The sequence below is a fragment of the Ruditapes philippinarum genome, unplaced genomic scaffold, assembly GCF_026571515.1.
Source record: "Ruditapes philippinarum isolate M1 unplaced genomic scaffold, ASM2657151v2 ctg433_1_1_1_1, whole genome shotgun sequence".
Lineage (NCBI taxonomy): Eukaryota > Metazoa > Mollusca > Bivalvia > Venerida > Veneridae > Ruditapes > Ruditapes philippinarum.
Genome location: NW_026852332.1, coordinates 307,422 through 379,510, shown reverse-complemented (window position 1 = coordinate 379,510; position 72,089 = coordinate 307,422). Strand labels below are relative to the sequence as shown.

Below are 72,089 nucleotides of genomic sequence, written 5' to 3'. Positions count from 1 at the left end.
TATCTTTTCATCGCACCACATCTTAAATTAGCCTACTCTTTAAATGCCGATGGTTAATGACCGGGTCCATTGCTATCTTTAGAATCATCCGGGCGTAAGGACCCTAATTAAGGAAGAACGCACATGTACATAATTATCATGTTGATGTATGTAGTAGTTTAATAAACTAATGCTGAGTTAAATGAGACGTTCAGTGTCACCTAGTGGTAATAAAGGTAAACCAGGAGGTTTGACAGAGAGGAATACTAGTTGGTATATAACAGAAGCATAATTCATGCCCAAATTGTCACAAAAAAAGAAATAGTTCAGTTATTGTGTATAAGCAATGCATACACCGGTATACCTTTTATATTGTAATACATTTTGTTGTAAATGTGTGATTCTGTCTCTAACAAAAAAAACCGCACTTTTAATATTTCCATATTAAGGACCTTTCCAAACAAGTTGTGAAGTAACATTTTCTAAGAACGCCCTATTTTATTATCAAAAAGAGTGGAACAAATATCTATAACTGATAGTGACAAAACGCAAGTTAAAATGCTTTCAACTTAAATCATCCTGATTAAATTCTTACAACTGAACCCCCCCCCCCCCTTCGAAATAATCCATAACATCAATATATTTGATTATATTTATTGTATTAACCAACAGTTGTTGTTACTACATTATCGTATATTACTACATTATCGTATATTCATACAACAGAAATCCACAGAATGAGCTGTAAGCTTTGCCATCTATCCCTTCATCGGCGTCTCTGTTAAGCACTGCGACATTGTCACCAATCATGAGCTTGACAACAACCATCTGGGATGACTGATCATTGCTCATAAATAAGCCTGCTACAATTACACCGTTCACAACTAAGTTTCCATCACCGTTGTCCGACTGAACAAAAGTACTATAATGTCCAAGTGTCACACCAAAAACATAAACTCCCGTAACGGGAGCGACGAAAATACCGTTATGTACGTTAAAGGCATTGCCTATATTCGTTGCCAGGTGATCAAATACGATGCCTTGACCTTCACCAAGATGAGGCGTTGGTGTAGACTTGTATGCGTAGAATGCAACCCGACCGTTGGTGCTACTTCTGCTCTCCCTGCCAATGTATCCTGCAATATATATATTTATCTTGATAATCTGATAATTATTGCATAAATATCTTGTAGTAAATTAAAATGTTTAAGTTTATGTCTACAACTGCATGTCAATGAAACAGCTAGATATTATACATGCTCTGTTTATGAGACTATTTGTTTAAATCTATCATGCAAAACTAAGCGACGGTTGTCTAATGGTTTGTTATTATAAAATACTATATTACTTACCTTTTTCCCGAGACTTAGTATTGCCGTTTGATCTAGAAGCAGAAGCGCAAATTGTATTATTGACATCATGTCTAACTTGATATTCCAATTGCGAAATAGATTTCTGTAGCTTGTAATTTTCCTTTTCAAGCTTTTTAACTATTTTCCCTTGTTTGCGAGATTTTTGTTGAAGCTTTCTGACTGTATCATCAAGAGCGCGAATTCGTGTTTCATATGTATTTGTTAAGTCTTCTATTTTACTAGATACATATTTCTTTACATCATCTGGAATGATATTTTCTGTATACGTTTCACTATTGGATATTCCATCGTCACATGTGACGACATTAATCAGGGCAACTGTTACCAACACTAATATACTAATAATATCCATTTGGTTTTGTGTAGAAAAATTAAAGACACCACAATTTGTTAGATTGGTTTATATAGATAAGGCCTTACATAAAGACCGTTTTAGATATGGTTCTATATAATTATGTCAGAGTTTAAAAAGTTGAACTTAGGAGTCATCAATCTGTTTGACCTATGTATACCAAGATTGTTTGCTTTAGTTTATTATGTATAAAATATATACTTAAATCCTTAATCGACAGCAACATATTCATTTTTGATACGGATACAATAGCTCTTACACTGTCATGATATCTGTTTGTCTCCATGTCTCTTTGTCTTATTCGTACTACTCTTCGAGTTGATATATTTTTTCCATAAATTTACTATTCTCATATTGTGCCTTGTCATTTGTATTGCAATTTGAACCTGCTTTGTAAGAATATATTTAGTGATATTTAGTCCATGCCATTTAATGAGATAAAATTGAAAGCGTAATTTAGCGGGCGTGAAATATTTTAATATTCAATATGCATGTATATGTCATGTTAGGAACTATGCGTGTATCAAAGTTCAAATTAATTGAACAAGATTAAATCAATTAATTATTATTATCTACATGAGACCTTTACTTTAATATTCGTCTCAATTGGGACACCTATTCTCGGTTTCAAAGGTCAAATTAATTGTGTTTATTTACTTTCTTCTTTGACTGATAATGTTCTTATTCCTATGAACACGATATTAGTTTTTGTAACTTTAATTCCATTTCTATTTTATTGAATGATTTAAGTAAAATTTAAAAAGTAATCAATCATTTCATTTTTATTTTCCAAATATCTCCGGTAATGGGTCGGTAGTTTGTCCTTGAGCAGTGCAGACTCCTGTGCTCGTGTTCAAGATTGCAAAAATACCCGTATGAGACCCGGCTCACACTCACACTGACACCAATCAATGAACCGTGACATCCCCCCTTCTTGCTGTACACCTGACACGATTAAAGTAGAGTCAGCAAATCTGGCAGCATCCTTCCGCAGCAATGACCAAGTGGTTCAAAAACCAATAGACCAAATCCGTTGCAAATGTAATTTTGTACAACTATGGAGGGTCTTCTTTACATGCTTTAAGTTTTAAAGCCCTTACCCAAGGAACATGTCCAGGAGATTTCCTCATGGCTTGGCCATTTTTTGCACCAAGTATTTGTTCTTTCTCGATATAAATTTCGTAAATACATCATATTCACGAGCCTACCGTTCAAAAACCATTTGACCAATCCCGTTGCAAATTCAATTTTGTACAACTATGAGGGTCTTTTTTACATGTTTTAAGTTTTAAGGCTTTAACCCAAGGAACTTGTCCAGGAGATTTCCTCATGGCTTGGCCATTTTTTGCACCGGTGGTTCGTTCTTTCTCTCTATATATAAATTTCGTAAAAAAATCATTTTAACGAGCCTACCATTCAAAAACAATTTGACCAATTCCGTTGCATACTTAATTTTGTACAACATTGGAGGGTCTACTTTACATGTTTAAAGGTTTAAAGCCCTTACCCAAGGAACATGTCCAGGATATTTCCGCATGGCATGGTCATTTTTTACACCGGCGATTTTTTCTACATCTATGTAAATTTCGAAAGAAACACCATATTCACGAGCCTACGGTTCAAAAACCATTTGATCAATTCCGTTGCAAATTTAATTTTGTACAACTATGGGGGTCTACTTTACATGTTTTAAGTTTTAAAGCCCTGACTTAAGGGACATGTCAAGGAGATTTTCGCATGACTAGGACATTTTCCGGCGAATTGTTCTTTCTATATATAAAGTGTATACATGTTCGAAAAAAAAATCTTGTAGATTGTATTAAGTAAAAGGAACATCTTCACTGCTATATAAGGCTTAAAGGCATAGAGATTTAACTACAAAAAAAGAAAAAAAAGCAATTACTCCACGTTAAACAGTCGCTATTTTTTGGACCTGCCTTTTTGTTCTTTATTTATACAAAGTCTTAAGAAATTTCGTAAAAAAACAAAAAACCAAATCAATTTCTCGTGACAACTATTGAAAAACAATTCGACCAATATTGTTGCAAACTCGATTTTGTACAACTTTGGAGGGTCTTCTTTGAAAATGATATGGGCTAAAACCCTTACCCAAGTAATATGTCCAGGAGATTTCCGCGTGGCATGGTCATTTTTTGCACCGGCGAATTTTTCGATCTTTATGTAAATTTCGGAAAAAAACATCATATTCACGAGCCTACGGTTGAAAAACCATTTGATCAATTCCGTTGCAAGCTTAATTTTGTACAAATATGGAGGGTCTGACATGCTCTACGTTTTAAAGCCCTAAACCCAAGTAATATGTCCAGGAGATTTCCGCGTGGCATGGTCATTTTTTTGCACAGCGATTTGTTCTTTTTCTATATAAATTTCGTAAAAAAACATCATCGTCACGAGCCTTCCGTTCATGCAAAAACCAACTGACCAATTCTGTTGCAAATTTAATTTTGTACAACTATGGAAGGTCTTCTTTACATGTTTGAAGGTTTAAAGCCCTTACCCAAGTTATATGTCCAGGAGATTTCCGCGTGGCATGGTCATTTTTTGCACCGCGATTTGTTCTTTTTCTATATAAATTTCGTGTCAAAATCATCATTTTCACAAGCCTTCCGTTCAAAAACCAATTGACCAATTCCGTTGCAGATTTAATTTTGTACAACTAAGGAGGGTTTTCTTTACATGTTTAAAGTTTTAAAGCCCTAACCCAAGTAATATGTCCAGGAGATTTCCGCGTGGCATGGTCATTTTTTGCACCGCGATTTGTTCCTTCTCAACGTAAATTTCGTGTCAAAATCATCATTTTCACAAGCCTTCCGTTCAAAAACCAATTGACCAATTCCGTTGCAAATTTAATTTTGTACAACTATGGAGGGTCTACTTTACATATCTAAAAGTTTTAAGCCCTAACCAAAGTTATATGTCCAGGAGATTTCCGCGTGGCATGGTCATTTTTTGCACCGCGATTTGTTCTTGCTCCACATAAATTTCGTAAAAAAACATCATATTACGAGCCTACCGTTCAATTAATTATTGACCAATTCCGTTACAAATTCAATTTTGTACAACAATACAAAGCCCTAACCCAAGTAATATGTCCAGGAGATGTCCGATTGGCATGGTCATTTTCTGCACCGCGATTTGTTCTTTCTTCATTAAAATTTCGTAAAAAAACATCATTTTCACGAGCCTACCGTTCAAAAACCAATTGACCAATTCCGTTGCAAATTTGATTTTGTACAACTATGGAGGGTCTACTTTAAATGATTTAAGGTATTAGCACCCTAATGCATTACCTCCGCTTTGAAGAGTATTCAAATAGGCTAGAACTACTGTTAACTACATTGAAAATGAGGGCCATGGGTTCAATCCCCAGAAGGGTCAACTTTTTTTTTCTTTCTATTTTTCTTTTAACATTATTTATGTATCTCTCATGTCCCATTTGGAAAGAAAAAAGTGTTTAATTTTGATTTTTTAATTTATATAGGTTTTTATTGGCTAAATTATGCTAAATATAGTAATAAATATGGTACCTGATATTGTCAAAGTGTAATATAATCAAAACTAGACGGTAAAAGTATTTCATATTTTACAAGATCAACCAATATACTTTTTGAAAAATTTAGGAAAACTTTGAAAACAGGCACTCATTTGGGTAAATTTTAATAATTTTTTAAATTCCTAAGTAGAAAAATGGTCAGACATGTGGTAAAAATGGGTGGGGTAGGGTAACATTTTTATACAGATATCATAAATTTTAAGTAGAAGCATAATTTTGCTTATTTGGATTGTTAGCTGAATGGTACTATTTGTTTCTTACCAAAAATTAATGGGAAAACATTTTTCATTAGAATGTTATTGCAGATTATTTAAAGGTTCTTACTTTCTAAAAAAGGGCCCTCATAACATCCTAGCTTGAGTTCAGAAAAAAGGCCATAACTTGATTTCCGTACGGTAAACTTTGTTTAAATTTTGCATAAAGGTGTACTTTAAGGTATACATCTGACTTATGATGTCAATTTTTTAGTTCCTGATAGTGCCCATTAGGGTCCTAATACCTTAACTTTTAAAGCCCTAACCTAAGTGATATGTCCAGGAGATTTCCGCGTGGCATGTTCATTTTTTGCACCGCGATTTGTTCTTTCTCCACATAAATTTCGTGAAAGAAAAAAACATCATTTTCACGAGCCTACCGTTCAATAAATAATTGACCAGTTCCGTTGCAAATTCAATTTTGAACAACTTCTGAAGGTTTACTTAACTGGTTTTAAGGTTAAAAGCCCTAACTCAAGTAATATGTCCAGGAGATTTCCGCGTCGCATAATCATTTTTTGCACCGCGATTTGTTCTTTCTACATATAATTTTCGTAAAAAAAACATCATTTTCACGAGCATATCGTTCAAAAACCAATTGACCAATTCAGTTAGAATTTAATTTTGTACGACTATGGAGGGCTTTCTTTACATGTTTTAAGTTTTAAAGACCTAACCCAAGTAATATGTCCAGGAGATTTCCGCGTGGCATGGTCATTTTTTGCACCGCGATTTGTTCCTTTTCTATATAAATTTCGTAAAAAAAAACATCATTTTCACAAGCCTACCGTTCAAAAATCAATTTACCAATTCCGTTGCAAATTTAATTTTGTACAAGTATGGAGGTTTTTTTTTTACATGTTTTAAGTTTTAAAGACCTGAGCCAAGTAATATGTCCAGGAGATTTCCGCGTGGCATGGTCATATTTGCACCGCGATTTGTTCTTTCTCCATATTATATTACGTGAAAAATACATCATTTTCACGAGCCTACCGGTTAATAAATAATTGACCAAATCCATTGCAAATTCAATTTTGTACAACTATGGAGGGTCTTCTTAACACGTTTTAAAGTTTAAAGCCCTAACCCAAGAAATATGTCCAGGAGATTTCCTCGTGGCATGGTCATTTTTTGCACCGCGATTTGTTCTTTCTTCATAAAAAATTCGTAAAAAAACACCATTTTCACGAGCCTACCGTTCAAAAACCAATTGACCAATTCCGTTGCAAATTTGATTTTGTACAACTATGGAGGGTTTTCTTTACATGTTTCAAGTTTTAAAGACATAACCCAAGTCATATGTCCAGGAGATTTCCGCGTGGCATTGTCATTTTTAGCACCGCGATTTGTTCTTTCTCCACATATATTTCATGAAAGAAAAAAACATCATTTTCACGAGCCTACCGTTCAATAAATAATTGACGAATTCCGTTGCAAATTCCATTTTGTACAACTATGGAGGGTGTACTTTACATGTTTTAAGGTTAAAAGCCCTAACCCAAGTAATATGCCCAGGACATTTCCGCGTCGCATGATCATTTTTTGCACCGTGCTTTGTTCTTTATACATATAATTTGTGTAAAAAAAACATCATTTTCACGAGCATATCGTTCAAAAACCAATTGACCAATTCAGTTGGAAATTTAATTTTTTACAACAATGGAGGGTCTACTTTACATGTTTTAAGTTTTAAAGATCTAACCCAAGTAATATGTCCAGGAGATTTCCGCGTGGCATGGTCATTTTTTGCACCGCGATTTGTTCTTTTTCTTTATAAATTTCGTAAAAAAACATCATTTTCACGAGCCTATCGTTCAATAAATAATTGACCAATTCCGTTGCAAATTCAATTTTGTACAACTATGGAGGGTCTACTTTACATGTTTTTAGGTTTAAAGCCCTAACCAAAGTAATATGTCCAGGAGATTTCCGCGTGGCATGGTCATTTTTTGCACCGCAATTTGTTATTTTTCTATATAAATTTCGTAAAAAAACACCATTTTCACGAGCCTACCGTTCAAAAATCAATTTACATGTTTCCAGATTAAAAGCCCTAACCCGAGTAATATGTCCTGGAGATTTCCGCGTCGCATGGTCATTTTTTACACCGCGATTTGTTCTTTCTACATATAATTTTAGTAAAAAACATCATTTTCACGAGCATATCGTTCAAAAACCAATTGACCAATTCCGTTGCAAATTTAATTTTGTACAACTATGGAGGGCTTTCTTTACAAGTTCTAAGTTTTAAAGACCTAACCCAAGTAATATGTCCAGGAGATTTCCGCGTGGCATGGTCATTTTTTTTTTTGCACCGCGATTCGTAAAAAATACATCATTTCACGAGCCTATTGTTTAATACATAATTGACCAATTCCGTTGCAAATTCAATTTTGTACAACTATGGACGGTCTACTTTACATGTTTTAAGGTTAAAACCCTAACCCAAGTAATATGTCCAGGAGATTACCGCGTGGCATGGTCATTTTTTGCACCGCGATTTGTTCTTTCTCCATAAAAATTTCATAAAAAAAACATCATTTTCACGAGCCTAACGTTCAAAAACCAATAAACCAATTCCGTTGCAAATTTAATTTTGTACAACTATGGAGGGTCTACTTTACATGTTTTAAGTTTTAAAGCCTTAAACCAAGGAACTTGTCCAGGATATTTCTGCATGGCATGGTCATTTTTGCACCGGCGATTTGTTCTTTCTCTCTATATATAAATTTCGTAAAAAACATCATTTTCGCGAGCCTACAGTTCAAAAACTATTTGACCAATTCCGTTGCAAATTTAATTTTGTACAACTATGGAGGATCTTCTTTACATTTTAAAGCCCTAACCCAAGGAACATGCCCAGGATATTTCCGCATGGCTTGTTCATTTTTTGCACCGGCGATTTTTTCTATATCTATGTAAATTTCGGAAAAAACATATTCACGAGCCTACGGTTCAAAAACAATCTGATCAATTCCGTTGCAAATTTAATTTTGTACAACTATGGAGGATCTACATTACATGTTTTAAGTTTTAAAGCCCTAACCCAAGGAACATTTCCGCATGGCAAGGTCATTTTCCGGCGATTAGCTCTTTCTATATATAAAGTGTATACATTTTCGAGAAAAAATCATTATTTAGAGCCAACCGTTCACACAGTGGTAAATGTAAATCAGTTCTGGTGTGTGTGACAAAATCGCGCTTGAGAGAGCTCGATCTTTTAGGAATTGATATCATGTACAGTTAGCGGTTACAAAATGAACGCCACCTTCTTAAAAAAAATCTAGATTGTATTAATTAAAAGGAACATCTTCACTGCTATATAAGGCTTAAAGGCACAGAGATTTAACTCAAGGAAAATAAGAGCAACTACTTCATGTTTTACAGTCGCTATTTGGACCTGCCATTTGTTATTTATTTATACAAAGTCTTAAGAAATTTCGTTAAAAACGCATCAATTTCTCGTGTCAACAGTTGAAACACAATTCGACCAATATCGTTGCAAATTCGATTTTGTAAAACTTTTGAGGGTCTTCTTTGAATGACATTCACAGGAACGCTGGTCATTTCCACTACACTATAGTCTAGTTTAATCAGGATGATAACGCTTTATCAGACCTTTGTGCTTACTTTATAGGCGGGCTTAATATGCTAATAATTATCAAATAAATATGTTTCAGTAGATCTATACAATAAATAATTTAATTATACAATATATATTTTCAATTATAGAACATACATATAGAAAATTATCGGACACAAATATTTTTTATGATGAACAAATATTCAGCAACATTGAATAAATATTATGGTATAGCATATAAAATTAGAGTTACACAATATAAATATTGGATATAGAATAAAATTTCTATGAAAATTAACGCACAGAATTTTGAAGAAATACAGCGTTTTCATTGGATGACAAATAAAGCTGGACACTTTATGACAACTTTATTTGTCATCCAATGAAAACGCTGTATTTCTTAAAAATTGTGTGCGTTAATTTTCATAGAAGTACAAAAGTCGAAACTATATCTAATTCAGTCCATAGTCGACTTCTATTTTTCATAGTACTTCATAAAACCGCATAGTGACGTAGTAAAGTAAACGATAATGAGGCCAAATAAAGCTTGACACTAAATATGTTAGTATTCATCCGTGCTGTTCTACAGAAATTAGAAACATTCTTCTGTCGCTATCGCTCCCGTCGAAGTTTCTAATAGAACAGCACGGATGAACACTAACATATACGTGGAATGTTTCACATTTGGACTAAATAACCTTTGAAAAGGATAAAACAAAAAATAAAACAAAAACAAACTAACAAAAGTTGATTGACTATCACCTTTTAGGTCAAAATTATTGTTTTTTTTATGTTTCTGTCTGATTTAATTGCCTATCAAATGGATTGTCTTTATACTTGGACTGCATTACCTTTAAGACGAATCGACTGAATTTGACCTAGATCTTGTATATGGACTAAAGTATAATTGAAATAAATGACAGAAATTTAAAATACAGTATCTATTTTTATGATGCTATAAATTTGTAATTGGGTGTCCTAAGAATGAATTGATTTAAAAGCATACCCATAGATAGATGTTGTCATAGGTGCACAGGCATGTTGAACAATTTGGCTTATATTTAAGTCGTTGCGGACTCGACTTTGTACAAATTGGTGGGTCTAATTTGGTGGGTCTACTTAAAAAAATGTTAACCTCAAAACTCTAGCCCGAGTAAAACATCAGTGACAACTCTGCATGGCATGGTCGTTTTTTATATCCGGCGCTTTGTTGTTCTTTCTGTATATAAAGTGCATAAAAAATCGTTAAAAACTCTCAATATAGTAGTATTCTCAATCCAATTGCTTATACACAATTTGTTTAATTTCGTTGCGAATTCGATCTGGAATAAATTTTGAGAATTTACTTTACAGAAACTCGAAGCTTTAGCCAAAGTACAATATCCGTGAGCTCTGCGCGTGACATGGCCATTTTTATGACTGGCAATTTGCTCTTTCTGTATATAAAGTGTATAAATTTCTGTAAAAAACACAATATTCTTAGTACAACTACTTTAACACAATTTGTCTGATTTTGTTGCGGACTCGATCTTGTAAAAATTTGGAGGATTTTCTTTACAGAAATATAAAACTCGAAGATCTAGCCCATGTATAACACCAGTGAGACTTCCGCGTGGCATTTTTTTATGGCCGGCGATTTGTATATAAAGTGTATACATTTTTCGTTAAAAACACAATATTCTTAGTCAACGTTCTTAAACACTATTTCTCTGATGTTGCGAATTCGATTTTTTACAAATTTGGAGGGTCTAGTTTACATAAATATAAGACTTGAAACTCTTGCCCAAGTAAAACATCCGTGAGATCTCCGCATGGCATGGTCGTTTTTGATGACAGGAGATTAGTTCTTTCTGTCTATAAAGTGTATAAATTTTCGTAAAAACACAATATTCTTAGTACAACTACTTAAACACCATTTGTCTGCCTTCGCTGCGGACTCGACATTGCGTACTCGATCTTATACAAATTTGAAAGGTCTACTTTATGGAATTGATTGTCTTTATACTTGAACTGCATTGCCTTTAAGACGAATCAACTGAATTTGAACTAGATCTTGTTTCTTATCAGAAATTGCTTTTTAAATAATTAACAAGCCAACAATGTTTACAATTGTTATAATAGTTGACCTTTCCATGTTCTAGATCTTTTCTGAAATGATACAATGTGGTCTCATTATCATATCATCTCCAACTACATGTAGTAAACATAATAGTAAGCTATTTTATATTGATTATTAGTGTTTATCCATATAAAATAAAGCAACAATAATAAACTAGTAAATACAGCTATAACTTTTACTGTTATGTATGACATGTGTGTAAATTTAAAACTGCCTTTACACGATATACACATTCTTTTTTGAGTTGCTTCTCCTTGATAAACAATTTAAACAAACACAATTCATATAACCTAATGATTGCATGACCAAATAATAAGCGTCTTGTCGCAGTTGAATATGAATGGCCTTAGCTAAAGTAAGCAAAATTTTGAATAACCTCATGGTGGTTGATTCGTGCCATGTCGTATTTTCGCTCCTGGGCGCCAGGCAAAAAACACGTGTTTCTGAATGGCGCCTTAATTGAAGGGCTAAAATACGACAAAGTAGTGACTTTGCCGTGTTTTCGCATTGTTCTCCGCGGGACTCCTTTATTTTCAATTCTGTTTTACTATTTATTTTATTTATTTATTTATATTTATTTGCCCTTTATGTATAAAGGAGTATGAATTTTCGTATTAATCAACATATTCTGGTGCAAACCGTTAAAAGATCATTTGTCTGATTCCTATGTGGATTGGCCCTCGTATTAGTTTAGAGGTTCTCCTTTCCAAGCATTGGAAAGTGAAATCTCTATTGCACTCTTTTTTTCCATTGAAGATGTCAAAGACAGCTCATAGCGCGATGCATAGATACATCGTTCGATGAATCGTTACGGCTTTCTTCGTTATTAGTAATCCGAATATGTCATTTATGCACGAAATAAGTTAACAAACAAATGAATACTATCGTAACCTTTTGAATGTATAAGGCTATCCTGCTGTAGTATATTACTATAAATAGTATTACTACAAGTGAAAGGATGTAATCTTGACTAAGTCTATAATAACTGGTTGCGAAGCATCCATTAAGATCATTACATTTTTCGAGCACAGAGGAGAATTACAGCCGTTTTTGGTGGACTTTCTCGCATTTGCAGAGCAATTAACATTTTTATAAGGTCCATATCTAGCCAGTTTATCTCTTTTACCAATCCATTGGGAAAAGGCTTACCCAGTCGCAGATATTATGGGTATCAATTAACTAGAAATACGTGTACAGGCGTTTGCGTGTTTTCAAAGCTTTGACATTAAGACAGATACATTATTTAAAATATTCAATATCTGAAAGTTAATGCATATACTTATTTTTATTATTTTGAATATCTTGAACTGATTAATATTTGCGTAATGTTAGCAGTCAATGCTTTAAATATCGTGAACAGGAAGTCATTTGGAAAGGTCTTCTTAGAACCATTGCATTTGCTGCCATAAATGGGTGAACATTTGAATAATAAAAAATGTGTTTACCAATGATTATGATAATTGCGTAACGGTAAAAAATATTTAGGAGTATCCTTTAACACATTTTCATAGACCCAGTATTAAAACTGCAGTTGATTGGGAAATATAGATATAGAAATGGCTCTGGGTGGAAAAGAGGTAGATCTAATTGATTTTGTACAACTTACTAACCATTTATTTCATTAACTGACACGATTATATATATAGATAAACTTTTGAGAAGTATCTGATCAAAGGAATCGCACAGCGAAATATATTTGGTGAAAAAATGGTAAAAATAAAAATGAATTAAATTTTCAATTGCAAAGCAGGTTAAATTATTTTTTTGATGGTTTTTCCCCTAGTTTTTGAAATAAGGGTAATATTTTGGAAGTCGCGCGGTGAAAAAACTCATTCGACAGTTACCAATCTGAACTGTGAAATGTAAAAAAAAAACAATATGAGATAGTTAGTTACTTAATATATAAATAGTACAGAAAGCTAGAAACAACGTAAACAAATGGAAACACGATAATTTATTACTATATTAATTTAGTATGAAAATATGATCTGCCAGTTAACATAAAGAAAACAAGAAACATGGCAATGCCATGAAACCAGGTTTTTAATTATCATAACATAAATATGTTGCATTTGAAATACAAATACAAGCTACAAACAATGTAACTATGTGCAATGTAAAACATGAATAATGTAGGAGGAATTGCCACAGAGGAAGTGTTCACTATAATTATATTTTGTATAAGGAAAAAAAACAAAGGGCAATAATTAAATAAAAAATTATTCAATCACAAAACCCCGACAATATGCGCCAGGGCACTGGATGACAAAGCTACTGTAAAAGTTTGAACAAAATCGGTTGAGAAATGTAGGAGTTCAGCACAGAAAAAAAAATTCACTATATATTCTGCATAAGGAAAAATAACAAAGGGCCATAATTAGGTCAAATATTATCCAATCACAAAACCCCGATAATATGCGCCAGGGCACTTGATGACAAAGCTTATGTGAAAGTTTGGTCAAAGTCTGTTGAGAAATGAAGGAGAAGTTGCGCATGGTAAAAATTGTTCACTATATTATCTGTATAAGAAAAAAAACAAAGGGCCATAATTAGGTCAAATATTATCCAATCACAAAACCCCGATAATGTGGGCCAGGGCATTTGATAACAAAGCTTCTGTGAAAGTTTGGTCAAAATCTGTTGAGAAATGTAGGAGAAGTTGCGCATGGTAAAAATTGTTCACTATATAATCTGTATAAGGAAAAAAAACAAATGGCCATAATTAGGTTAAATATTATACAATCACAAAACCCTGACAACATGCCCTAAGGCACTTGATGACAAAGCCTCTGTGAAAGTTTGGTCAAATTCCGTTGAGAAATGTAGGAGGAGTTGCTCACAGAAAATTGTTCACTATATATCCTATATTGGGAAAAAAAAACACAGGGCCATAATTAGGTCAAATATTATCCAATCACAAAACCCCGACAATATGGGCCAGGGCACTTGATGACAAAGCCTCTGTGAAAGTTTGGTCAAAATCCATTGAGAACTGTAGGAACAGTTGGGCACAGAAGAAATTATTCACTATATATTCTATATAAGGAAAAAAAACAAAGGGCCATAATTAGGTCAAATATTATCCAATCACAAAACCCCGACAATATGCGCAAGGTCACTTGATGACAAAGCTTATGTGAAAGTTTGGTCAAAATCCGTTGAAAAATGTAGGAGTTGCGCACAGAAGAAATTGTTTACGCCCGCCCGTCCGCCCGCCGACATACCTCAATCTAATAACCAGTTTTTTTTCCTTCGGAAAACCTGGTTAAAAAATAAAAATTCAGTGCATAAATTATCACAACAGGAAGGTAGTGGGGAGAAAAAAGGGGAAAAAAGAAATACACCTTTCTAAATTAGGGATCTTTTTTTTTAAACGAATGCAGCAAACAAAGAGCAAAATTATAGAATATATGAAACGGTTATCGTAACAAATATAAACTACTTTATATCATTACATTCCATAAAGTGTTGTTTTACATTTGTTCGTCATTTTATTACTATTTATATATAAATGTATTTATAAATTAATTTATTATTCATTGCCTAGCAATTTAACAAATAACCATTTATTTCTTTTAAGAGCACTATTTTTATAAGAGAAATACTGAAGGGGATTTCATATTTATGTACACATATTTAATAGTTCTGACGTTTCATAGAGCTGATTAAGAAAATACCTCAAAGTTACCTTGAGCAACTGATGTTGTAGTTTGCTGAAGCACTTGTCCTACAAGATTCAATTTATCATTACAAAGATTTTCCCACTACATAATTATCTTAGTTCGATCGTGTATAAAGCTATAAGCGTATAGACACACCTTATCCGTTCCTGGAACCAACCAGTACTGACGATTAGTGTAAAGTTTCTTGCTCAAGGAAACAACGACTTTCCCATGAAAACGTTTGAACCCATACGGCTAGCGATCATTAGATAACTAGTCCGTTGCGTTAACCACTCGGCAATGCTTGTCTTTTCCCTATCAAATTTCGGAACTAAGACTTGCTATGCTTTGAAAAGGGCTATCATTAAAAAGTGATTCGGGTTGGTTTAACTTTATACGGGTGTGAAAAGCCACAATGTTTCTTTGTTTGCGATTTCATTTTATTTTATGAACAAACAAACAGACGAAAATTTGATATGCTACAATGAACACAATAACAAAATGTACAAAATCGCATCAAACATTGGCGATGTAAACCATATCAGAAAGGCTTAATAAAGATTAAATCTACCAAATACAGTTCCAAACACTCTGCGCACTCAAAGATATTTAGAACAACTTTTCTCCCAATGTTATTTACAGGGCAGACCAAATTTCTTACATTGACACTAGAGCTGAGAAAGGCATAGGCAAATATTTCTTGCATATCATATCAGACTGGCGTTTCCGTTAGTTTCATCCATGCCGGAAATTTTATCTGGCATGGGGGGTGCCAGATTAGTCGCGTGCTGTACAATGGCACGCTTAGGATGATGTCATCTTACCGTTATGAATGAAGTTGTAATTTCATAGGCTGTAGTTAGAAAGAAGTTACGGTTGTAATGATATAAATATCCATTGAAAATAAAGATAAAGAATTTAAAATATAATGGAATATGGTAGAATATGCAAGAAAAAATATCTGACATATGTTTGCGGTTCGGATCGGAATATCCGTCCTTCTGTAACCCGCCCATGGGAAGGTCACAGCGGGACGGATATTCCGATCCGAACCGCAACATATGACAGATATTATTAGTACAATGTGAGTGTAATAAAAAACAAGATGTTTTAGCTAGCTAAAACGGCAAATGAAATCCGACAACTTATTTATTTTAGAAATAAAAATTAAAATGATATTAAAAAAAACTTTTCATTTAGGGAAAACTGTAATCATGAAGTTTGTCCGAAAATGTTATGATTGGTATCAACTGATAGAAACTGTCACACATTAAAGTTGTACAGCCGTTTCTAGTATATTGTGTTTTTATTGTCCAAGTCTTTAATAAATAACAAAGTACTGACAATTTAAACAAATTTCAAAAGTTTGACTTTGATAGTAAATGTAAGATAAATGCCAAGGTCATATTTTTTAATTGTTTTGGCATAAGATTCCAAATTACCAATTTGATCTCAAGTGTCGAAAAGTCAAGTTGAAGTTCAATTTAATCTACATGTTTTTAAATGTCTTACCAAAGTGACTGCTGTACACAAGTAGGAAGAAAAAACATTCATTATTTATAAAGTAAAAGCTAATTATAAAGTTACAATTACAATTGGAAAAAAACTATTTGACGTCAAAGGTCAATGTTATTGATGAGTAAAGCATGTAAAGGTCACAATTAATTTGGTCTTCCAAATTATTGTCCAAGTCTTTAATAAATAACAAAGTACTGACAATTTAAACAAATTTCAAAAGTTTGACTTTGATAGTAAATGTAAGATAAATGCCAAGGTCATATTTTTTAATTGTTTTGGCATAAGATTCCAAATTACCAATTTGATCTCAAGTGTCGAAAAGTCAACAACCAATTTATGAGTCTCGAGATGTTTCTTGTATTCAACGGAAGACCAAAATATAATTTTCTTGTATTGTGTTCAAAGGATTATGTGTCCAAGTATGAAGACTATCTATGCATAAATAATTATGGCAAACATGAAGCAAAATTCATTAATTCAACCCCCTTCAATGCCATTGAGGAGTGAAGGTCATTATCAGTTTGGTCTGTTGGAAGGTCAAATGATAAATGTGTCCATGTATAACCCAAATCCATTCAAATTTAACAGAGTTATATATAAAATAAAGCAAAATTCAATCATTTAACATTGACGGTCAGAGTCATTTATGAGTCAATGTAAGGTTCAGTCTCGTCTACTTAAAAGTCTTGTCCAAAGCATTGTTGTGTTCAAGTAAGTGGACACTCACTTGAGAAATAAACAAAATAATGGCCAATGTCGGAAAGTCACAGGAAAGGACGACATGACTGTGGCAATACTTGATTTTTCCTTCGAAAATACCTAGAAGCGTGAATCAACTTGCATGTAATATTTTGCAAAATAATGATTTACATAAACAATGCATTCTGTACACTTTTTACAGTGTGTTTAAACTGTTAAAATGCCATCATATACACGTAAACATACATAGTATTCTATCAAGTTATCACGTCAGCAGGAAACTTTTAAACCATTGCATTGAACGTGACATTAACACTTCGAGCTTCACTCAGTTTTGTAAAGACGATCAACCTTTCCATACCAATTCTTTGCAAGGAAATCTTCATTGCCAGTAAAGTCATGGTCTTTAATGAAATGCTTACGCCAGTAGTCCTTTCTTGTGAACGTTTTATCGCATATGTGACACTTAAATCCGTCACCGTCATGGATTCTTAAATGTCGCATCAGCGAATTCCTGTGGCTAAACTTTTCAAAGCATTCGCCACATTCATATCTTTTCTCACCTGTGTGAGTTACATAATGGGTCTGCAATGCAGAAGGGTATTCAAAATCTTTTCCACACACATCACAAATATGCGCCCCACGTTTAATATGTTTTTGTATGTGGTATCTTAACGTATGGGCCGTTTTAAAAGAGCGGCCGCAGAGATGGCATTCTTTCAAATTCTTCGTATTATGAGTCTCGAGATGTTTCTTGTATTCAACGGACGTATAGCATCGTACGCTACAGAGCTTACATCCATACGGTCTTTCTCCGGTATGTCTCCGAACGTGGTTTACAATGTTTGTTGTCTGATTCGACGAGTATTCACAAAAGTCGCATTTGTACATTCTTTTACCTGTAAATGGAGAGAAAAAGATTGGTAGGAATTTGGCATTGTCCATTTAATTGACAAGCAAATTAACTGGAAAGCAAATGTGTATGCAGTCCCAACAAAACATTTCATGTAGACTTTTATAACTTCATAGTATTTAGATGGTTCAGGAATAGTTCAAAAAAGTTTCTACAACTGAAATTTTATGAAATATGTCATGTCACTTTTTTGTGTTACATAAAAATATCATATACAGCTTCTTAATTATCATTGTGTTGGTCCTAGTATTTAGGATCTTCTCTGTGTATGCTTTGATCTGCTTTTGTAAGGTGTACTCTCAAGAAAATTTTATCTTAATCTCATGTTGTAAGAACTTGTTGCCTTTTGATATATACTCATCATTTGTATATGTTTGTAAACATGTACATGTATTTAATGCAATAAACAATATTTCAACTAAGAAAATTTTACAGGACGTCAATGACTAGATGGTTAAGGGGGGATTTGTCTTCATTTTAGATAAGAAGTCAGTCATATTAACATTCTATCTCCTTCATGCTTGACAATTCAAAAAGCTAGTGTGGCTATCAGAAGTTTGCAAAAACATTTTCAAAACATCTGGGGTGACAAAATAAGTATCGCTTTATTACATATCAAACTAATATACATGTATATAGTAAACTTCATTCTATTTGTAAACAAGAATGTCATGGTTTCTGCAGAGAATCATGTCAATGTTGAAATTATTTTAAAGAAAGAGGTCCGAACAATGATTTGCCTAGCGTTACGTAGCACAACCAGTCACTTAAAACTTAATTCTCAATCACTATAAAGACTCAGATAATAGTTTAATTCTACCCAAAGTTCCGAGTCTTGGACATTTACCCTCAATTATAATCCAAAAGACGCGTTACATTTAAATTTCTGCCATAGATGTGGATATTGACCTTGCAAGAAAAGGTCTTACTGGAAAATTTATAAATTCACAAAATAATAGTGGAAATCAATGCTAGAGTTATGACAATCACCACCAACTATAATCTAGAAGACTCAGTCAGTATTATGCTTTGATCATACAAGCTTAAATCTAACAAGCTCCTATTTTCTATGAAAATTATTCTTTAAGGTACGTTTTGTAATATGACGCACATGAGGTCTTTTATGATGATCAGTTTTGAAAAATTAAAATTTGGCGACACAACGAATAATTATACTTCTTTTTGATCTGATCCACCAGATTTGGATAGGAATTAAGCATGCATATATCGTATAGATGTTCGCCTTAATATGATTGACTGATTGGGTTTAACCTCACACCAACACAGTATAGGTCAAATGACGACGTTCCAGTTTTACTGGTGGAGAAAGACCTCAGATGCCATTCCGTGCAATATTTCGGGCACGAACCGACACGCGATACAAGAATCAAAAGTTCATGTCGGGATTCGAACCCTTAGCGAGGGACAAATGGTTTTAAAGTCAAACACCTTATCCACTCTGTCTCGGGCACGGACGCCCAATGACTACCTTGAAAAATAAGATGACTGAAATTTCACTGTACATTTGAACATACAAAAAATTCAACCGTTGCAGAACACCTGGGAGACTAAGGATTTTTGTTTTGGCTAGGTAGCGATTTTTTTTTACCTGATTCACCAGATGCCTTTAAAAGGCGTCTTTCCATTTGAAATTTTCTTTAAAATCATGTTTCCAAAAATCTGGACACCTGCTTTAAGCTTCCTAACTGAGCAGTTATTCTTCCCAAAATCAAGGTGCTTAGGCATCTTCATTAAGAGAGAGAAAAAACACTGCTAAGAGGTTTTGTCTGGACAGGTTAAATTTCATGCAGTCTTAACTTCAGGAGGAATAAAAAAGGTAATTGTTCTACACAGGGCATCTTTGCAGAGGTTGCATCGAATAACAGGATTTCTTTCTAGGAAACTTGGAAAATGATACCCGAATGGATGTATTTTGGTCATTACCGACTATTATGACTTTTTAGGGATGACATTTTCACTTATACATGTAATACTTTTTAAAGGCTAAATAAAAACACTAGGTATACATAACTTACTTGCTCATGCCTTTATTACATAAATTTATTCGAAACACTTCCAAATACAACATTTTGAACTGATCGTGTTGATTTTCCTGACAAGTTAACAAAAAGTCATCGTATTTTTCATTTATTATAAACATACAAGGTGAATGTGTTCTATAAAAGAAAGTAAAACGTCATGCACATAGTAAATTTAATCATGTTTAAATTGAAACAAATGACAACAGACTTAAACCAAACTGTAAAAAAAAAATTAACACATCATGGGATGTGAAGCAACATTATCCCGTTTTAATACATGTATAAGAGTGTTATACACGATATTTTACAAGTAGTTATAATTGCATATTAACTTATAATTATCAAGTAGAACGTCACAAAGCGTGCTTAAAGTGAGCTTTAAACTACTTTGCACGAGGTATAGCGTATACCCAAGAAAAATTCCATTGTTAACTCAGACCAGCCTACGCACTGTGTAAAGTTCAATCTTTGTATTTTGGTATTTATGCCTAAAACTCGGTCCTTCGTAGCAAGTGACAAGAGCTTGAAAAAAAACAACACATAGTTAATAAGTGTTATATTATTAAGTATCTGCAAATAATGAAAAAAATGTAAAGGCAACATGCTTACAAAAGAGGACAGAAAAAGACCACGACAGTTATAGTCTCACAAGGCAAAAACAAATGTCCGTAAAATATTTTTTCACACTGAAATTTAATTTGTAACAACTATGGAATTATGCAAAGAAAAGGTCCAAGTAGTTCACATTTCTATACAAATGTTAAAAAAGAGGAGTCTACGGATGATCAACAACAGAACAATTTGAGTTGTGGTTTCTTACTCATCCAACTCAAGTTTGTTTCAAAAGTTTCAAAACAATTAGTGAACTCGAAAAGCCCGCATTAACCAGTCACTCGCAAATGAATTCAACTACTGCTGGCCGAAATTATCCGAGACAGACGAAGAATTGTTAACTTTGTAACGAATTTGCACCTTGATATTCTTCTTTGCAATTATTTGTTCATTTCCAGTAAAACCATGACATTGTATCTGATGATGCCTCAAGTATTCCTCCTGCATATGTGAATAAGAGCATAATTTACAGTGGAATTTGGGATGACAGATGACATAAGTTTGACTTTTTCTGTCAGTATGAAAATTCATATGGTTCGTGAGAGCGCTGTTTGAAGTGGCACAAAAACTGCAATGCATGCACGGAAATTTCCTAGGTTGCACATGACGCCTATAGTGGGATTTCATAGTCTTCTTTGTCCGGAAACTGAGTCCGCAAATATCGCATATGTATAAACGTTCCTTGGAATGAGTTTCCTTATGGGCAATAAGGTTAGAAAGACTAGCAAACTGGTTATTGCACTTTTCACACGCATAAGGTCGTTCGCCTGTGTGCGTTCTTATATGGCGTTTGATATCGCTGGCACGTTTCGTCACTCTTGCACAAAATCTGCATTTGAAAATTCTCTCTCCTGCAGTGAAATAAACAACAACTAGATCAACCAGGTGCTTGGTTTATAACGACAAAGGTGAATATCAAAGATCATCAAAGATATATTTACAAACCAAAATAAAGACTGCGGCCAAATAAACTTTTCTTATCTTCTGCTATTAAAATATAGAGGATATTGAATGAGTGTAAGTTCCATACTGAATTTATTGCACGAGTTGAATAAAATATATATTAGCATGCGAGCATATTTTTTATCACGAGTGCAATAAATTGTATGAACTACTGATTATATTATTTTCAATACCCAAAATAAAGACCGTTTAAAGTGAAATAAGAGTCATATTTCATTGACGCGCCTATAGTAAAACGCTAACATTTAGCGCGTGTATAACGCTAATGACGTCACGTCAAAATATATGCAAGGCCGTGCAATACCATATTTACGGAGTCGCAAAATCGGCACGGGTGTGTGATAAAAACTTTTACAACATATACAAATGACCATAATGACCTTAAACATTGACGACTTACCACAAAAAATGTTTACTTGGTCCGCAATATTGTTTCCCTCTTTTCTTTCTCTGACACTTAATAGGACAAAATTGTTTAATAAATTATACTTGTTACAAACTTAAAGATCTATAATTACGCAAAATCAAGATTTTCGAAAATTTCATTTTATTTGCCACTGCTCCCTTATATTAAGAGGCTAGTACAAATTCGCTTAGCGTATTGCATAGACATTCGGTATGACTAAGAATAAGCTCGGATGCTTCTTACACTTAATTATCAGAAAGCAATCTTTTTAAAATGTATTACCCCTTTTCTTGAGGATGTTATTGTGTGAGAAGAAGAGGCAGCCTGTGCCTACAAAATATTGTACATATTTTAAAACAATGTTTTAACAAGAAGTATCTTTAAAAAGATACTCGGCCGAGGTCAAGCTTGTTAACTTGCATAGGATAAGCTACTACTAACCATGCTAACCGCAAACAGAAGATTTTATTCGTCCTCAATAGTTTTATTTCAGTTCATTTTTACTTGCAATGTTTTTACCAATTAATTGTCATCTTAGATGTAAACAATATTACTTACATTATTTGATTTTAATCAAAATGGAATTTGAATTGACTAGGAATTTATAATAAAACAAAGATTTAGTAGATACTGTACACTACTTCCACGGAGAATTTGCAACTGTAAATTAGTCTAAAGTCTTATGCCCGGTTCGAGAAGAGAATATAAGGACTAGAACAGCTTAGATGGGAAACCCAATCGAACACAGAAGTATCAAAAGGCGATTTCATATATTTATTGAAAAGCTGTTAGAAAACATCTAGAAAATATCATTATTGTGTTTTCATATTTATTCTGTCCAACACTTCTTGCCATCGCGCAATTGAACATACCTCTACCTTTAACGGAAGCTCTTCTAAAGTATCAATCGGTCAGGCTATAGAAAATTCTGCCTATATTCATATCTTTACTGTTAATTTTAGAGGAAGTCAAAGTGAAATCAGACGGCCTACGGCCGAAAAACAACCAGATCAACTGTTGAATAATTACTGTGCCAGTTAAGGCGATATATTGAGAAATTTGATTAACTACCCGCCCACTTAAGAAGGAAAGAAAAGATATGTTGTGCCAAATGAGCTTTGAAAATAATTAACATCAACATCGTGTAACTGAAATGCCTATAAATACACCAAATCTGATTCTTTAATACACAAAATCTTCAATACTTCAAAGATATTACAAAAAAGTTTTTTCAATAGTTAACATCAAAGTCAGATGAGCACCAAAGCACATTCTAAAGAAGCACCGACCACGTTACAATTTCAGGACATGGTTATTTGGCCACAGATGGCCTATCACCAACATTTAATATTTTTCTCAAAAACTGGTCTTTCACAGCAAATTTGACTGTAAATAAAAAATCAATACATTAAAACAACTAGAAATGTGTCATCATGCCACGGATGCCCCCACATGCAGCCAAAATTTCAGATGTTATAATATTTAGTTCCAAATTTGTTTGCACAAATTATTGTTTTCATTTTAAGTTCAAAGCCCTTAAAACTTTTCAATGTTAACACAAACCATTTTCATACAATGTTCAAGGCACTGAAATTATTCAGTCTTAACCTTTTGAAAATAGCATATTTCATATTTGTAGCCAAAATAATGGCTACATACATTTCAACAAAAGTATGAGTGCTGAAACTGAAAGTTCAAAATTTTTCCAATATTCAAGAAAGATAAGTTTGTCCAAAATCATTGAACCACGACCAAATTCAAACTTAAACTGCTTATTCCGAAGATGTATCTATATTATTTTCAAAGTGAAAGGGACATAACTCTGCCAAAAAATCATCGAACCATGACCAAATTCCAACTTGACCTGCCCATTCCTTTGACATATCCATATGTCAAATTTGAGTTGAATATGTAACACTGTTGGGTAGACAATGAACAGAAACTGTAAATTTCATATCATTTTCAAAGCGAAAAGGGCATTTCTCTGCCAAAAAATCATCGAACCATGACCAAATTCAAACATGACCTGTATTTTCTCATGACATATCCATATGTCAAATTTGAGTTGAATGTGTTGTACCGTTGGGGAGATAATGAACGGAAACTGAAAATTTCATATTATTTTCAAAGTAAAAGGGGCATAACTCTGCCAAAAATCATCGAACCATGACCAAATTCAAATTTGACCTGTATTTTCTCAAGACATATTTAATGTCAAATTTGAGTTGAATGTGTTATACCGTTGGGGTGATAATGAACGGAAACTGAAAATTTCATATTATTTTCAAAGTAAAAGGGGCATAACTCTGCCAAAAATCATCGAACCATGACCAAATTCGAACTTGACCTGTATTTTCTCATGACATATCCATATGTCAAATTTGAGTTGAATGTGTTGTACCGTTGGGGAGATAATGAACGGAAACTGAAAATTTCATATTATTTTCAAAGTAAAAGGGGCATAACTCTGCCAAAAAATCATCGAAACATGACCAAATTCGAACTTGACCTGTATTTTCTAATGACATATCCATATGTCAAGTTTGAGTTGAATATATGCAACCGTTACTAAGATAATGAACGGAAACTGATGATGACGGAATGACAGAATGACGGAATGACGGAAGGACGGAATGACGGAAGGACGGAACAGGGTAACACTATATGCCCCGGCCATTACATGGCGGGGGCATAACAAAGCGAATGCTTCCTGTGTATTTGAACTTTTTACAAAACACATTTACCTAAACAATATCAAGTAAACAAAATAGAATATATAAAATTGTTCATGGAATATCTTCAGCAGACAATTACAAATTACCAATATATTTTCAAGAGGGTATTTCATCAACACCATTCACAACAAATACTATCCAATCAAACTAAATCTTGGACGACATTCCATTTATTGTTTTACAATATGAAATCTTAAAAATGAAGACAAATTCTAAAAAAATCCAAGACAATTACAAAGACCATGCAAAGTTTTCGTTCTGCTTATTTGAAAACTTTAGTAAACGTCTTTAATATGGTAATGTATCCACTTTTTAATGAATCTTTGATTAAAATGAGCGTGTTTAACAGTTTATTTTTTAATTGATTTATTAATCCCATCACTTAATTGAATGAACTTAAGTCTTTTTCCATGGAAATGTAATCTAGTCTTCTGAACCTTAAGTGTAGCACTTTTTTTTTTTTGATATTATAACCGATAAGTCTAATTGTCTTTCCGCATCATTAGTTATCTTCTACCATCACATTATGAAACACAGTACAGACTTATACTCAAATTAATTTCAACATCAATTCACATGCGATTTAAGATTCATCAAAGAAATCTCAAACATCTATATTACTTTCTGCACTTGATTTTGCCTTTTTCCCAAAATGTCCTCATTGCCGCTATATTTATGCTCATTAATCATATGTTTTCTCCAGATTTCTTTCCGAACAAAAGTTTTCGAACATAAATGGCACTTAACATTTCCACCGGTATGTAATAGCATATGTCGCTTCATGGCCGAGTCACTTGAAACCATTTTGTCGCATATTCCGCACATGTACTTTTGTGACTTTGTATGTGTGTTCACATGCGCTTTCATAGCCATTTTATTGGCCATTCTCTTGCCACAAAATGGACAAAGGTGCTTCTTAATATCAAAATGACGCTTCTGATGCGTCTTGAGATTCTGTCTTGTTTTGAAAGAGGCGTGACAATATTCACAGATTTCGCTACGTGCCTCACAGTGGATGCTTCTCTTATGAAGCTTTAGAGTGGCCCGACACGTGAACGCTTTGATGCACATGTCACACGAGAAAGGACGTTCTCCCGTGTGTCTCCGTACATGCATCTTCATATTTCCGATTTTTGGTGAATTATATTTGCAATGTGTGCACTTGAAGAATCTGTCGCCTGAAAGGAAAATAATTTTAAGATGGACCTGAATAAAAGATGTGCGTAAAAAATCAAGGACATCCGTTAAAACAGGGAAATATTTGCTCAAATTCAGTTGTCTAGTTCATTTTAATAAGTTTTTGTGTGTGTGTTTTTTTTCCATAGATATTATGCAGAAACTTCAACTTCATTCAATCGTACATAATTTTCTTTGGATTTTTAGGGTTAAATAACTGTCATACAAGAACTATAATCAGTCTTATATATTTCTCACCTGAGCACAATTACAAAAAGGTCATATTTTCTATGATCTTTCTATGATGAAGATCATTTATAATTTAGTTGATATTATTCAATCACGTCAATCAGTAGGACCAGCATACAAAATTACTGACTGCCCATAGTTTCAACAAGCCTTCTAGAGGACCATTCCTCACTTCTAGTCAAATTAAAGTTAAACCGTTAGTCCATACCTTATCTATAATCAGAAGATTGTTAATAATTGAAGTGAGTGAGGTTCAACATTATCTTATGTAAAAGGTTATTTTTCCACACATAAAACTATGTGACATAAATGTCACTGGTGTCTATTCTAGGAGGGATGGGGGATTCACTCATTTTTTTTAGAATCCCCCCCCCCCCCTATTTTTTCAGAGGCAGGGGGGAAATTTTACATAGAGAAAGAAGTAAAAATATCAACAAATGTAAAACATTCTCATTTCTCGATAAAAAGCCCCCCTATTTATCAAATCCTAGAATAGACACTGAAATGGTATTTAAAGGCCTTATCTTCGAGAATGCAAAAGTACACAGACAAGGATTCTGAGCTTTTGTAAATTACAAAGGTCCACATTACAATAATAATACCAGTGGTGACAATTCTTAAGGTGATATTCCAATACAAGTCAATAAAAGAAGTGACCTGAAGGCTGAGACATTCTTTAAACCAAGGGGAAGTTATGCAATTTTAATAGTCGACTATTAAGCAAATCTACATACCATATATCTAAAATATAATCCCATGGCTATCAGTATTGAGTTTCAAATAAGGATAATATTATGTAAATGAACTAAATTGTAAGTGACAAATTCCTGTTCAAGTAAAACTGGCACCCTTATATTAGTTATTAAATGAAAATGTCATCTGACTGGACGCTCTTTTGACATGCAAACTTTCCATTGAGAAATGAAATATTTCTATATAAAGCTTCGTCTATAATTTCAAGATACTCTTGGTTTCCTCTAAAATCTTGAAGGCTTTGCACCTATACTGGGTTAGCTAAACCCACATATATTATCTTAAGTATTGAAATATTATCTTCAGGAACATAAACCGATGTTCATGTTATTTGCCTGCTGGCAGCTACAGAATCTACCCATTCATCCAGTACAGACCCAAGATCTGCTATTGAAATAAACTTTTACAACATATACAAATGACCATAATGACCTTAAATATTGACGACTTACTACAAAAAAAAATGTTGACATTGTTCCGCGATATTGTTTCCCTCTTTTCTTGCTCTGGCGCTTAATAGGATAATATTGTCCTATAAATTATACCAGTTACAAAATGAAAGATCTATAATTACGTAAAATCAAGCTTTTCGAATGTTTCATTTTATTTGCCACTGCTCCCATATATTAAGAGGCTAGTACAAATTCGCTTAGCATATTGCATAGACATTCGGTATGACTAAGAATAAGGTCGGATGCCTCTTACACTTAAATATCAGAAAGCGATTCTGTATTACCCCTTTTCTTGAGGATGTTATTGTGTAAGAAGAAGAGGCAGCCTGTGCCTACAAAATATTGTACATATTTTAAAACAATGTTTTAACAAGAAGTATCTTTAAAAAGATACTCGGCCGAAGTCAAACTTGTTAACTTGCATAGGATAAGCTACTACTAACCATGCTAACCGCAAACAGAAGATTTTATTCGTCTTCAATAGTTCTATTTCAGTTCATTTTTACCTGCAATGTTTGTCCCAATTAATTGTCATCTTAGATTTAAACAATATTACTTACATTATTTGATTTTAATCAAAATGGAATTTGAATTGACTAGGGATTTATAATAAAACAAAGATTTAGTAGATACTGTACACTACTTCCAGGGAGAATTTTGCAACTGTAAATTAGTCTAAAGTTCGTTTCAATCGTCTTATGCCCGGTTCGAGAAGAGAATATAATGACTAGAACAGATGAGAAACCCAATCGAACACAGAAGTATCAAAAAGGCGATTTCATATATTTATTGAAAAGCTGTTAGAAAACATCTAGAAAATATCATTATTGTGTTTTTATATTTATTCTGTCCAACACTTCTTGCCATCGTGCAATCGAACATACCCCTACCTATAACGGAAGCTCTTCTAAAGTATCAAACGGTCAGGCTATAGAAAATTCTGCCTATATTCATATCTTTACTGTTAATTTTAGAGGAAGTCAAGGTGAAATCAGACGGCCAACGGCCGAAAAACAACCAGATCAACTGTTGAATAATTACTGTGCCAGTTGGGGCGATATATTGAGAAATTTGATTAACTACCCGCCCACTTAAGAAGGAAAGAAAAGATATGTTGTGCCAAATGAGCTTTGAAAATCATTAACATCAACATCGTGTAACTGAAATGCCTATAAATACACCAAATCTGATTCTTTAATACACAAAATCTTCAATACTTCAAAGATATTACAAAAAAAAATTTCAATAGTTAACATCAAAGTCAGATGAGCACCAAAGCACATTCTAAAGAAGCGCCGACCACGTTACAATTTCAGGACATGGTTATTTGGCCACAGATGGCCTATCACCAACATTAAATATTTTTCTCAAAAACTGGTCTTTCACAGCAAATTTGACTGTAAATAAAAAATCAATACATTAAAATGACAAAGCGAATTCTTCCTGTGTATTTGAACTTTTTACAAAACACATTTACCTAAACAATATCAAGTAAACAAGATACAATATATAAAATTGTTCATGGATTATCTTCAGCAGACAATTACAAATTACCAATATATTTTTAAGAGGGTATTTCATCAACACCATTCACAACAAATACCATCCAATCAAACTAAATTTTGGACGACATTCCATTTATTGTATTACAATATGAACTCTTAAAAATGAAGACAAATTCTAAAAAAATCCAAGACAATTACAAAGACCATGCAAAGTTTAAGTTCTGTTTATTTGAAAACTTTAGTAAACGTCTTTAATATGGTAATGTATCCACTTTTTTAATGAATCTTTGATTCAAATGAGCGTGTTTAACAGTTTATTTTTAATTGATTCATTAATCCCATCACTTAATTGAATGAACTTAAGTCTGTTTCCATGGAAATGTAATCTAGTCTGAACCTTAAGTGTAGCACTGCTTTTTTTGATATTATAACCGATAAGTCTAATTGTCTGTCCGCATCATTAGTTATCTTCTACCATCACATAATGAAACACAGTACAGACTTATACTCAAATTAATTTCAACATCAATTCACATGCGATTTAAGCTTCATCAAAGAAATCTCAAACATCTATATTACTTTCTGCACTTGATTTTGCCTTTTACCCAAAATGTCCTCATTGCCGCTATATTTATGCTCATTAATCATATGTTTTCTCCAGATTTCTTTCCGAACAAAAGTTTTCGAACATAAATGGCACTTAACATTTCCACCGGTATGTAATAGCATATGTCGCTTCATGGCCGAGTCACTTGAAACCATTTTGTCGCATATTCCGCACATGTACTTCTGTGACTTTGTATGCGTGTTCACATGCGCTTCCATAGCCATTTTATTGGCCATTCTCTTGCCACAAAATGGACAAAGGTGCTTCTTAATATCAAAATGACGCTTCTGATGCGTCTTGAGATTCTGTCTTGTTTTGAAAGAGGCGTGACAATATTCACAGATTTCGCTACGTTCCTCACAGTGGATGCTTCTCTTATGAAGCTTGAGAGTAGCCCCACACGTGAACGTTTTGATGCACATGTCACACGAGAAAGGACGTTCTCCCGTGTGTCTCCGTACATGCATCTTCATATTTCCGATTTTTGGTGAATTATATTTGCAATGTGTGCACTTGAAGAATCTGTCGCCTGAAAGGAAAATAATTTTAAGATAGATCTGAATAAAAGATGTGCGTAAAGATTTACGGACTTCCGTTAAAACAGGGAAATATTTGCTCAAATTCAGTTGTCTAGTTGTTTTAAATAAGTTTTTTTGTGTGTTTTTTTTTTCATAGATATTATGCAGAAACTTCAACTTCATTCAATCGTACATAATTTTCTTTGGATTTTTAGGGTTAAATAACTGTCATACAAGAACTATAATCGGTCTTATATATTTCACTCACCTGAGCACAATTACAAAAAGGTCATATTTTCTATGATCTTTCTATGATGAAGATCATTAGTTGATATTATTCAATCAAGTCAAACAGTAGGACCAGCATACAAAATTACTGACTGCCCATAGTTTCAACAAGCCTTCTAGAGGACCATTCCTCTCTTTATTTGTAAGTTTGGCTAAAGTCAAATTAAAGTTAAGCCGTTAGTCCATACCTTATCTATAATCAGAAGATGGCTAATAATTCAAGTGAGTGAGGTTCAACATTGTCTTATGTAAAAGGTTATTTTTCCACACATAAAACTATGTGACGTAAATGTCACTGGTGTCTATTCTAGGAGAGATGGGGGATTCACTCATTTTTTTTAGAATCCCCCCCCTATTTTTTCAGAGGCAGGGGGGAAATTTTACATAGAGAAAGAAGTAAAAATATCAACAAATGTAAAACATTCTCATTTCTCGATAAAAAGCCCCTCTATTTCTCAAATCCTAGAATAGACACTGAAATGGTATTTAAAGGCCTTATCTTGGAGAATGCAAAAGTACACAGACAAGGATTCTGAGCTTTTGTAAATTACAAAGGTCCACATTACAATAATAATACCAGTGGTGACAATTCTAAAGGTGATATTCCAATACAAGTCAATAAAAGAAGTGACCTGGGGGCTGAGATATTCTTTAAACCAAGGGGAAGAGTTATGTAACTGTAATAGTGGTCTACTAGGCAATTCTACATACCAAATATCTAAAACATAAGCCCATGGCTATCAGTATTGAGTTTTAAATAAGGATAATATTATGTAAATGAACTCAATTGTAAGTCACATATTCCTGTTCAAGTAAAACTGGCACCCTTATATTAGTTATCAAATAAAAATGTCATCTGACTGGATGATCTTCTGACATGCAAATTTTCCATTGAGAATTGAAATATTTCTATATGAAGCTTTATCTATAATTTCAAGATACTCTTGGTCTCCTCTTAAAATCTTGAAGGCTATAGAGCTATACTGGGTTTGCAAAACCCACATATATTATCTGTAAGTATTGAAATATTATCTTCAGGAACATAAACCGATGTTCATGTTATTTGCCTGCTGGCAGCTACAGAATCTACCCATTCATCCTGTGCAGACCCAAGATCTGCTATTAAAATAAACTTTTACAACATATACAAATGACCATAATGACCTTAAATATTGACGACTTACCACAAAAAAAATGTTGACATTGTTCCGCGATGTTGTTTCCCTCTTTTCTTGCTCTGGCGCTTAATAGGATAATATTGTCCTATAAATTATACAAGTTACAAAATGAAAGATCTATAATTACGTAAAATCAAGCTTTTCGAATGTTTCATTTTATTTGCCACTGCTCCCATATATTAAGAGGCTAGTACAAATTCGCTTAGCATATTGCATAGACATTCGGTATGACTAAGAATAAGGTCGGATGCCTCTTACACTTAAATATCAGAAAGCGATTCTTTTAAATGTATTACCCTTTTCTTGAGGATGTTATTGTGTAAGAAGAAGAGGCAGCCTGTGCCTACAAAATATTGTACAGATTTTAAAACAATGTTTTAACAAGAAGTATCTTTAAAAAGATACTCGGCCGAAGTCAAACTTGTTAACTTGCATAGGATAAGCTACTACTAACCACGCTAACCGCAAACAGAAGATTTTATTCGTCTTCAATAGTTCTATTTCAGTTCATTTTTACCTGCAATGTTTTTCCCAATTAATTGTCATCTTAGATTTAAACAATATTACTTACATTATTTGATTTTAATCAAAATGGAATTTGAATTGACTAGGGATTTATAATAAAACAAAAATTTAGTAGATACTGTACACTACTTCCACGGAGAATTTTGCAACTGTAAATTAGTCTAAAGTTCGTTTCAATCGTCTTATGCCCGGTTCGAGAAGAGAATATAATGACTAGAACAGATGAGAAACCCAATCGAACACAGAAGTATCAAAAAGGCGATTTCATATATTATTGAAAAGCTGTTAGAAAACATCTAGAAAATATCATTATTGTGTTTTATATTTATTCTGTCCAACACTTCTTGCCATCGTGCAATCGAACATACCTCTACCTATAACGGAAGCTCTTCTAAAGTATCAAACGGTCAGGCTATAGAAAATTCTGCCTATATTCATATCTTTACTGTTAATTTTAGAGGAAGTCAATGTGAAATCAGACGGCCTACGGCCGAAAAAAAACAGATCAACTGTTGAATAATTATTGTGCCAGTTAAGGCGATATATTGAGAAATTTGATTAACTACCCGCCCACTGAAGAAGGAAAGAAAAGATCTGTTGTGCCAAATGAACTTTGAAAATCATTAACATCAACATCGTGTAACTGAAATGCCTATAAATACACCAAATCTGATTCTTTAATACACAAAATCTTCAATACTTCAAAGATATTATGAAAAAATTTTTTAAATAGTTAACATCAAAGTCAGATGAGCACCAAAGCACATTCTAAAGAAGCGCCGACCACGTTACAATTTCAGGACATGGTTATTTGGCCACAGATGGCCTATCACCAACATTAAATATTTTTCTCAAAAACTGGTCTTTCACAGCAAATTTGACTGTAAATAAAAAAATCATTACATTAAAACAACAAAGCGAATGCTTCCTGTGTATTTGAACTTTTTACAAAACACATTTACCTAAACAATGTCAAGTAAACAAGATACAATATATAAAATTGTTCATGGATTATCTTCAGCAGACAATTACAAATTACCAATATATTTTCAAGAGGGTATTTCATCAACACCATTCACAACAAATACTATCCAATCAAACTAAATTTTGGACGATATTCCATTTATTGTATTACAATATGATATCTTAAAAATGAAGACAATTTCTAAAAAAAATCCAAGACAATTACAAAGACCATGCAAAGTTTTCGTTCTGCTTATTTGAAAACTTTAGTAAACGTCTTTAATATGGTAATGTTTCCACTTTTTAATGACTAAGACAGATCAATCTTTCATTCAAATGAACGTGTTTAACAGGTTTTTTTTAAATTGATTTATTAATCTCATCAATTAATTGAATGAACTTAAGTCTGTTTCCATGGAGATGAAATCTGGTCTGAACCTTAAGTTTAGCACTGCTTTTTCTTGATATTATAACCGATAAGTCTAATTGTCTGTCCGCTTTAGTTATCTTCTACCATCACATTACGAAACACAGTACAGACTTATACTCAAATAATTTCAACATCAATGCACATGCGATTAAAGCTTCATCAAAGAAATCTCAAAACATCTATATTACTTTCTGCACTTGATTTTGCCTTTTTCCCAAAATGTCCTCATTGCCGCTATATTTATGTTCATTAATCATATGTTTTCTCCAGATTTCTTTCCGAACAAAAGTTTTCGAACATAAATGGCACTTAACATTTCCACCGGTATGTAATAGCATATGCCGCTTCATGGCCGAGTCACTTGAAACTATTTTGTCGCATATTCCGCACATGTACTTCTGTGACTTTGTATGTGTGTTCACATGTTCTTCCATAGCCATTTTATTGGCCATTCTTTTGCCACAAAATGGACAAAGGTGCTTCTTAATATCAAAATGACGCTTCTGATGCATCTTGAGATTCTGTCTTGTTTTGAAAGAGGCGTGACAATATTCACAGATTTCGCTACGTTCCTCACAGTGAATGGTTCTCTTATGAAGCTTTAGAGTGGCCCCACACGTGAACGTTTTGATGCACATGTCACAAGAGAAAGGACGTTCTCCCGTGTGTCTCCGTACATGTATCTTCATATTTCCGATTATTGGTGTATTATATTTGCAATGTGTGCACTTGAAGAATCTCTTGCCTGAAAGGAAAATAATTTTAAGATAGATCTCAATAAAAGATGTGCGTAAAAAAATAAAACATGGACACATACGCTCAAATCCAGTTGTTTTGTTGGTTTAAATAAAAGTTTGTTTTGTTTGTTGTTGTTTTTTTTTGTGTTTTTTTGTTTTTTTGTGTTTTTTTCATAGATTTTGTGCAGAAACTACAACTTCATTCAATCGTACATAATTTTTGTGTGTTTTTTAGGGTTAAATAACTGTCATACAAGAACTATAATCGGTCTTATATATTTCGTTCACCTGAGCACAATTACAAAAAGGTCATATTTTCTATAATGGAGATCATTAGTTGATATCATTCAATCAAGTCAATCAGTAGGACCAGCATACACAACTACTCAATGCCCATAGTTTAAACAAGCTTTCTAGAGGACCATTCCTCTCTTTATTTGTAAGTTTGGCTAAAGTCAAATCAAAGTTAAACAATGAATCCATACCTTATCTTCAACCAGAAGATGGTTTATAATTCAAGTAAGTGAGGTTCAACATTATCTTATTATAATATGTGAAAGGTTATTTTTCAACACATAAAACTATATGTGACGTAAATGGCAGTGTTTATTCTAGGAGGGGAATGGGGGATTCACTCATTTTTAGAGCCCCACCCCCTATTTTTTCAGAGGCAGGGGGGGGGTTTACATACAGAAAGAAGGAAAAATATCAACAAATGTAAAGAATTCTCATTTTTCGATAAAAAGCCCCCCTATTTCTAGACACTGAAACGGTATTTAAAGAGAATGCAAAAGTACACAGAACATAAGGATTCTGAGCTTTTGTAAATTACGAATGTCCACATTACAATAATAATACCAGGTTGTAGCCATTTGGTGACAATTCTCAAGCTGTTCCAATACAAGTCAAATATAAAAGTGACCTTGGGCTGAGACATTCTTTAAACCAAGGGGAAGAGTTATGCAACTGTAATAGTCGCCTACTAGGCAATTCTACATACCAAATATCTAAAATAAGCCCATGGCTATCAGTATTGAGTTTCAAAAAACTTAAGGATAATATTATGTAAAATGAACTAAATTGTAAGTCACAAATTCCTGTTCAAGTAAAACTGGCACCCTTATATTAGTTATCAAATAAAGAATGCTCCTCTGACATGCAAACTTTCCATTGAGAAATGAAATATTTCTATATAAAGCTTCGTCTATAATTTCAAGATACTCTTGGGTTCCTCTAAAATCTTGAAGCCTATGCAACTATACTGGGTTTGCAAAACCCACATATATTATCTGTAAGTATTGAAATATTATCTTCAGGAACATAAACCGATGTTCATGTAATTTGCCTGCTGGCAGCTACAAAATCTACCCAAGCATCCAGTGCAGACCCAAGATCAGCTTGCACATTTATGCCATCTGACCATGGCCTGCCCTGTTTGCTATTCAGTCGGTACATATTTTAAAAATTTTCATAAAATTGATGAATGGTCTTGAAATAAAGCAATTGGGTGAAATATCATGTATAAGATGGGAGCTAAAAAGGCACTTATTTATAACATTTTCAAGAACTGTATTTGAAATTATTAAATTAAAAGAGATATACAATACGTTTACTGCTAGTAAACCATCTTTGCTGATTAAAATACTTTTTATACTTTGGTATGCAAGGTTGATGTTACATTTGCAGAACAATATACAAATCAATTTTGAAGAAGTTTATTTTCTAATTTACATGTGAATATTGACAGCAACCAAAATGCAGATCCACCCTTAAAATTACAATAACTTATCTAATCTATAATTTTACAACAATTAAAAATATTGGACTGTTTGAAATCATTTATGTTCCTTTGTGTTAAAAACATTACAAAGACAAACTAGAAATGTGTCCATAGGACACTGATGCCCCCACACGCCACTGTTCTGTCAATCTTATGACTCTAGGTCAAATATTTTTTGGACTACATGTGCCACAAGTTGAAAACTAAAAATCAACAAAGGGCCATAATTCTGTTAAATTTGGTCGCAGCAAAAATTCCTTCCTTTACTACCATCTACACATTAAGGTTGTTCATCCCTGTAAGTTTAAGCAAAATCTGCCATCCGGTTTAAGAGGAGTTGCGTTCACAAAATTTCTACATAGTATATAATGAAAAAATCAACAAAGGGCCATAATTCTGTTAAATTTGGTTGCAGCAAAAATTCCTTCCTTTACTGCCATCTACACATTAAGGTTGTTCATCCCTGGAAGTTTAAGCAAAATCTGCCATCTGGTTTAAGAGGAGTTGCATTCACAAAATTTCTACATAGTATATAGTGAAAAAATCAACAAAGGGCCATAATTCTGTAAAATTTGGTCGCAGCGAAAATTCCTTCCTTTACTACCATCTACACCTTAAGGTTGTTCATCCCTGTAAGTTTAAGCAAAATCTGCCATCCGGTTTAAGAGGAGTTGCGTTCACAAAATTTCTACATAGTATATAGTGAAAAAATCAACAAAGGGCCATAATTCTGTTAAATTTGGTCGCAACAAAAATTCCTTCCTTTACTACCATCTACACATTAAGGTTGTTCATCCCTGTAAGTTTAAGCAAAATCTGCCATCCGGTTTAAGAGGAGTTGCGTTCACAAGATTTCGGGACGTACGGACGGACGGACGGACTGACTGACTGACGGATTGACGGACGGACGGACAAGTGCAACGCTATATGCTCCCACATTGTGGGGGCATAAAAATGTTACATAAAATTACCTTAAAGATATACTATGCTCAAATTTGATGTTAGAAAATATTGATTATTACTTTAAAGTCTCTTTATCAATACATGTATAAAATAAACATGTTTTGATTTCACACGAAGTAGATAAGTTATATTTAAAACACTATACGCTATAAGTGGTCATAATATGAACATGTAGTGTCATTAAAAAAAAATTGGCGGTTTTTTAAAGAACGTGCCGACTTTGCTTGACCAGTAATAGGAAACACAGCTTCCCATACATAGTCTATTCATTCTTTTATTTAAATTAGAGATATTCAGGAAGAATTTCATAGATTTCAAAAAATTTCCATGATTTTTTTTAAGATATCATATTTCACTCAGAGGTTTTTGTTTGTTTTTGGTTTTTCGTCACATCGACACAGTATAGGTCATATCGTGAAGTTCCAGCTTTACTGGTGGAGGAAGACCTCAGGTGCCCTTCCGTGCATTATTTCAGGCACGAACGGGCACCTGAGTAGAACCACTCAAGGAGGAGTATAGTATATCTTTAAGTTATACATAAACATAATCAAAATGTAAAGTTATATACACAGAACAACTATTTCATTAGGTTCGGAATAAAATTTTATGTACTACCAACATTAACTCTCTTTGTATTTTGTTACTTTTTTGTTAAAATCGTCCAACAATTCAAAATATAAAAGCTACTTTCAAAGTTACCCATGAACATATTACAAAGCAAGTTTTGATTAAAAATTGCTACAACTTTAGAAATACTGTCTTTACATATTATACATGTATATACATATATATACATATGATACAATAAAAAAGTTAATCGTCAGCCAGAATTAAATGGCATTATAGTGAGGTATTCATTTCTGTAGTCTTGGGACATTTCAAAATGAATGATCCTGGGCACTAAACCAGTGATCCTTGGTAATAAATCAGTACTTAATGTATTACTATTAATCAACACATAATGAATGAAAACCTTCAGCCAAATAATTACATTATTAAGATTATAAAAATGCAAAATAAATTTCTCAAATTTGATTGGCTTAAACATTTTGTATATCATGCTGTATAAAGTGTAAACACCATGAAGAACCGGCGGGCGCACAAATGACAATGTATTTCTATATTGTAGACGGTTTAAACTTGAACAAGAATTTGTAACAGAGTTACCAACATCCCCCGCCTCGGGGAAGTTTTATATGAAGCATAAAATTGTGCTTTTTCAAAAGATTGAGGTATGGATCTAAGGACTTTCCGTCCAAAATTATGATCAATGCTAGATCTGCAAATGCAACAATAAATTTATTAAAGAAATAAAATAAAACACTGAATTTAAAAATCTATCATGTTGAGCTTTGACCTCTAAGTGTGACCTTGACCTTGGAGGTAGGGGTGCATGTGTTGCGCATGACATATCGTCATATTATTGTAACTATTTGTACCAAGTATTTTCAAAATCCTTTGAACTATGAAGAAGTTATAGATGGGACACAAAATATACCCTCTATTAGACTATGTTCATCTTTGACCTCTTAGTGTGACCTTGGAGGTAGGGTCCTGACATATCGTCTAATTATTATTGTGATTATTTGTGCAAAGTATTTTATAATCCCTTGATCTATGAAAAAGTTATGGACTGGACACAAAATATACCCTATAACAGACTATGTAAATCTTTGACCTCTACATGTGACCTTGACATTGGAGGTAGGGACACTGGTGTAACGCATGACATATCATCTTATCATTGTGACTATTTGTGCCAAGTATTTTTAAAATCCCTTGATCTATGAAGAAGTTATGGAGGGGACACAAAATATACCATATAACAGACTGTTATTTTGACCTCTAAGTGTGACCTTGACCTTGGAGGTAGGGGTGCAGGTGTTGTACTTGACATATTGTCTTATTATTGTGACTATTTGTGCCAAGTTATTTCAAAATCCCTTGAACTATGAAGAAGTTCTACATTGGACACAATATATACCCTTTAAAAGACTATGTTAATTTTTGACCTCAAAATGTGACCTTGACCTTGGAGGTAGGGATGCTGGTGTTGCGCATGACACGTCTTATTATAGTGACTATTTGTGCCAAGTATTTTCAAAATCCTTTCATATAAGAAAAAGTTATGGACCAGACACAACATATACCCTATAACAGACTATGTTAATCTTTGAACTCCAAGTGTGACCTTGACCTTGGAGGTTGGTGACCGATTGTTGCGCATGACACATCATCTCATTATTGTGAACAATTGTGGCAAGTATTTACAAAATCCCTTCAAAGATAAGAAAGTTATAGACCGGACACGAGATATACCCTCAAATAGACAATGTTGACCTTGAATGAGCAAATGCGACCTTGACCCTGGAGGTAGGGGTCTGGTTGTTGCACATGACACATTGTCTTATTATAACAAACATTTGTGCCAAGTTATTTCAAATTCCTTTGATCAATGACAAAGTTATGGACTGGACACGAAATATACCCTGTAACAGACTATGTTAATCTTAACCACCAAGTGTGACCTTGACCTTGGAGGTAGGTGACCAGTTGTTTCACATGACACATCTTCTCATTATTGTGAACAATTGTGGCAAGTATTTACAAAATCCCTTCAAAGGTAAAAACGATATGGACCGGACACGAGATATACCCTCAAATAGACAATGCTGACCTTGAATGAGCAAGTGCGACCTTGACCCTGGAGGTAGGGGTCTGGTTGTTGCGCATGACACATCGTCTTATTATAACAAACATTTTTGCTAAGTTATTTCAGATTCCTTCAATAAATGACAAAGTTATGGACCCGACACGAAAGTGTGACTGATGGACGGACGGAAAGACGGACGGAGCCTATTTCTATATCTCCCTTTTTTCTTCGAAAAGGTGGGGGACAATTACTTTTTATGTACAGCATTGGCATACATGTAGCAGTTCAACATCCAATGTCATCTTATTTACGCGCACATTTTTCTCTGGCTTCTTTGAAAACAGTCTAAAATTACTGGATTTTCTTAAGAACTTTTGTTCAAAAACAATTTGCGTTATTATAAATTTGCTTTTTGTTAATTTGCTAACTGGATATATGGGAGAAAGTAAGGCTGAATGAGATAAATATGACCCCAAGTGCTCATTCAGCCAATATTCCCCCGTACATCACATCAACAACTTGTACAACAAATAACATAATTAATCCATTCATTTAATTTTAACACTAATTCTTCACTTGATAGGATTTCAAAACAAAGATATAACAGCACCTATAATGTTTACACAAATACTAAACTAACTGGGCTGTTATATTTCTTCTGAATATTGTAATGAAGTGACATAGTAATACTACTGCTGAACATAATCAGAAATATTACTGTTGACTAAGATGATGTCACATAATCAGTTATAACACTGCTAAAAATAAAAATGATGTGAAATAATCAGAAACATTACTGTTGAATAAGACAATGTGACATAATCAGCATAAAATTTAAATATTACTGCTGAATATGATGTGACAAGACACACACAGAAATATTACTGCTGAATAATACAATGTGACATAATCAGCATCAATATTACTGCTGAATATGATGTGACACAATCAGAATTATTACTGCCGAATAAGATTATGTGACATAATCAGAAATATTACTGCTAAAAATAGTTATAATGTGATATGATAAAATATTACTGCTGAATAAGATGATGCAACAAAATTGGCAAAATTAAAGCTAAATAGGGTGATCATGTGACTCAACCAAACATGCAGAATATTTTCACAAAAGATGTAGGAAATCTATATAATTTTATGCACTATTGAATAAACATGCTTCAATGTGATGGAATTATTAATACAGATATCAACAATTGTAGAGAAAAAGAACCAAGAATTTCAAACATTCAAAAAACATTAAACAACTGTAAAATATGTAAATTTCAAAACTTTAACACCAATTTCACACATCAAATTGAAGTTCTAAAACAGATCGAGTGAACAAAAACAGGTTTGTAACACAGAGCAATAGAACAGATTGATTTGGTTACATGTTAAGCCTTCAAGGAACAATATATTGCCATCGCAAAAAAAGTCCTCTCCCCCCAATTTTGAGCAAAATGCCAAATAATATTCCAGTCTAAAGTGTGGCTTTTAAAAAATGTTCCCTGAATACTGGGAAAATTTGATAGTTATTTGAAAAGAATATAAATTGCTTAAAACGTTTTGAAAATACATCCTACTACAAAAAGTAAAGCATCGACATTTCTGTGAGACAAGCAATCTGGAAAAAATTCATGCTAACCCTTGACACAACTAGAGCTATCACTGAAGGTGATAAATACCCCCACCAGCAGCTTTGACCATTTGAAAAATAACTGGTCTGAAGAAAAATTTGAACTCAACCTATAGTAAAGGTGTTTAATTAATTGCAATCCCAACCTGTCATAAACCAAGTTTGATAACAATATCTCATTCCTAACTCTAGTTACTGACCAGAAACCATTTTTCTATTTTTAGTTACAGTGACCTAGACCCCAGGAAGCTCAAATGCAACACCAGTCAGGATCTTCGTATAAGCTTGCTATACACCAAGTTTGATTACAATATCTCATTCCTAACTCTAGGTGTTGTCCGAAAACTATTTTTCTATCTTTAGTAATGGTGACCATGACCTCAGGCCATCCAAATGCAATAACAACCAGGGTCTTCATGTAAGCTTTCTGATAACAATATCTCATTCCTAACTCTAGCTAGTCCAGTAACCATTTTTCTTTTTTTAGTAATGGTGACCTTGCCCCCAAGAGGTCCAAATGCAATACCAACCAGAGTTTCCACATATGGTTGCTATATACCAAGTTTGATTACAATACCCCATTCCAAACTGTAATTACCGTCCTGAAATCATGATGTGGACAGAATGACAGACCAACAAGCTGACTCCTATATATCCCCCTAAACTTCGTTTGTGGGGGTATAACAAAGTTAAGAATTGTTTACTATTGTGCATCTGAATTTGTGCAACTGATTTGCCATGCTTTGCATTTGGAAGTTTTATCATTAATTTTATAAGTTTCTGTACTTTCAAAATTAATAGTATGGTATATATGCTAATATGGTATAATATGGTCAGACTGAACAAATGGTCAAACTGGCATATTTCTTAACTACTAGCATAGGCATGTATTTACTGTATTAAATGCTTCGAGTGCCAACTCTAAAAAGTTTAAATTTTCCATTTTTGAATTAAAATTCATGTTAAAATTTAAATTTTCCATTATTGCATTAAAATTTATGTTAAAGGTGAACACTTAGGCATTTGTATCCAAATTAACTATGTATAAATTTTACCCAGGTAAAACATTTTAATTGCAGTACAGAAAAAACATTTGATACAGAAGTTTAAATAATGAAACATGTACCAATCCTATTGAAAATTCTGTTTTCCATATCAATACATAAAATACAAGTATACATATTAAATAGTTGTCCGAGACACAAAAACACACTAGTGAACAATACCATAGGCTTCACACAAATTTTTGTATCAAATATATAAATAAATGTAACTCAAATCACCCAAATTGCAGTGCATTCTAACTGAATCAGAAACACTCTATCCATTCAAATGCAAGAGTAAGAACAGTTTTCAAATCACAATATAATGATTAGTGTTCATGTCACAAACAATATAGTTTTGAGTTTCTAAATATTCATATTAACAATAAATAAGCCCTAGAACAGGCAATTAAACAAGAATCTTTTTTAGTATTTTCTCAATTTCAAAAAAGGTCAATTATAGTTCAGGCTAATTATATACTGGACATTTTCATCATTTATCTCCTGTCCAGCCACTATTTCCTGAACTTCTGCTATTTGCTCGCCTTCAATAATTTCACCTTCGATAATTTCACCTTCCTCGACATTCATTGATTCTGCTTTTACCACTTTAATTTTATGTACACTCGGTACTTTCATCTCCTCAGTTTGATCATATAAGCGATTGAATCGCATCTTCTTTGCCAGCAGTTCATCGTTCTCACTAAAATGATGATACTTGATCATGTGAGTACGCCAGTACTCTTTTCGCATTGATAAATTCCCACAGATGTGACATTCAAACCTCGCCCCTGAATGTAGAGCCTTATGTCTTCCCAAAGAAGATACTGAGGCAAACATCTTATTACATACATCGCACTCAAACTTCCTCTCACCAGTGTGTGTTGGCATATGGTGTCTTAGTTCCGACTGGGAGTAATAACGTTTACCACAATACGGGCATAATATGGACCCTGGTGTAAGGTGACGCCTATAGTGCTTTACCAGCTGGCGTTTCAGCTTAAAAGCAAAGCCGCAGATGTCACAAATATGTGGGCGTTCGTCGGAGTGGATGACACTGTGCTTCTGTAGGCCAGATTGGTTGGCAAAACTCTTACTGCATTTGTCACAGCCAAATGGTTTTTCGCCAGTATGGACGCGAACATGGTCACGCATGTTGCCTGGCCATTTCGATACGTAATCACAAGTGTTGCACTTGAAAACTTTATTACCTGAAAATTAAAAGAAACAAAATGAAGGAAATTAATGTTACAGTAAAAATGTTGGGTAACTTATCTCAAGTCTCCATAAGCATACCACAAAATTAAAGCTTAAAACACTTGGCTACAACTCCATACATACATAAAAATTGCTTGTTTTACAGTAATAAAATGCCAGTCATATCTTTTTCACTCATGATCATCTATGGATAGGATCCAACCAGATAAATCATTGTTGAAATGTATCTTTTTAAACTGGGTGGTATTTTGTTCAAGATTGCATCAAACTTGATTTAGGCACAAAACAATGCCAAGGCCAATGAAAATTATATATTTTAACACTCCATGATAGAGCAAGTTTTCTAAAATGCAAAAAAAAAATAGTATAACAATTTCAAATGCTACCAGAATTCATGACTATATTCCTTCACACTTGATATGGAATTGTGCATTTTTCTATAAAAAAAGTATTTTTCCCCCAGTTTTCAAAATAACCTGTTTCTGAAGGGGAAAATATAGCATGATTCATCATTAAAAGGGGGGGGGGGACTGAATCAAATTCCAACAACTGAGAATGGAATTTACCCATATCTAATACAATATTCAATTTTAATTCAGTTTGCCATGCATGGTACATAGCAGAGACTATCTATATTGACAGCTTTCTGTCTTTCAGTCAATTAATTTTTCCAACAAGCTGATATAAGTCAGCTGCTGTTAAGTCATGGTTCTGATAAAGGATGTGCACAGGGCATTTCAAGGCTATACATATTCTAGCATTTTTAGGGGAAAATATACCAATTTTGGGCTAAGAGTAACAGCCTTTATTGTGCTGCTGTAAAATATAGCGGAAAACATCAATTGATGTAATATACACTCTTAATTGATATAATTATAATTTCCTTAATAGAAAAACATTTGAATTATCCTACAGATGAAGTGGTCTGCAATAATAGGAGCAAGTAAGCAATGTGAAGGGGAAATGAAATAAATAAGAAGTAAATACTCAAAAGCAATAAAACAATTTAATATGGTGTTTAATAGGTTTTTAAATATCTCAACAATTTTCAAAACAGGCCGTTCTTCATTTATACAAATAATGTCAGGCTGTTCTATATTTATACAAATAATGAAAGACTGTTTTACATTTATGCAAATGGCAGGCTGTTCTACATTTATGTAAATAATGTCAGACTGTTCTACATTTATACAAATAATGACAGACTGTTCTACATTTATGCAAATAATGTCAGCCTCTTCTACATTTATGCAAATATTGTCAGACTGTTCTACATTTATGCAAATAATGTCAGGCTGTTCTACATTTATGCAAATAATGTCAGACTGATCTAAATTTATGCATATAATGTCAGACTGTTCTAAATTTATGCAAATAATGACAGACTGTTCTACATTTATGCAAATAATGTCACTGTTCTATATTTATGCAAATAATGTCAGACTGTTCTACATTTATGCAAATAATGTCAGACTGTTCTACATTTATGCAAATAATGTCAGACTGTTCTACATTTATGCAAATAATGTCAGACTGTTCTACATTTATGCAAACAATGTCAGACTGTTCTACATTTATGCAAATAATGTCAGCCCGTTCTACATTTATGCAAATAATGTCGGAGTATTCTACATTTATGCAAAAATGTCAAATATTCTTCAGACTACATAATTATAACTATTGATAGTTTCAATTCCATAATAAAGACGTGCTGAGTACCGATTCATGTGCACTGCACATTGTGTTATTGAAGAAAGCATGCATACCATGTTTGGAGTCAATCCAACTTATAGTGACTGATTTATGCTCTGGACGAGCCTTAGGGGATGCCGACAACGACACAGACAAAAGTAACACCTATATGTCGCCTTTTCGAGGCAACATAAAAATTACATTTCTACTTTCAATACAATTTATAAGGTTTCATATTTAAGTTTCTTTGCTAATGCTTTGCAAAAAGTTAGATCTAAATAATGAAACAGTCTTTCCATTTGACATTCTCTAAAAACTTTGTTAATACATACACATATAGGTATAAAATGTAAAAATTTCACATTTAAAACATGCTGAACTTGTTATCGTTTTTATTTCTTCGACACAAAATTTGTCTTCGTTACTCTTTGGAAGATGATCTTCAAAGCATTCATCTATTTCATTCTTTTTATACATTAATAGAGCTTTTATAGATATTTCGTACATGTAAGTATGCCATAATTCGACAGTGGATTCTTTCAAATTACTGTCACAACTGCCACCTTCTGATATTTGCCTACACATATTTGTACTGCTATCATCATGATTATCAGTGTTAAAATTATTGACAATACTTAGAATAACCCAACTGCTGTCGACAGAATATCTGTCGACAGTTAACAGAATTTTTTCATAGATTTTTTCAATCTCTTGTAAATGTCAAAATGTATCATTCTGTGGAATCTAATGTATTGTTTATTTTGCACCGAGTCAAACTTCGACGTCCTTTTGAAACACTTGATTTCCCTTTACTTTGATCGTCCTCAAGTTTATCAAATCCTTTTTGTGCAACATCATGAGGATCAGACCAGAATTTAGTTGTTCTACCTCTTGTCTGTATACGTTTGTTCCTAATCCACTTATCTGCGTTTTGTTTACGAGGCTCCGGTACTTCATCCGATCCATGAATACTTTTCAAATGACGTCTAATATTGTCTTTGCGGTAGAACACTGCTGTACATAAATGACATAGAAACTGCTGCCGGTCGCCCCTACTCGCGTGAACTTTTTTATGACGTGATAGAGACGTTGAATGATTGAACGCTAGATTGCAAATATCACAAATGTACTTTCTGTCGTCCATATGAACACTTGCATGGCTCTTACATTCTGACGTTGTGTAAAAAAGTGCACTACAAGTACCGCACTTGACAGTCTTGACAGTGTGACGCACAGAATGCCGCTGAAGAGCCTTCATACTTTTAAACCAAGCTGGACATTCATCGCATGCAAATGTTCTTTTGTCTATGTGTATCACTAAATGATCCCTCATGTTTCCGGCTGTATTACAAATCTTCCCACAATGCCTACAGATGAATTTTGTCTTTCCTGTAAAGGAAATTGAGAGGTTGAGATTTAAACATGTATAAATGTAGAAAAAAAAATGACCAAACAAAATTTTTTAAACTGCACTGAAAACATTATTTAAGTAACATAAAACATTTTTGTTTATTTTGACAAAATAAAGCTTATCCGAGGTTTCAAATAAATTTATTAAATAAATTTTTTTTAGTACTTTATACCCCAAATCTCAACCTCTATAACTTTCCTTTTCAAGATATGACAAATTTAAACAAGTTTAGAACTACAAGCTTTAACCTTTCATCAATGACTTAGTAAATACAACACAGTGTCCATTGTCAATATCAAGAAAGTTAAGGTCATTATACAGGTTTTTAGAATCAGGACTAATGTTTAATAAGTACTATGCCAGTTGACCTGACTCTCCAAATAGGAATATTATCATGATACAAGTTATATAGGAAAACACCTTCTACAGTAGGTTCAAAAAGCTAAAATACAAACAGCTTTAACCCCTACCGCACTAAACATCTTAAAAGTGACTTGTCAATCTTTCATTCAGGACAAAACCACTTTTCATTTTTACGGGAAATTTTCGAACTAAGTACTGACTGAAAAGCCTACAGTGCAAATGAAATTCAAAAGTATTGATGTGCCTCTTGGTTTGCACTAGTTGCATGGGTAGAATCTTTTGCCACCAGCGGGCTAAGGGTTCATTGGCATTCTAGTATTACATAAATTAGTGAATTAGTAATCGCTAGCTTTAAAGACAGTAAAACTTAAGACATATCTAGAACAATTAGCTGGACAAGTTTCACAAAATAAATAATTTAAAACACTGCATGCCTATCCACAAAATAAGCCACCACTTGGAATAAATTAAAGACATGCATTTGATGAAATGTCCCCACAAATAAATACAAGCACAACACATATTGTGCCAAGGCTCATCTGTTCAATGATGTAAATTGCGCAAAATGATCCAAAAATGAAGTGTTAGTAACTTACAAAATTAGGCACACAAAATTTTTCAATTTAATGAGCATTTTTTACTTTCCTTTGCAAATTTTTTTTTTTTTTTTTTTTTTTTTTTTTTAAGTGCTTCACTTGATCTATGTAAGAATTTCAAATTTTCTGTTATTAGATTTTTTTAACTCAAAAGAGCTCCTTTTATTGCAACAATGATATAATTAAATTCAAAAGTGTTGTGATGGTATAACTGATATGCACTTCACTTTAAGATGAATATCTATGAATGTGAAAGATATTGTCTACAATAATACAAGTTTATTTTCCATGTAAAAGAAGGGACAGAACTCTAGAAATACTGATCACTTAATAATGTCCCTTGCCCTACATGCCTTCAGTTCCCATTTGCAGGTATACAAAGTATTAGTACAATAAAACATGCTGCGTTCAGAAAATTGCCTTTTGTTTTACAATTGTGCCTTGTCTATCTTATCATTTCTATGTGAATATGTTTCATCGGTGCGTTCTAATGTAAAATAATGAAGTTTTTTCCAAGGATTGATTTCTCGGCGAATATCATACCTTATGCCAATATAATTGTTGTGTTTTTTGTTTAGAATTGGGAAAAAATGTCTGTATTTTCAATTTGGAAAATTCACCATACACAATCAAAGAAGGAAAAAATTCGCTGTCCATATAATATATAAAGAAACATTCAATCTTGAAACTTTGTACAGGACCATTAATCCATCAACTTATCTTAGTAATTCATTGAGAGAAGTTCGCAGTTACTTGAGAAGTTACTTAATCATGTCATCAAGAAAAGACTAGCACTGTACGTCAATCCAAAAACACTTGAAAACAAGACTTCTCAGAATTACTTGACTGAAACAATGTGAAACTTAGTATACTGTCACAAAAATCAAACACATTTTGCTTAGAAAATTTTTCCTAAAAATTTCACTAAATACATAACACTAGGGTTCATTATAGATGCTTCTTATCCAATTAATTTACAAAGAGAATCCAGGAATCCTACATAAAAAGGTTCAGAAATCAAAAGGACTTACCTCTTCAATACTGTCCGAGACTGCCAGCATATCCTCAGATTTAACTCTTAAAGCTCATATATTAAGCATTATCTTCTTCTTTCAAAAAGACGATTCTTGTAGATTTTTCTTGTCAAAAGTTTGTTTTTGAAAATTTTCTAAATGTCAACTCTTATTCAAACATAAAATGGAGCAAAAATATTTATTCTTATTCCATTTACATGTGTGTTCCAGGACCTCTTTACATAGGCTTCCTGGACTCAAGAAGTTGTTTACAGGAACTTAAAATGCAACTTAGGACTCATGAACATTAGGATGTTAAAGGTAACATGTCAGAAATGCTGAGGTTGTACATGTAAAATCAGAAGATTAACCCATAATCTGCTGGAACTAAAGGTAACAAATCTTTGCCACTAGTATACAACTAAGCCAGTGCCAGCCTACACATATGCACAGTCTGACCTGGCCTTTCTGTATATATAGCCAGTAGCTTCATTTTTTTAATTTTGATATTGAAGTCCTTTAAACTTTGATAAGAGTTTGCCAAATTCTAAGCAGGACAAATCTATAACACAAAATCAGCAGGTTATGGGTTGAAACCAGTCAGAATTTCAATCAACCCTCATATGTTTGATATTTAGACTGGTTGCAATCACATTAAGTTATTAACATTTCATTACCTTTGACTCTGTTCATGCTTTCTTTTATAATTCAGACGGTTATTTTTTAAGCATACATATGTAAAAATGATTGTAATAAATAGAAACAGGGCTTAAATGAAGTTTCAAGGAGAGTTATTCTAAAATCATCAGACATGTGTGAAATGACCCAAGGGTTACCCCTTTACAGTAAAAAACAGGCTTTTTCCCAATTCCTTGTCTATATATTTATATTGGTGAAACAAAATATTTGAAATCTGGTGTCATGACATCAGAATGATAAATTAACATTTTTTAAACTTTGAATAACTTTCTATTTCATTATTATTTAGCTATGTGTAAAATTTCAATATGTAGGATTTGGGAAAAACCTATTACTAAAAGAACATCCAAGACATTTCCATAAAAATTATAAAACCTTAAACACTATCAAGATTAAGTCTATGAAAATCTATTTTATAAACTGACCCTCAACTTTGCGCAGAAGAAAGTGGTATTAATTATCTTTTCTGAAAAACTGTCTTCCAAAAAATCTGAACTTAACAGTTGACACCAGCTTTTTTACTTCCCAAATTAGCAATTTTAGCCATAATTTTCCCCAGAGTCAGCAGGCTAAGTGTTAAGGAAATGACTTGAGATGTTCATGTAAAAGTTACAGAAAATCAGATTGACTAACCTTCATCTGTCATCTCTACAGAGAAGTTGGTAGATTCTTTACTGTAATAATTTGTCTTGTCATACTTTCGTCTCTTCTTGCCAGATGATGTTGGTTCTTGTTTGGGTTTCTTCCTTTTTGGTGTTCTTGGTGAACCAGTCTGGTCATCCTCTGCCAGTGACGCATCTCCTAACATTTCAATTTCTTCAAGATCATCCATATCATCATCGTCATCACCATCATCTTCCACATCTTCGCCTTCATCCTCTTCTTCTTCCTCCTCCTCATCATCAAGTTGTGTACCATCCAAATTCATTGTTGGCAATTCTTCGCTTTCAACTTTAATAGTTGGTGCAGACTTCACCATTACTTTTTGTTTACTGTAGTTGTGAGCATCCATTGGAGCTCTGGCCTTAGGATTTTTTCCCTTTGGCTTTTTTGCTTGTACTTCAGCTTTGTCTTTCATTTCCCCATAATCATAACCATCTTCACCAAGCTTTTCATATGCCTCACCATCATCCCCTTGACCAAGTTGCCCACCAGATTTAGCTATTCGGAAAAAAAATCTGGTTGTGCCATTCACTGTCTTTTCTTTTTCAAGTGCACTAACAAGCAATTCACTGTCAACCTCTATTTCAACATTGAAATACTTGACTTCCATACTGTCATATGTAACAGGAGGCAACATAAGTGTTGTCTTATCATTACCCTCCTGTACAAATTTAAATTCATAGTCACTCTGGAACACACCATAATTATCAAAACTATCAGCCTCATCTTCAGAACTGTCCACTACCTCTTCTTTCTGTTTTGCTGCCATTTCCGCTGCTGCTTCTGTTTCAATTAAACTACTGTTATGTGGATAAAATGTCAATCTGAAAGAAGCAAATAAAAATTTATTTTAAAAAACTTCTTACCAAACTTGAAACAAAAGATTCATGACAGCCCTGATTAGCTCGCCAAAACTTCAAATACTGAGCATTCTTTATTAGAAAAAGGCAATTTCGCAGCAAATTGCTGTGATTTTTTTCAGATAATAAAAATTAATTCAATAAAATTAATTGATAGGTTGCTGTGGCTATAAGCGGTAAAGTTGAAATTGGCAGCAACAAATGGCTGTTGCATACCCTAAACTCTACAGGTTTCCCCTGTCCAAGAGGAAGGATTTTGCATTGGTAAAACATTTATTGTAAATGAACATTATTTCAAAGATTCTTGAAGAAAATCATGAAGAAGTTAGTATAACCATTAGTTTTAATGCATGCCTTGTACCCAGCTTGTATAGGGTCAGAATCATTCAGACTCTTCTAATAAATTTGTGAAATCCGATTCACTCTGTAATTTAATGTAATCTAGGGCTGTCATTGAATATCACAATATTGATATACAGTGATTAATCTAGAAATTCCTTACAATGCGTCGGATGACGCACATGTTTGAAAACAATGAGTCCTTTAGCAAAATCAATGAGTCATGTAGCAAAATAAATGCGTCTTAGCAGAATTTTTTTTTTAAAAGCAGATCTTTGACATGATTTGCATGTTTTTATAACAAGCGATTAAGTAATTAAAGTGTATAAAAAAGTTTTTTTTTGGTACTAATATTAATTGCAGGCAAAACAATTTTTATTGGCTGCTCAAAAATCTAATTTGCATAATTTATATTTTCTTACTACTTATGTCTAATACTGTGCATTATCCATTTTAATTGTTCGTAATTTGCAAAAAAATGTCCCTTTAAACACTGTATAACATACTGACAACTTTTATTGCTCCTTGTATGGCCTCTGTGTAGAAAGCATACACAGACAGACCTTTTGATCATGAAAAAGTCATGCACAATGTTTCCCTGATTGGTTAATCACCCTGTCAAATATTCTGATGACGTAATAGACATCTTTTTTTTTACACTCCGCGTGAACTTGAGTGACCTTAGGGGAATTCAATTTACACACCTGTCAGATTATACTGTAACTTACAGCATTTCTTAAAATAGCAACACTTTTTTTTCAGTTACCGATATTTATTTAAAATATTAAGTAGATTAATGATTTTTTGTTTGTTTATTGGATTAAATTTACGGTAGTAGAAATGCTTATCTGTGTGGGAAAGGGATAAGGTAAGTAGATAATTGGAAAAATGCTATATGGAAATGGATAAACTCAAGAATAATGCGGAATTACATGGGAATGGGTAACCTGTTGCTGTTGGTACCAGTTTTGTCTGGATGACGAAATAACATACAATATAAGTCTGGCACAGATTTTAGATGCACCCTTGGCCCTTTGCTGACGATTTTCCTGTGCCATTCTCATTTTTTAGCGCCAATGGCACAGGCAGATCTCTGCATATTTCACCATTGTAGGCGATTCGCTCTCATGCAAAATGGGCGCTCTAATTGGCTAATGCCGATAATGGGCGGTTACCGATCGCAGGGATTTAACGTTTCAAGCAAATTGGGGATTAGTCTTGCACAAGTAATCATCGGAAATTAAATTATTCAACTGAAGAAATTGAAAAATTATTCAACTGATTAAAACAGTACATAGAAATCACTAATCATGATATTTTCGATTATAAACCACCTGATTTTCATGCGTCAAATTGAACGCACATATTTTGAAACTGTGCGTCTTTTTCGATTTTTATGCGTATTTTACGCAAGACGCACATCTAGATTAATCACTGGATATACCATCAATATTCATAATCAGATATAATATCAATACACACTTTCAAATATCAATACAAGCTCACATTTATTTTTATTTTTTTGTGAATATTACCTTCTCTATTTTGCGAAATAAGGGAAGTCATTGTTTTTAAGTTTTCTTGGCTAACAAACTTTAAACTTCATTTTCAAATCTCATTGACAAAAATTATAGAAAAACAAAATTTCTGTTAGTTTGTAGTATTTATAATGTTTTATTTACAAGCTAAATGTGCATTGCCATTTTAAAACCCATGAATTCCCAATTTATAACACATATTTATAACACATGACATATTTATGTTTTTCATTCTATCTACTGTCAAAGATGATATATCGTCAATATTTGTCTCTCAATATATCAATAAAAAATTTTCCATCCATGACAGACCTAATTAATATCATCAAAATATTAATGACACACCACTAAATGTTGGTTGGTTATTTTCTGTCCGATCTGATCAATATGCGTAAATATTGAAATCTTGATTTAATATTTACATTATAATAAGAACATTTTTTTCTAGCCCGTTTGTTTGATAATTAAGGAACAGTAACATATTAAGTAATTAGTACATCAAACAGATTGTTGGGTTAGCAGATAACTACCTGTTTAAAACAAATTTAGATTGGATTTTGGACCAAACTGTCGAGTTTCGGCTAAACAATGTGTAATTTCAGATGACATTTGTTACTGCAAAAGCATTTACCCAAGACATCTATTTAGGTCACAGGCTGAAGGGTAGTCATAAATGATGAAAATAAGGCATAGTTTCAGGGCCTAACTGACCCAGAATGAGATTCTAAAAATTTCTTCACAAAAAATTAACAGGAAATTATCATGGAATCTATACGAGGTAGCTATATAACGTTGTGTTAAAAAGGATCTCACGTGTTGTTTTTTTAACACACATCAACACTGTTTATCGTCAGAATATGCCTGAAATAGGCCCTTAAATATATTCATAAAAATTTAGTTGTACCCCACCCGCACCCTTCGCGCTTAAAATTCTCTTCACCTTTAACATCAATATTGACTATAAAATCTCATTACTGAATATGTTAAATACATCATTAATGTACATTTAAGGGAATGGCATACTTTTGAGTATATTTTGAATCATCAGAAGCATTTTATTGAAAGTTATCTTCTCTCAAAATTTTGTGTTGTGAACCTTAGGCAGGTGACGCCATAACGCAGCCACACCGTGATTTTTGAAAGAAACTGTGCTTTTCTCCGTTAAGGACCGTACTATACCGTGATGTGATATTTAGAGTGCACAACAGAATCACGCGTAATCCTATTGTTAACTTTCATCCATTAATCAATAATTTTGCACTTGCTGAGTAAAAATAATGTTCATAAATATTGAATTCTTATATAGTGTACTGTAGAAAAATAATTTTAGCATCTGTTTGATTTTGCCAACCTATGTGATCGTACCGTACTTATAGTCAAAATATATAGACGTGTCATAGCTAGATTCTGAGATATTTTCGTTCTAGGTCAAAATCTCGCTTTTAGAGGCGAGATATTGCACAGTCAAAAAATAGCACAATATCTCATTGCGCAGTTCAATTAGTTTGACTAGTTCTGTACTGTGATCTACATGTAAATTATTTTTGAAAAATATTTTATAATGGGATAATCCTCCCTAAATACACATAGTTACATGTGAACTCTCCCACTTTTAGCGGGAGACTCCCACTTTCTGAAGGCATATTTTCAAAGATTTTTCTTAAAATAAGGGGTATTTTCACAAATTAAAGAAATCTACCTATTTTTTTGAAGTCAGAACTTCCTTCTTTGATTATTGCAAATTTTAAAATCTCCCTCTTTTTGAAGAATAATCTCCCACTTGATCATCGAAAATTGTTCACATGTATGAAATTTATTATTACATTGAGTTGAGCACACTATTATTAATGTCTCCTAGTGCAAGTGTACCCTGGGAAGAACGTGATGTCTTCCAAGCTGTACCAAATCATACAGATCAAACAAATTATTTAAATATTTGGTTTTAAACGTAAAATAGAGAGAACTAGAATCCCAAAAGAAATTCCAAAACGGCAAAATTTAAAAGTTTGCAGGCTCGGTAAGAATGATTCAGTTCAACGAGAGTACTGGAAAGAGTAAGCTACTGTCCACGTCTCCTAAAACCGGCCTAAGCAGCATTTGGCAAATATTTTCTGTCAGTTGCAGTGTGATATGTATATATAACTAGTACGTGATTAAAATGATATTGTAAATAAAAACTGACGCTTCAAGTAAAATCATTTACATGTACTTATGATTGACAAGTAAGGAAAATTACTGACATTTAGTTACATTTCCTCATTTTTGTTGAATTTGTATTAAATAACAATAAGGCAGGCTGAAATATGGAAATGGCAGGGATGCTTAAAAATGACCCCCTCCTGTTTCTAAAATGTGGATGGGGGTCTGTGGAGTCCTTTTCCCAGGAAAAAAGAAAATTTGCATGTTACATGGTGGCTTCTGGTAGACTTTACGTGCACATTTAAACGTGGCTCAGACTTAAGATTATGCAACTAGAGTGCTAATAATGAAATAGAGTTTTCTGGTGTAATTCCAAAAATACGATTAAAATTTCAATTTCTACATTTTATCAACAAAAAGACATTTATACATGGAGTGGTGTTGTAAGTGCTAGTCTTTCTTGAAATATTAATGATAGCTTCTGATGTACTTTCGAGTGCACATTTTAAAATGCACATTCTATATTTTCCAGAAAATTTCAGACCTTTCTTCGAAACTTTCATTTCATACGAATATGAATAAGGTTGCATAATGTATAGTAGAAACCATAAAAAAACCTTAAACTGTTAATTTTGAAACATTTTAACAGGTAAAATTTCACATTAATGCTTTGTATTTTATCTTTAAAAAAGTTTTTTTCTTTTAAAAAGCACTTATTGCAAATTCGGATATATATCATCATCACATTCAAGGGGCTATTTATAATTTATCTGTAGATTTACTTACTACCTCTAAACTGATTCAGTAATACATGTATCAAAATCTTCTGCATGACCCTGAGTATAGACTATTACACACTGTGTCCAACAGATACATGTACCTCAATGCACGTGCGCGTTTTGACTGACGGTGTTTTATGACTTGAAGATTAGCTGGGGCCCAGGCTCCAATTAGTAAGGATTTAGAGAACAATACTTATCTTCGACCACTTTTTCTTGATATTTTAAATTGTATGTCACAAAAAAAATCAAAAAAAAAATCACAAAACCAGTATGCATGAAGAATGAGAATTAGCCTCTATACAGCTGTTATATTTTTTATGATGTTCTATTTATATGTTTAAATGAGATTCATAATTGTATAGTAAATGTAAATATGATCAGAAATCATACCCTGTTTTGATCGAATCTTTAATAGTATTTTACACACAGAATAAAAGATGTATATCTAGATAGTGCATATTTAGTTGGATCCACGTGAAATTATTGAAACAAATAATTTATTATCTTAGATCTACGTGTTATAGTTTTCAACAGAAGAAAGTGAAATAAATGGTAATGTAACGATTCGCCACAAGAATTATTAATGGACTTAATTAAGGACTTATTTTCAGTTAGTTTGAGAGTTAATTATCTTTGAAAAATTTGGCAATTGGATTATATATTTATATATTATATTTATGATATATAAATGATAGTAGTAAACATAATAATTTACGTACTTCAGCTAATCTCAGTGTTAAGTTAAAAAGAAAGGAAACGAAAAAGAGAGCATTATTTAAAAAGATATAAATAAATAGATATACATAAGTAGTTATGCAAAGATATATAATATTTATCAAATTAGAAACGGTACGTAACATGCTCAACATTGTAATCAAATCATGTTTTAAACACCTTAAAAAATTTCATTTATATAAAAAGTCAGTTTAGAAATTAATTTTGTTGTGAACTTTAGTACAGAGTTTTAGATTTCAATTTTTGCAAAATAAAGTTTCCCAACGCGTTACCCTAATTTTCCACGCTTTTATTATTCTTTATTATTCTTATAATTATGGTACGACACAGTACGGCAAATACCTACGATCAAATAATCAAGCGTCTATGTGACACTTCCACGTCAAAAACTAAAACATGGATTCTCAAGTTTTGGTATGATTTTTAAACAATATGTCCACTTTTTCGCTTTATATGAATAGAAATATCGAGTTTTTCATTTAATTTTATTTTGATTAAGTATTCTGTACGATTACTTCAAAAGAGTCTGTGTAGGATGGTCCCCTACTTTATACTTTTCAGATCTATCTATTTTTATTATCAAGAAATTCACAAACACTTGACTTGGGGGTTATGTGCAAGGCTCCCCTTCTTGACCCGTACTTGTATACACCATGTCTATTTTTATCTTGCAAACCGTGCGTCAAACCGCCTCTGTGGTCAAGTTGTTAGAGTCAATGACTTCTAATCCAGTTACCTCTCTGGCGTGGGTTTGATCCCCGGGTGATGCTTTGGAAGTTTAGCGCGGAGGAAGGTAGTCTAGTACTGGTGTAACTCTCCAGGAACGATGGTTAGGAAACTACCCGCCTATATGACTGAAATACTGTTGGGAAAAGGCGTAAAATGAAACAAACAAACAAAACAAAGGCAAACCTTACATCAAAATATTTTGCATATTATTACGACCTGGTCACATGTCTTGAACATAAAACTTGTTTTCCGCTATTTTGACGTTTAAAAAAAGTCCCTAAAATATCATAATTTCAAAAAGATAACAACGTACAATTTCCTTTGATGTGAGACGACTGGAATGAGTTTCAGCACTGTTTTGCGCTTTCATTTTAATGCAGAGAACCAGACATAATTATCTAACGAATAAAACATGTGCATTTGTTTACACGGAATCATCACATCCGGAGGAATTTCATCCAGCCAGTTTGATAACCATGTGAAATTATAAAGAAACATAATTCAAGTAAAATGAAATGTAAAAATCTTATCGTAAAAAAGAAATAAAATTGTTCTATATTTTTTATTGTTTACCGAAAAAAAAGACCATGCGTAGGTGTGTGAGACGATAACAACGTACATTTTCATTCATTAAACTTTCTATACGAAATTTTCTGTTTCCCTACGATTTTTCCGCTGTACGTTGGGGAAACATTCCAGTTGTCATGAATTCGCAAACAAACATGTGACACGGTTAAGAAAATTTAAGTAAATGTGCAAAGCTTGGAAGAAAGGTACAATCGGATAGTAACATATGTTTATTTATTAGAAGAATATATACCTCGACTGATTTACACAAAAAAGAAATGGCATGCGATAATATAAAAGCTTGAAATTCATGTAGGTCAGTTGTGTTTATATTTCGAAGCTTGGTATGTTTAGGAAATTCAAGCGTTGGTAAAAAATTGACTTTATTAAAATGTTATGAAATTCTATTCAAACTTGTTTATGTGTTAGACACTTAACTGTCTCATACTAATATAAGCAAAAATTTAAAACTAATTCTTGTAATAAATAATACTTTTAGTTTTTAATATTCAGTGTCTGTGAAGAATTTCATGAAATTTAACTTGAACTAATTTTATTTTGATAAAACATGCCGTCTGTACATGGGTATTTATTTAATATATATTATTGTGAATTATGGAATTTTTTAGTTGAACAATAAGATATGAAAGGAGAAAAAGTCCAATAGTATAAGTAAATGTAAGCATGGTTAAGTTAAGTCTCAATATTATGTTTGCAAGACTTTACACCTCCTGGACTCCAATTTTACAAACTGATATTACATAGATGTTGGTCAATTTGTTGGCAAGGTTAAGTTAAGCTCCAGTTTATAGTATCATTGTGCCTAAAAACCCAATACATAAAAAGACCAATTCAAGCAATAAAAAATTGATTACCTTTTAACTTGGTAGTTTGCATGTGATGCAAAACATGTATACTCTTTTTATCTTGCAGGAACCATCTTTGTACTCTGTAAAAGCCATCATGATTTTAGATAATGATGGAAACAGACTAATGGCAAAGGTAAGAACGAAGAGCTAATAAGTATCATTTAGTGTAAATTTAGTTTTTGTTTATATACTTATCCTGGTAGACTTAAGGTAGTATAATTATAGTAGTACAAGTAGTAGTGGCAAATTCAAATAAGTTCAATTGAGAGAAGGTTCCTAAAATTATGCAGGAATTCATGTCTTGCAAGTCCCAATTTGTTGCACAGAGAGATACCCTAGGTCCTAAACAGCATGAATTAAATGGTCCTGATAATGGAAGTTATTTGTTGACCGAAATATAATAAATTCATTTGAAATAATATTTATATGCTCATACTTTCATTTCCCTTATTGTTATAGTTTTTGTTAAACTTATTATAAATTTGAAACTGAATAGATTTCATGAATAGATTAACACAGTTTTGATTTGTTTTGGTTCAGTTTGTTCTTGATTTTTGATTTTATGTGACTATTTTTGCAGTACCAATAATTTTTAAATACTTACACAGCCAACAAATATGGTGTATGGTCTCATTGTTTATATTTTCTCTTTTAGTACTTTGATGATCAATTTCCATCAGCAAAAGAACAGAAGACATTCGAAAAGAACCTGTTCAATAAAACACATAGAGCAAACGGTAAGTGGGTTTATCTTATATCTATGAAATTAATGATCTGATGAAAAAAACTGTCATTCTCATACTGAAGAAATTTATACTTCAAGATCAGTTTTTCCGCAGTTCCGAAGTTGTTACATGTACGTCACAATTGTGAAAGAATGTACATAATAGAAAGAGAATTTATATTGGCATGCTATTTAAGAGGATAACATCCTTCTTCAGTGTTTTTTTTCTCTACCTTGGCAATGGTGCTGGTACCAGACTGATTGGGAAAAAATGCGATATTTTGACTTGAATTGGGAAATTTTTTAATGCATTTTTTCAGCTACAAATAATATTAGAAATCATGAATAAAGATAGCTAACAGCCTCCACTGTCCAGGTAGAACTATTGTGTGGTGATTTAAATGAATATGTTCGATTTAAATGATTTCAGAGAAATCACTTGGCCTTGTGGAAATTTTGAACAACCATTTTGGGAATTTAAACATTGGAAATTGGGAATTTTAATGTCTATATTGTATTGGGAACAGTACCGTTTTAGGGTAGTAGTTATATAAAGAAAAAAACACTGCTCTTTTTGCATAAAGCTGTATTTCACACTTACACTGACTGCAGTCTAGTAGGAATACAACTTTTAACAATATATTTGAGTGTGATATAACCCAGGCAAGAGAATAACTCGCTCATTTCCTAGAAATTTTTATTAGATTACTATACGTTACTTACATGATAAATCAATCTGAGTTGCTTAAGCGTTGTAACATACTAAAAAAGGTTAGTTTGAATTTTGCAAGTTATCAAACTACATTTAATGTGACTTTCATATGGAAATCATAGATTTTATTGAAATTATTCAATTGTCATAAAATACCCCAGAGTGAACCATATATTCTTCACATACATGTAAGATAGTTTGTATTCAACCTGCTTTTGCCTGAATGCTTGGCAGTCTTCCTGCACCACTAAAGCTGGAATAAAAGCTGGAAAGTCACCATAGGTTCTTAAACTTATCAATGCTCAAAACCTAAATAAACAGAGAAAACACCTTTGAATATAATTTTGAAGGTAAATATCATATTGTCATCATTTAATGCATATTTGTAATAATGTCCCAAGAGTTGATAAATGTTTTTACTTTGTATTTCAGCTGAAATTATCATGTTTGAAGGATTGACTTGTGTATATAGAAGTAATGTAGATCTCTTCTTTTATGTTGTTGGCAGTACCAATGAAAATGAGGTATGTCAATTCATAAAATGTTTTCAGATTTGGTTTTTGTATGACTTAAAGGTAACTTTTGGTTTAGCATAGTACTACATGTGTGGGGTGCAGTATCTATCTGTAAATATATGTTTGTGCTGTTTTTAATTTGCAAAGATGATAATTTAACCTTGGAGCCAGGTTTTTTTAATGCATATTATCCATTTGTATTGTATTTTTAATAGAGTATTGACTTTAAAGTTATGATATTTTAAATGGATATTTATTGATGCTGTTAAATTGTGATTGCACCTTCACATATTTAGCTTGGCTGTAGGTATAGATATTCAACAAATTTGAATAGATGTGATAAGAATATTAAGTTGATATCTGATATAGAAGTTCATATTTAAGAAGAAGATAATGTATAAAAAAAATGTTGAACAAAAATCTTGCAGCATAAAATATTCTGTGACATCATGAATGAAATTTCTCAATTTATACGTCTTATCTTCTTATTTTTAAGCAGTAATATATTAATCTGATAATGCAGTTAACTTCTTTGAAACGAAAGTGATCTGCACCGTCCAGGAATTGAACCCGGGTCGCCTGTTTCACAGTCCAATGCTCTACCTACTGAGCTAACCGGACGGCTGATGAGCCGGAACAATTTATACAGGGTTTCATAGGGCCTTCTTTCAATGGTAAAAGTTAACTGTTGAAGTATTACCTTAACAGTGCTTGTGAGTCTGAACAGTGAACAATGAACAGAATCTTACAAAGCGCGATTCTCTTTGATTGGTATACTTAGAATGTCTCTATATGACCTTCTTATTGTTAATATGACCTTCAAACCAAATGTTATGAAGTTTGAAATTGACTGTTTTTGTTTCAGCTTATTCTAGCCAGTGTTCTGAATGCATTTTACGACTCTATATGTCAGATATTGAGAAGAAATGTTGAAAAAAGAGCTTTGTTAGAAAATATGGATGCTGGATTCCTAGTTATGGACGAAATTTGTGATGGAGGGTAAATTTATAGTGATCTTCGTTAATTGCATTGAAGTATATTGAATGTTCAGTGCACTGTTCACTGTTCGCTGTTGGTGTAACAAATATAATACTATAAACCATATATTATATGGTTCACTAAATTTGAACCTTCCTTATGTTGTAAAAATGTGTATACAAAGGGTTTTATCTAAATGCCTGTTTGAATGGCTTCAATCTTGTTATTTTAATAGTGAGTAAAAACTACCAATTAAGGCTATGAATTAGAAAGCATATATTAGAATATTACTGTACCGAAAACAACTCAAATTTCCTTTTTTTGCCATGAAAGCAAAAAGTTTACCTTGTGACTTAAATTTATTACTCTTTCTTAAATTCCACCAAAAGTATTTATTATTTTGTATGCAAAATTCTTCTCAAATGTAATTTGTGTAATGGATTGGCCCTGCTTTGAATTTGGAATAGTCCATTTGAAGTTAAAGGGATTTCAAAATCAAAATATGAAAATTGAATTACCAACTGTATATAGTCTGGTCAGGTCTGAAGTCAAGTCAGACTACACAGACTGTGAGGTCTAATCATTTCCAGTTTTAGCAGTATAAGGCCTTTTTTATCAGTTTGAGTATCTAAAATAATAGAAATGATAAATAGATAATTTCTTTTTTTAGAATTATTTTGGATTGTGACAGCTCCAGCATTGTATCTAAAGTTGCAATAAAAACAGACGATATACCCATTGGGGAACAAACAGTTTCACAGGTAAGGGGAGAGAACTCTCACAGTGTCGATAGATTGTTTTCATTGTATATGCTAGATGTCTTTAATATACACCTATATGTTTTGTAATTTGTAATGTCGATATAAGATAATTTGCTTGAACCCATTTTGTAGATTGAATTAGATTTATGCATGCTAATATAGTGATATACTATCAATTTATATCATCTTTATATACTTGTTTAATATTTAATGTAGTTACATTTGTATGTTTTCTTTTAATGAAATAAAGATAATTAACATAATGGACTTTATATACTGCAAAATCAGTATTATTTGTGGGAAACTAATTTTCGTGGTTTTCGTGGGTACTGGTAGGTCAATCCACAAATTTAAGATTGAACGAAATTTCATCTCATCTACAGTAAGATTATTTTGCATCTTTGCAGTGAATAAGATGGGTATACTTTATTTATAAAGAACTACTGAAAAATCAGAAATTTTATCGAGGGATCAAATCTGGCTATTTCTGAAATTTATTTCTTTGCCAAAATAAATGTTTGCTATTTATCTGAGTATCATATGAATATAACCATTGCCAATAAGTCTTAAATGTTGATTTTGACCTTACAAAACATCAAATTTTACAGTAGGCTAATATTTAAAGCCCTACAGTCTGTCAAGACACAAGAAGAATAAAAAAGTACAAGAAAAGTTTGAAAATCTAGGACTTTTTGCTTCAACATCAGGGGCTGATATAAGTCCCCATTTCAAATCTAACCTAGTCTCTTTTTTACAATTTGTAAAAAAAAACCTAAACAGGGGCTGAAAAATAAAGCTGTTTGGACTCCTGAGAATGTAAATCAGAGACTAAAATAAATACAGGTTTCATGATCATGCACATGAATAAAATCGAAAATTAAATATCAGGCAGCATTTTTTACTTTTATGAATTTCTCAAATGTTCCTAATCTAGAAAAAGTCCGGGTTTCCTTGCTTGTTTTTAGATAGCCACAAAGTGTTTTATTAAATCTTGCATGTTAAGATTCTAACATGTGTGACATCTGACTGTCTAAATAATATCTCATTACTATGATTTATGGTCGGTAATAATTCTACAGTTTGTTGTCAGGGCTATAATTCTACAGTTTGTTGTCAGGGCAATAATTTTACAGTTTTTTGTCAGTATAATAATTCTACAATTTGTTATCAGGGCAATCATTCTACAGTTTGTTGTCAGGGCAATAATTATACAGTTTGTTGTCAGGGCAATAATTCTACAGTTTGTTGTCAGTATAATAATTCTTCAATTTGTTGTCAGGGCAATCATTCTACAGTTTGTTGTCAGGGCAATAATTCTACAGTTTGTTGTCAGGGCAATAATTCTACAGTTTTTTTTGTCAGTATAATAAGTCAACAATTTGTTGTCAGGGCAATCATTCTACAGTTTGTTGTCGGGGCAATAGTTCTACAGTTTGTTGTCCGGGCAAAAATATATAATTCCTCAGTTTGTTATCAGAGCTTCTACAGTTTGTTATCAGGGCAATAATGTATAATTCTATGATTTTTTTGTCGAAGCAATTTTATTGTTATTAGCTTTATTAATAGAAAAAGAGTGTGCTAATTTAATACATTCCATTACTTCTAAATGAAAGCAATTGAAGTCCAAACTTGAGGTAAGTTCTGACTTTAGGGGGCATTCAAGTTTTGAATTTCTTAGTGTTATAAGGTACAACATAGAATATGTTTGAAAATGACTTTAAAAGTCTTACCCAAGTGGAACCTTGTAGAAAAATTGCATTTGTAGTTATTTTATAGAAATAATCTGTGGGATATACTAGATATTCTGAACATTGATTTTTATTTTTTCGTTTAACTTAATAATTATTTATATATTATGATTTATTACTGATGGGAATGAAAGCAGTCTTCTGAATCATTGTCGAAAATTAAGTGGCATGATTTGTAACAAACAACTGACATGATTTCTAATATATATTACTGACATCATTTGTAGTACACTACTGACATTAATTTTAAAATATTACTGAAATCATTAGTAGATACTACCGACATAATTAATCAAATACTACTCATGTGTATTGTAACAAACTATTGACATTATTTGTATAATAATACTGACATTATTTGTATAATACTACTGACATTATTTGTATAATGCTTCTGGCATTATTTTTTTAATACTACTGACATTATTTATATAACACTACTGACATTTTTGTAACACACTACTGACATTATTTGCACAATACTACTGCCACAATTTCTATAATGCTACTGACATTATTTGTATTATACTACTGACATCATTTGTATAATACTACTGACATTATTTGTATAATACTGCTGACATTATTTGTATAATACTGCTGACATTTGTATGATACTACTAACATTATTTGTAAAAAAAACCTACTGACACCATTTGTAATTTTTATAACATGATTTGTACCATTTGACTGACTTGGCTTGTAACATACCTGATATTATTCAAACCTCTGGGCATCCATGGCTGAGTGGTTAAGGTCATTGACTTCAAACCACTTGCCCCTCATCACTGTGTGTTCGAATTCCAGCAGGGACTTCAGAGTCTTTTATGTAATGAAGGTTTCCAGCTAGCTTACGGAACATCGGTGGTTCTACTAATGTGCCTGTTTGTGCACATGAGGTCTTCCACCACTAAAGCTGGAACGTCGCCATACATGTATGACCTACTTTGTGCCGGTGTGACATAAAACCCAATCAAACAAACATATTCATACCTTGCATATTTTTATTGCAATACATATATGTCTGCATGACCCCAATCTGTCAAATTAGAACTATTAGAATAGTGTCATGGATGTGGAATTGATTTAAGCTTAAAAATGGTTCTTTATCTAGGTACAAAAATTAGGTCTTGTTTATCAATTCTGATTGAGTTATGAAATTTAATGTAAACCAGTGTGCATTTGATTAGGCTATATTTTTTACTGTTTTTGTAAAACAAGAATCATAAAAATTAACAACATACATGCATGTAATCATGGTTTTTGCATTAAGTTTACTTAATTTTTATTTTGAATATTTTTTTTATTTATAAGTAATAACTATAATATTTAAAACTTGTTCACTTTACTTATTTATCCTATACTTATTTAAAAGAAGAACAACAATGAAAACAACATTATAACAACAATTGTAAGCATTCTTGAGGAGCAAAATGATCTCTTTGTTTATGATGATAAATATTAGAGATTTTATTTTTGCATTATAGATGCCTTTAAACCTAGGAAAGCAGGTAAGCCCAAAATAGGCCCTACATGTATTGTGGGGGCTTTGGTTTAATTTGGGCACCCAATAGCTTTCAGTTAAAAATAATGATGAATTTTATATTAGCTGTAGACAGTTTAGTGTAATAACTATTGACATTTGACATATGAACCTTGTGGTTTATGGCGTTGACTTCAAACCACTTGTCCCTCACGGCTATGGGTTTGAATCCTGATAGGGACTTTGGATTCATGCCTGTTTAGGGAATATTAGTGTTTACACTCAGGTGTGCGTAAGTGCCTTGAATAGAGCACAAAAAGTGCACCAGTTCTGAGGACTTCCTCCACCAGTTAAGCTGGAAATCAATACTGTGAAAGTGTGACATAAATTGCAACAATATTTTTTTAAAGAATAGGTTAATAAAAAGTTAGTACTAACTAATGAGAAAATATTGTAATAAACTAAGAGCTGCTCTTGCCTTCTTCTGACAGATTTTGTAATACTTATTTTTATATGCCCGAAAGAATTTCGGACATATTATGTTATACCCCCTGGCGTCTGTCCGTCCGTCCGTCTGTCCGTCCGTTAGCAATTTGGTTTCCGGAGCATAACTTAAGTTCCATTTGGCCCAAAATATTCAGACTTCATAGGATGATTGTCCATATTGGGTAAAAGACCCCTATTGATTTTGGGGTCAGAAGGTCAAAGGTCAAGGTCACTATGACCTTAAAACTGAAAACAGTTTCCGGAGCATAACTTAAGTTCCATTTGGCCTACAGGGTTCAAACTTCATAGGATGATTGTCCATATTGGGTGGAAGACCCCTTTAGATTTTGGGGTCAGAAGGTCAAAGGTCAAGGTCACTATGACCTTAAAACTGAAAACAGTTTCCGGAGCATAACTTAAGTTCCATTTGGCCCACAGTGTTCAAACTTCATAGGATGATTGTCCATATTGGGTAGAAGACCCCTATTGATTTTGGGGTCACAAGGTCAAAGGTCAAGGTCACTATGACCTTAAAACTGAAAACAGTTTCCGGAGCATAACTTAAGTTCCATTTGGCCCACAGTGTTCAAACTTCATAGGATGATTGTCCATATTGGGTAGAAGACCCCTATTGATTTTGGGGTCACAAGGTCAAAGGTCAAGGTCACTATGACCTTAAAACTGAAAACAGTTTTCGGAGCATAACTTAAGTTCCATTTGGCCCACAGTGTTCAAACTTCATAGGATGATTGTCCATATTGGGTAGAAGACCCCTATTGATTTTGGGGTCACAAGGTCAAAGGTCAAGGTCACTATTACCTTAAAACTGAAAACAGTTTCCGGAGCATAACTTAAGTTCTATTTGGCCCACAGTGTTCAAACTTCATAGGATGATTGTCCATATTGGGTAGAAGACCCCTATTGATTTTGGGGTCACAAGGTCAAAGGTCAAGGTCACTATTACTTAGAAATTGAAAACAGTTTCTTGAGCATAACTTAAGTTCCATTTAGCCCACAATATTCAAACTTCATAGGATGATTGTCCATATTGGGTAGAAGACCCCTATTGATTTTGGGGTCACAAGGTCAAGGTCACTATTACCTTAAAACTGAAAACAGTTTTCGGAATATAACTTAAGTATCATTTGGCCTACTGTGTTTAAACTTCATAGTATGATTGTCCATATTGGGTAGAAGACCCCTAATGATTTTGGGGTCACAAGGTCAAAGGTCAAGGTCACTTTTACCTTAGAATTGAAAACAGTTTCTGGGGCATAACTTAAAGTTCCATTTGGACCACAATATTGAAACTTTAAAGGAGCATAGTTATTTGAAGGAGGTAATACTTTATTTTACTCCCATGTCTTACAAATGCTTCATCTTTACTAAAAAAAAAAAATCTCTTTCGGGCATATAATGCTCCGCCTAGCGGTGCTCTTGTTAGTTCATTTGATTCATATGAGGGGCAGTGTTTTAGATCTACTCAAAATGATGCAGAGTGACAGATCCTAATCAATGTCAATAGTTATTGCATTGGGGAATATGCAATAAAATTTGGGATTGCTAAAATATGTAGTCTAAAGATGCATAGGAAATTTATACATGTATATAGATTATTATGTTATGAAAAACATGGGGGATGACAAAAGATGCACACTAATGCTTTTAAGGCATTTAATAGTACATGTATAGCTTTCTAGAATAGATAATCTATGCTGAATTTTGTTATGGTAATATTAACATTAATATTCATTATAGCTATACAATGATGGAATGGAAAACTGCAAAAAAATTTATATAATTTTTTGTCAGACTAGGGCTGACCAACTTTCAGTAAATTATGAAAACTGGATGTCGAGCTTGACTTTACAGAAAACTCAGCTGGGTATGAGTGTAACTATGAGCTAGTTTGGTCTTGTGCTGGAAAGGGAGTCCAGTGCTAAGTCTTACTCTGAGATTAAGTTGTTGCTTTGTATAACAGACATCTAGGGTACTTGAACCCATAACCTGCTAGCAGCAAATGGTGCTACCTATTCAACTGGTGCAGACCAACAGACCAGCTGGCACATCTGTGATGTCTGAATCATATCTGCACTGTTTGCTATCCAGTCATTATTCATTTTGAAATTTTCCAAAAAAAAAAATAAGATAAATGGTTTTGTCCAGGTTTACAGATTGACAAGTCCATTTAAGATTTTTTAGCAATTGGTAAATGGGTGTAACACACTATGCACCAGAATATATATTGCACTTCATATATTGCCATCCTTTCTCTAAAGTCTAAACATTTGAATATATACCATAAATTATGTCTTGCAAATAACTTAAACTTGCATAAGACCCATTTTGATAAAAGTCACAAGATTAAGAGGTCTATTACCTTAGACTCACATGTTCATTACCTATCTTCAGTTACAATAGATTCTGTGGCTTCCAATTTTTTAATTATTTTTGAAAATAAATTTTTTTCTAAAAACCAAAAGGTCTTTCCAGTGATTGAGATGTAAATGCATGGGAATGAATTAATAGTTAATAGGTTGTCTCCCTTAGATGCTATATGTCATGACAAATTTGATATGATCAGCTCAAATTGTAGTCAAATTTTAAAAAAAAGGATATGTGGAAAAACTTAACAGCTCAAGGAATGCGCTTATTATAAATGTATTACACAATCACGTATTAGAGGTTAAACTTGTAAGTCAATGTTCAAGACACTTAACTTTAGCATGTATTTAAATTGTAGTGATAGTCATAATGTTTTAGTTAATGTTTCTTGATGATGTAGTGATCTTAATGGTAAAGTAAGTGATAATTCATGTCATAATGATGTAGTGATAGTTAATGTTTTGATGATGTAGTGATTTAATGGTAAAGTAAGTGATGAATTCATGTCATAATGATGTAGTGATAGTTAATGTTTTGATGATGTAGTGATTTTAATGGTAAAGTAAGTGATAATTCATGTCATAATGATGTAGTGATATTTAATGTTTTGATGATGAAGTGGTTTTAATGATACAGTAAGTGATAATTCATGTCATAATGATGTAGTGATAGTTAATGTTTTGATGATGTAGTGATTTTAATGGTAAAGTAAGTGATAATTCATGTCATAATGATGTAGTGATAGTTAATGTTTTGATGATGTAGTGATTTTAATGGTAAAGTAAGTGATGATTCATGTCATAATGATGTAGTGATAGTTAATGTTTTGATGATGTAGTGATCTTAATGGTAAAGTAAGTGATAATTCATGTCATGATCGTTAGTTTTTTTCTGTCCATTTTTTCAAAAGTATTTCTTTTTTTCATGTATATTCCAGGTGAAGTGAATGTATATTTGGGATGGCTTTATTTTAAAAAATGAGATACTTTCATATTGTTCACAATACATTGAATTTTAAAACACATTCATTACAATCTATTGCAACTTTTTTTATTTTTTTACAAAAAATTTTAAGTTTTATGTTTGTTGACATTGTCTTTTGAATATTTCACCTTTTTTTAATTAAAATTGTAATTCAAATTCTTTCACTCTTCACTTTATTTTTTTGCATTTAAGACACATGAGTTTCATTCAAAATTTACAATATCATCTGTTAAAAAGGTTTGCTATGTTTAAATAGATAGGGCCTTTCTTGGACAAAATATTTTTCTCATATTTTTTCAATTCAAAAAAACAATTAGCCCATTGGGGATTTTTCAAGGGTTTTTAACCCAATTTAGGAAGTTTCTTTCCCTTTAAAAAAGTTTTTTTAAAAATTTTACTTTTTTGTTACTTTCTCCACAAATTTTTTTTTGTACTTTTTCCACAAAAATTTTTGTTTACTTTTCTCCCCAAATTTTTTAATTTTTTTCCACAAAATTCTTACTTTACTTCACAAATTCTGTAATTTTTTCTTCACAAAATTTTTTTAAAATTTTTTCCCAAAAAAGGTTTTCTTTGTACTTTTAAAAAATCCAAAACCCAAAGGTTTTCTTTTTTTTATTTTTTTTCCACAAAAATTTATTTTTTCTTCCACAAATTTATTTTTTTTCCCAAGTTTTCTTTTTTTTTTAAAAAACTTTTTTATTTTGGTAGGGGAACCCTTTACCTTTTTTAAAATTAAATTGTTTTCGTTTTTTTTTTTTTTCTTTTTCACATGAAAACAGTAAAGCACATAAAGGCCTTGCTAATCAAATTTGAAGTGGTGGAGGAAATCTATGTAGCATGCATTAAATATTCAAAGAACTGTATAAAATTTCACGTTTTGATAAAAACTCTTGAACATTTTTTTCCAGAGATTTGCAATTTACATTTTATATAGTTACTCATAATGATTATTTAAGATTGTTCAAATGATTATAGTCAACAGTAGAACATTTTATTTGAATAAATAACTGATTAATATTTACTTAAACTGTATTTCATATGTTCTTAACATTGTGGAATCATGGTGTATGATAACTATATGGCCCTAATATTCCTCTTACTGTAATTCTAAATTTTAATTTTATATTTGATCTTCTATTTTTTTTACACTTGTCTAGATTTTGTTGTCTACTTCATTTAAATATTCAAAGTGAATACACCCTTTTAGCAAAGGAATAGACAGTTTTTATTAGGCACTCTGTTGATTGTATATATTTGTTTTTTCGTTTTTTATTTTATTTAATGTATACAAGGTATATTAAAAAGTTAGGATGAGTTTTGAATAAAAGACCAATGTATTTCAATTCACCTTAAATTTTTTTTTGAACATTTATTGAAAAAAATGTTCATATTATTTAAATTTTATTTTTCATGACAAATATTGAAAAAAATGAAGAAAAAAAACACAAAGTATTTTGACAAATGGCATTCTATTGAAAAATTAACTTGCTTGTTCTTTCTTAAAGAAATTGACAGAATCTTTCATACTGTCTTAACTTTTAACCTTTAACTCTTTGAATCTTTGTCACTAGAAAAAAGCCAGGCCAGGCCAGCCTACACATCCATGACTTTTGGCTAACTAACTTTTTAATTTAATTTTTGATATCCCTTAAATTGATCATGAACAGTCCAAAAGTGACACTCCCGGGGTTTTAAAAATTTTTAAAAGATTAAAAATTTTTATTTTTGGAAAATTAAATTAAAAGAAATGAAAAATAAATTTTTAAAAAAAGAAAAAAAACTAAAAAAAAATTTTAAAGAAAAAAAATGTAAAGGAGGTTTTTTTGGGGCAAAAAAAAAAAGGTCTAGCTTGTTATTTTAAAGTTACATTTTAAATCAACACTTCAAAAAGTAGGGACATTTTTGGTCTTGTTTTGTTCGATAAGCATTTTAAAATTGGTGGTTTGTCCTTTTTTTCTTTTTTCCCCTTACTTACGTCCTAATAGCACATCATTTTTTTGACTATATCTTTTGTGTGTTGGGACTTCCCCCTCTTCCATGGGGGGGTTTAAGTTGGGTTGGGTCAAGGTTTCTTGGCTTTTTAAAAAGTTTCCATCTGTTTTTTTCATATTTTTAAAGGAAATATTTTTTGGGCCCCTGACCCCCTTTTTTTTCTTTGTGTTGCCAATATTCTTGTATAAAAATCTCGTCCATATAATTTTTTTATATTACCCATATCGACAGGATTTTTTTTTGCACTGGTGAAAAAATTACCGGCACTCCACTGTTTAAAATTAAGATGCTCCCTTTTTGGCTTTACTTTGTGAAAAAATTGCTGCTTTTTTGGATAAACATTTTGCCACTGTTGAAAATTATATGCTCTATAAAAAAAAAGTATAAAAAAAATATTTAAATTTTTTGAATATAATTTTTTATTGATAAGCAAGAAAAAGAATAACACTGGGTGTTGTTACAGACAGGAAAATTTTTGGCTCGGTTAATTTTCCCTTAAACTCCAGGCCCCAAAAATTTTCCCCCAAAATTTCTTTTTACCCGCAACTATGTACAAAATTCTTATATTATTACTCATAAAGCCTATGATTAGCCTGAATTGAGTCAAGGTCAAGGTGGATTGGGGTCAAGGTAAAGATTTATTGGGGTCAAGTCTAGACAGTTGCTTCAATTTCACTGTATAGTTTCACAATATTTTGTATAGTAGTGTCAAAGCAGCAATTGGGAGTCATTTTCAAGTCACAGATATTTTTATGCCCCCACAATGTGGGAGCATATAGCGTTGCACTTGTCCGTCCGTCCGTCCGTCAGTCCGTCCGTCAGTCCGTCCGTACGTCCCGAAATCTTGTGAACGCAACTCCTCTTA

At 32.6% G+C, this 72,089-nt stretch overlaps 3 protein-coding genes across 9 annotated transcripts; 1 reads left to right on the top strand and 2 right to left on the bottom strand.

Moving 5' to 3' along the window:
- Positions 1-619: 619 nt before the first annotated feature.
- On the bottom strand, positions 620-1,757 carry LOC132756905 (cerebellin-2-like). The gene is made up of 2 exons (XM_060748052.1): positions 1,332-1,757; positions 620-1,115 (listed from the first exon to the last, which is right to left on the bottom strand). The coding sequence occupies exons 1-2, from the start codon at positions 1,702-1,704 to the stop codon at positions 679-681; spliced, it is 810 nt and encodes a 269-aa protein (XP_060604035.1). The 5' UTR covers positions 1,705-1,757; the 3' UTR covers positions 620-678.
- A 15,053-nt stretch (positions 1,758-16,810) lies between these two features.
- On the bottom strand, positions 16,811-53,812 carry LOC132756974 (zinc finger and SCAN domain-containing protein 31-like). 6 transcript variants are annotated; one of them, XM_060748139.1, is made up of 3 exons: positions 53,656-53,812; positions 49,866-50,719; positions 16,811-18,012 (listed from the first exon to the last, which is right to left on the bottom strand). In XM_060748139.1, exons 2-3 carry the CDS (start codon positions 50,662-50,664, stop codon positions 17,438-17,440), a joined length of 1,374 nt encoding a protein of 457 aa, XP_060604122.1. In that variant the 5' UTR covers positions 50,665-50,719; positions 53,656-53,812; the 3' UTR covers positions 16,811-17,437. The 6 variants fall into 6 exon arrangements, with proteins under 6 accessions (XP_060604122.1, XP_060604147.1, XP_060604140.1 ...); XM_060748164.1 differs by lacking the exon at positions 16,811-18,012 and adding an exon at positions 20,059-21,531; XM_060748157.1 differs by lacking the exon at positions 16,811-18,012 and adding an exon at positions 27,750-30,055.
- Positions 53,813-56,586: 2,774 nt separating this feature from the next.
- On the top strand, positions 56,587-65,432 carry LOC132757005 (coatomer subunit zeta-1-like). 2 transcript variants are annotated; one of them, XM_060748176.1, is made up of 8 exons: positions 56,587-56,702; positions 58,518-58,586; positions 59,109-59,190; positions 60,322-60,413; positions 61,270-61,403; positions 62,053-62,143; positions 63,757-63,777; positions 65,379-65,432. In XM_060748176.1, exons 1-8 carry the CDS (start codon positions 56,685-56,687, stop codon positions 65,415-65,417), a joined length of 546 nt encoding a protein of 181 aa, XP_060604159.1. In that variant the 5' UTR covers positions 56,587-56,684; the 3' UTR covers positions 65,418-65,432. The 2 variants fall into 2 exon arrangements, with proteins under 2 accessions (XP_060604159.1, XP_060604168.1); XM_060748185.1 differs by lacking the exon at positions 63,757-63,777.
- The last annotated feature ends 6,657 nt before the right edge of the window (positions 65,433-72,089 follow it).

Excerpts from the sequence above, each read along its gene's own strand:
- LOC132757005 (XM_060748176.1), top strand. Across the intron at positions 59,191-60,321 it reads TAAAACACATAGAGCAAACG|CTGAAATTATCATGTTTGAA; the intron begins GTAAGTGGGTTT and ends TTTGTATTTCAG. Across the intron at positions 61,404-62,052 it reads GACGAAATTTGTGATGGAGG|AATTATTTTGGATTGTGACA; the intron begins GTAAATTTATAG and ends TTCTTTTTTTAG.
- LOC132756974 (XM_060748122.1), bottom strand. The coding sequence starts at position 50,664 with ATGGCAGCAAAACAGAAAGAAGAGGTAGTGGACAGTTCTGAAGATGAG. Across the intron at positions 43,452-49,865 it reads TGTAGAGATGACAGATGAAG|GTAATAAAGTTTTCAAGTGC; the intron begins GTTAGTCAATCT and ends TTTAATTTTCAG.
- LOC132756905 (XM_060748052.1), bottom strand. The coding sequence starts at position 1,704 with ATGGATATTATTAGTATATTAGTGTTGGTAACAGTTGCCCTGATTAAT. Across the intron at positions 1,116-1,331 it reads TACTAAGTCTCGGGAAAAAG|GATACATTGGCAGGGAGAGC; the intron begins GTAAGTAATATA and ends TATATATTGCAG.